This window comes from Merops nubicus, unplaced genomic scaffold, assembly GCF_000691845.1.
Source record: "Merops nubicus isolate BGI_N331 unplaced genomic scaffold, ASM69184v1 scaffold25230, whole genome shotgun sequence".
Classification (NCBI taxonomy): Eukaryota; Metazoa; Chordata; class Aves; order Coraciiformes; family Meropidae; genus Merops; species Merops nubicus.
In genome coordinates, this window is record NW_008581226.1 from 6,007 (window position 1) to 68,502 (window position 62,496).

The 62,496-nt window shown below is 37.5% G+C and overlaps 1 protein-coding gene across 1 annotated transcript; it reads right to left on the reverse strand.

Annotated features, from left to right (window-relative positions):
- Positions 1–16,604: 16,604 nt before the first annotated feature.
- On the reverse strand, positions 16,605–60,006 carry ST6GALNAC3 (ST6 (alpha-N-acetyl-neuraminyl-2,3-beta-galactosyl-1,3)-N-acetylgalactosaminide alpha-2,6-sialyltransferase 3; the record flags this gene model as incomplete). Its single annotated transcript, XM_008949292.1, has 2 exons — positions 16,605–17,014; positions 59,812–60,006. Coding segments are annotated over 2 exons (605 nt in total), but the record flags the coding sequence as incomplete, so codon positions are not given.
- Between the last annotated feature and the right edge of the window lie 2,490 nt (positions 60,007–62,496).

Consider the following 62,496-nt stretch of genomic DNA (forward strand, 5'->3'; position numbering starts at 1 on the left):
AGTCAGTCATCACTTGGTCATCCAGGATTTCCTCCCAGGTAAAAATGAATGCACACAGGCAAGAATACACTCTTGTTCTTTCTGGATGTCAGGGCAGTGCATCAGGGGCCATTTGAGAACCCTGACTTAGGGAAGTCTTCACCGTTCTGCCGTAGAACTTGCAGGACGATACCTGTGCACAGCTTGACAAATGACACCCTGTATGAGTTTTACAATCAGGAAGATTGAGAAATTAAAGCTGATTTAATGTCCTGGGTTCTTTAAGTTCTGTGAATGATATGCATTATGAAATGCTAAATATTATTAATGAAATCTAACTGCAGGAAGAACACTGACTTTAATCTTGGGAAGAAAGATGGGCTTGGGAACTATAGCTCTATTTAATAAAACATTGCATAAGGTGAGTAGGAGCTTGTCATCAAGGAGTATACATACAAAATGTGGTAGATTATATGTCTACTGTATATCAAGCACAGAAAACTTCTGAAGAAACCACAAACTATCTGGACAATGTGAAATGGTGCATAAACATCAGCTTTATAATGGAATAGCATGGGCTCTCTTCAGGATATATATGGCAAAAGAATATGCTATGGCTAACCTCAGTTTCTCAGGCTTCTTTGATGCTTGTGTCTCATGAATGTGAGACATGGCACAGACTGGAAACCAAGAGCTACCACAGTGCAATGCTACTGGCTGCAGCCCAGATCACAGAACTTCAGACCCAGTAGACAACATCAGAAGAGACAAACTGTTACAAAGAGGTAGCAAGGAAGAAAGACCAGACCCTGACGCCTGCACTTGCCATCCCCAAAACACAGAACATCCATCCTGCTAACAATATCACAAAGCAGATGGAGTCCTTTGTAGAGTGTGTGGCTGGGCCGCTCAGAAACCCAAATATACTCTGCCCAGCCCTTAGCAGATAACAGCTACACACTTAGGGGGAACAAAGCTATTTATACTGCTGCAATCTATTGGAAAGTAAGACATTCTGAAGTGAACGAAAACATCAATAAAACCACTTCCACTAGGAGCAGAAGGTCTGGAAAACTGGGCAGAGCTTACTGAAGAAAATGGCCAGGAAAAAAAAAATCTCAGAAAGCTGTTTCCAGTCAAACTGACCAGGTTTGAAGGATGCTAACCAGGATTTTTGCAACAATATTTCACTGCATTTTGGCTCAGACTTTTCCACCTGAAGAGTGACTTCAGAAAGGGAGAAGCAGGGCTTGCTGAGATCCATATGTTGTGGTGAGAAGAGATGTAACTCTGAGCTTTTTCCACAAGACTGGGCAGGGCAATCTGTCCTCAAAGGGCATATTTACAAGAAATCATCAAAGATAAATTTGTGGTTTCCACTTTCCTGATTGTGGCGGATGGTACTGTATGATTGCTGTTCCAGGTCCTCAGGTTTCCTGCTGTTTTCAATACTTTCCACTTTAAACTGTCTTACAACTGACTTTGGTCTTTCTAAAATTTATTTATTAAAAACACATACATCCATTTAACTAGTTAATGCTTTCCAACTCTTTGAAGTTGTAAAGCACCACAAATTTAGAAACTGTTCTTAATAATCATTTGGACAAATGGATCCAGAAAATTGCATATTGATGGAAGGAGTTTATGTTCTTTGCAGTCAAATATTTCCTCACTCATTTCATGCAAAATTGCTTGGCCAAACAGATTTTCCAAAGGCTGTCTCAATAATGAATGTAACTTTCTTTTGTTTCTGGCTCTTCTCTGAACCCATCAGGAAAGGGTAAAGCATAATGACATAGGTCTGCTGTCTCCTGTAATCCTTGGGGACTGTTTTCTCTAATGTGGTTGTTTGAAAATCAGCACTTTTCTGCCAGCAAATAAAACAAGCCATTTTCCTTCCAAGTAACACTGAAAAAATCTGAATGCCACCGAGCCTGCTCACTCATGCAACATTAATTTTTAAAAGAATCAATTTTATAATCTTTCAATTATGATTTATTATAATGATAATAATCACTGAGAAATCAGGGGGGTTTTTTTCCACTTCTAGTGCTGGTGGCTGTCATTAAACCACTTTCAGCAATGTGGAAAACACCTGGACTAATAAACCAAACATTATTTATTTATACTTTAGTTTTACTTATTTAGAAACATATTAAACATTAATTCCCTTAGCATTTGGTGATGTTACAAAAACTAAAAGCAAATAAATTATATCTGTAGCACATAAAGACCTAAGTCACTGCCAGCCTGGCTATCTTGTACTGCCATAATTGAAAAGGTCTTAGAAGAAGCCAAAAGAAACCACACAGACCTCACTCAATGCTAACACTATGGAACACATGTAGTGAGTCTCTGTGAACGTGTCTTCTGCTGGAAGCTCACAGAAAGCCTGTCCTAGCATCCTAGCTCCAGTCAGGCAGCCGCACACCAGATCCCTTTGCTTTTCACACCGAAATCACACTGTGCTGGGTGTTTGGTACACTTGGGCACTGACATGAATCATTTGTGATAGCTCAGATTTATACACATAGAAATTGCCATATAATAGCTCCAAGCCTTTATCGGTGTCTTCATACACAGAGCTACACGGTAGTGTTCCAGGGAACACACATTGTTCATGCAGCAGGTCACACCAGGGCTTAATTTAACAGCATGAGTGCAATCGGTTTATATTATGTTCACATTTTACAATAAAAAGCGTACAGAAAAATCACTTGGTTTCTGATCAAAATCTGAGCTCCCTGCTGTTTTAATTCCTGTAACCAACAATCATCAATAAATAACCATGCACAGCTTCTACATCCCACTGTGATATTTTGGTTTTAAGTACTGGATGTACCGAGTTGGGATCTGCAATTCCAGATCAGAGTTTCAGGTGTTCTGCTCCAGGATTTGAGTGAACGAGCAAGCACAAGGGCAAGGGCAAGGACACAGGAGAGAGCTGCTCTTCATCAGACACCTTGCAGGCCTGTGAGCTGTTTTAAGAGGTTGTGCTGGAAAGAGGACATGAGTTTGAGGTAGAATGTTTCACAATAAAAGAACAAAAGGCTGAAAGAGGAAAGCATCTCCTTTAGGAGGAAAGGATGAGGGAGCTGGGTCTCTTTAGCCTGGAGAAAAGGAGACTGAGGGGTGACCTCATCAATGTTTACAAATATGTAAAAGGTGAGTGTCAGGAAGATGGAATTAAGCTTTTTTCAGTGTTCACCTGTGATAGGACAAGGTGTAATGGGTGCAAATTGGAGCATAGGAGGTTCAAGGTGAATATCAGGAAAAATTTTTTTACTGTGAGGGTGACGGAGCACTGGAACAGGCTGCCCAGAGAGGTTGTGGAGTCTCCTTCACTGGAGTCATTCAAAACCCGCCTGGACACTTTCCTGTGTGATGTACCCTAGGTGATCCTGCTCTGGCAGGGGGGTTGGACTAGATGATCTTTCGAGGTCCCTTCCAACCCCTATGATTCTATGATTCTATGATTCTGTGACATAGTTACAAACAATAAGTCAGGAAATCAAAGAAAATGTGGAAAATATCAGTAAAGTAATGATAAAGAAGGAAAAAAAAATTTTAAGGAAAGCATGAAACATGCCAAATGAAAACAAGTATCCCATTAAAGAGAAACATGAACAAGGCAGAGTTTGCAACTGAAGCCCAGTGGAAACATTACCGCCTGTGATTTGAGATAGCTAAACAAATGGAACAGTCTGAGATGGGTGTAAGGAGAAAGCGCAAAAGCTGAAATGCTTCAGGAATTGCTTGGAGCCAGGCCTCAGGCCTTCCAGGCAACACGTGTCTTGCTATGTACTTAGCTCTCCTGCCATCTGAACAAAAGCTAGGACAGCACCCAGGCTCTGAACACCACCATACAACCATGTACATGGTGGCTTACAAGCTAAAAGCCTGCCTTTGCAAAGAGACAAGAACTGTCACCTCCAAGGAGACAAACCTCTAGGTAGATGCACCAAATAACCCAGCCGGTCTCCAGCCTTACTCTCTTCTGTAGCACTCTCACTCTGGCAGCTTGGAGATGCCTTAGCCTTCCCATTGGATATGAACAAGAGCAGCAAGGAATATGGTAGAAATGGTGAAATCCACAATCCCCTCCCCTCAATAGGAAGGGACTCTCTACCTCCTTGTGGGGGAGGCTGGTCTGCCATGGACCTCTGGCAGCGATGAGGCTGCCAGCTGTATCTGTGGCTCTCCTCACCCCCTTCTATCACCACCTTTACCTCCCAGTCAGGTCTAAAGCATTCCCTGGGTATTTAGGGGATAGGACACTGGACAGTGGAGGAATGGCAGAAGGCCAAGCCATTAATTTATTCATGGAATAAAGAAATCAAGCATTTTGTTTCTGAAATGTAGGCAATTAACATAAACTAATTAAATGTCACATTGTTAAACCAAAGACATTTTCTATTGATGTCATTTGGTATAATACCTAGAAAAATCAATGCAATTATATTTTTAATGCCTAGGTCATAATTGCTTAATTCATATATCTCAGTTCTCTTTTGGAGTTAAATAGATTTGATGTTATAATTCCCACTTCCCTGAGTTTGGCATTTAAAGGTAACATTTGACTATGGCATTACATTTAGAAAATAAGCAAAGTATTGAAAACTGGAGGTCAATCCCAGTGCATCTTTAAAAATCAGCACAGTCTGATCTGGATAGAGTAATACCAAAGTATCTTCATTCTAATTAATCTTGTAGCCATTAAGATAATTTGGGAGCTCTACCTATGCATTCCTGAACTAAGCAGTTTTAGCACCTTGAGCTCAATATCTCAACATACAAAATGAGAGCCTTCTCCATCCATGTTCAAGCACTGGTTTTCTATCGCTCTTGCATATTCCACCTCTGGATACAACAGAAAAGCAACTTGCTCATGTGCCTGACAATATTACTCAGTTATAGATGATACTAAAACAAAATTGCCACAGATGATAATGCATACATTCAACACTTCTCTTTCACTTAAAGAGATGTGGTATCCTACTGACTGACTCAGTGTCAAGCTGCCTTCATTTTCCTAAACACATCAAACCTGAAGGACTTAAAATTATTGTAAAATTTTTATTCAATGCAACCATGTTGCAAGATTTGACTACCTCTGATAACTTAATTTCAAAAACATTCTTTGTGAAGATGATACACACAATTTGATAGAAAAGAATGTGTAACCATTGGTTTTAAAATAGTCATATTCTGAGGTATATAGACAGTGGACACAAACTTTACTGAAGCGCACAAATCTACAAGTCTGTCCAAAACATTCATTTTACAGGAAGTGCAATAGTATTGTAAAATGTAATTAGATATAATCTTCCCTGTTTTCATTAGCTATTAGCATTATGTAAAGATAAACTAAAATATGAGTCTTTTCATTATCACATAATTGTTATTTTAATGGTTGCTTTACAAGCAATAAAATACATACTTCCACCTCTCATATTAGTGGGCAATTATTTTGAAACTTCCTATTATAATCTACCCACAGAGACCAATGTATTAATGACACCATTTTAGTGTAATGATGACCATGGTTTTGAAATCAATATGACAGCCTCAGGGAAACATGTGAAGTAATAACAAAATATTTATATCATATGCCAATCTAGGTGCTGGTACACAGACACAAGTTAAGGAAAACGTGTGGAGCTGCTCTTGCTACTGCTATCCTGAAACTGGTAAAATATATATGAAGTCTGGTTATTATTTCAAAAACAGAGGAAAACTTTTCAGTGGAAGTGAAAATTGAATAAGCCTCCCCTGAATATATCATCCCCAAGTACCATTCCAAGGCATATCAGAAACACTGCCTGAAATACTCTGGTTCCCATTGATAAACAATTAACTGGCTTTAGTTACTAATCCAATCTTTGCCTTTCTCCTAACCAAGCAAAGCAGTGTAGCTTGGCAGAAAGCCACTGGTGCTTAGACAGGTCAAAACAATATATAAAGCATGAGAATATCCTAAGGATATCTTATATGAATTAAATGAATTTTCATATCCACAAGGCACTCCATGAACAAGACCCAAAATACCTCTAGGAGCAAGAAGGCTCTGGGATGCGACTGCATCTGAGAGTCTCTGGCAGCATCTGTACAGTAGAGCTGAAATCCAACTCTGTTAAGCACTCTGCTTTCTTGCAAGAGGAGGTAGAAGCAATTTAAGACCATGAAATAAGCCTGAAGTAGTTAAGGACCACTGCTTTCTTCTCCTCCAAATACAAAATGTATTTCAACAGTGTTATCACTAATATAAAATCAGAATGGCACAGAGAGAGAGAAAGAGAGAGTGACAGAGAGAGAGAGAGGGAGAGAGAGAGCAAAAACCACAATCACTAAGCTCCAGCAAAGACACAATTCTCCCTTCATAAAAGAAAGAGCCACACACAACAAACTCTGGTCACTTTTCTTAATGGACTGAAGGAAGGTTTGAAAACAATGCTCAGATGGATGGACAAAGGAAAACAAATAATACTTGAAAAAATTGAAACTAAAATCCTTTTAGAGAAATACTGCTTTGCAAATACTCTATGGATTATTTTGTTTCCCTAATATTTTGACTGATTGTAAAACATTAAGAGACTACTGCTAGTTTCACATAGAAAGAAGTGCTGGAACATTACTGTGTTTGGCTGAAAAACAGGTTATAGAGCAGCATAAATTGATTCCATTTTGCAGTTCCAGACCATACCAACTCAAAATTAGCACTGTAAGAGACTGAAAAACCTTCACGGTAAGCATACAACACTCAAAAAGCCCTATGGGCATGAATTTCTGCACAGCAATAGCTTCTGCTTTCCCCCAGTGTCCTTTTCTTGTGGAAGTCAGGTTGTAAAAATAGGATAAATATTCCTTGCCTCACAAAGGCATTTTGAGGCTTAAGTGATATCTGCAATATTTTCAGAAATGTTCTCATGGAAAATGCTCGGGACACTCTTCAGAGGCAGAAACACTAGCATCTCTAATGAATGTTCTTCAAGGAAAACTCTGAAACAACATATGGAGAGCAAACTGAACACAGAGCACATATTTCTGACACTTATCTTTGGTTTTATTGTTAAGATAAAAGCATGCTGTTTGTTTCTTAGGATTTCATCTGCTATCACATTCTTTCCTTTATCTTATTCTACAGTAGTGACATCATCTACAGCAATTTTTAAATTTTTGCAGAAAATAAGGAGGTGATCAGTGTCAGCCAACATAGCTTCACTTAGGGCAAATAGTGCCTGACAAATTTGTTGACCTTCTACAACTGAGTTACAACATTGGTAGAAAAGTGAAGAGCAACTGATGTCATCTACATGGACTTGTGCAAAGGATTTGATGCTGTTCTGCACAACATTCTTGTCTCTGAAGTGGAAAGATATGGATTTGATGGATGGGCCACTTCCTGAATAAGGAATTGGATGGATTGTTGCAGTCAAAGATCTGCAGTCAATGGCTCAGTGTCCAAGTGCAGACCAGTAACAAGTGGTGTTCCTCAGGGGTCTGTACTGGGACCAATGCTGTTTAACATCTTTGTTAATGATATGGACAGTGGGACCAAGTGCACCCTCAGCACATTAGCTGACCCCACCCGTTTGTGTGGTGTGGCCAGCATGCTGAAGGGAAGGGATGTCATCTAGAGGAACATTGACAGGCTTGAGATGTGGGCCTGTGAATGAAATCTCATGAAGTTCAACAAAGCCAAGTGCAAGGTCCTGCACCTGGGCCAGTGCAGTCCCAAAGCAAAAACACAGGCTGGACAATGAGTGCATTGAGAGCAGCCCTGCAGAGAAGGACTTGGGGGCAATGGTGGATGAAAAAGTGAGTATGAGCTGGCAATGTGTGCTCACAGCCCACAAAAGCATGCATCAAAAGAAGCATGACCAGCAGGTCAAGTGTGGTGATTCTTCCCCTCTACTCCACTCTTATGAGACCCCACGTAGAGTACTGTGTTCACATCTGGGGCACCCAGTGTTAAGAAAGACATGGACCTGTTTGAGCAAGTCCAGAGGTGGGGCACAAAGATGATCAGAGGGCTGGAACACCTCTCCTAGGAGCACAGGCTGGGAGTTGAGGTTGCTCATCCTGGAGAAGAAAAGGCTCTTGGAAGACATAACAGCAGCCTTCCAGTACCTAAAAAGGAGCCCACAAGAAAGCTGGGGAGGGACTTTTTACAATGGAAAGTAGTGATAGGACAAAAGGTCATGGCTTTAAACCAAAACAGCGTAGTTGAAGATTAGATGTAAGTTCTTCAATATGAGGGTAGTGAGGCACAGGAACATATTGCCCAGAGAAGTTGTGGATGCTCTGTCACTGGAAGTGTTCCATGCCAGGTTGGATGGGGCTTTCAGCAACCTGATCCAGTAGAAGGCGTCCCTGCCCATGGCAGGGGTGTTGGAACTAGGTGACCTTTAAGTTCTCTTCCAACTCGAATTGTTTTAAGAATGTATGATAAATCTTGTATTTTAATGATTAATCTAGAGAATGTTATTAGGGAGTTCCTGCCTCCTTTATGTAACCAGTATGACTATAGCAAAGAGGAAATGCTTGCTGGGATGACTGATTTTTAAAAATAAATATAAAGAAAAAGAAATCTCCAAAGATCACAATGAGATGGAAACAGCACACTTGAAAAGAGCAGATATGAGCAGATAGAAAACACCTCTTCTATTCCGGTTACATGTTTACTGAAAAGTTATGTACTGAGCTCAGGTTCTGAGATGAGTGGTGTCTCTGGTATGTGGTCCCAGCTGTACTCCACGCTACTACAAACAAGAATTGCTTACAAAATCTTGAAAATAGAATGGCTGAATCTTTGAACAACTGTGTAAAACACTATTCCCCTTCACACCCAAAATAAGCTACATGTTGATCAATATTCAAGATGCCAGACAAAGTATTTTAGGGTACTCCTTAAGATTCACAATTCCCCACAGTTGTAGTTATGTTTTTTTCAAAACTGTCATGGCTTCCAAAACCTGCTGAAGATGTGAATGCCTGAGAAAAATTGTACATGCTGCTCTTGTGCATGTTACTCTTTAAATGCATAGCTGCCTCACTGTTAAAAGCGCAGAGAATTTGAGTATCACAGGAACTGTATAGGATGTACTCAGTGATTGTTTTCTAAATGCAGGCTGTAGCATATCCCAATAGCACATCAAGTTCTCTGAGAAGCGTGGCTATGAATTCTGAGTTAACTTCAAAGATGTGTGCTATAAATCCTCATGTGCACATAATATATATAAAAGTATATATATCTGTACAGTTTCAGTGTTCTGAAATTGCAGCCTGAATACTATATATGGGATACACGATAATAGACATATAAATAACCATTATAGATTGGCTGTTTTGTTTTCATATGGGCAAAAATACATATTGAAGATGTGCATAAGCAAGCACCTAGTTAACACGGAGTTCTAAATTAATTTAATGAGACAAAATGTCACCATTTCCCCACAGTTTTCCTCATACCTATGTGTATGAAGTCTCACACAGGCTTGATTTCTTACCAATTAAATTTTCAGTGCAGTATCTGTTAAACTAATTTTTCTACATTTTAAGGTAAAATACTCCATCAGTTCAGGCTAAATTGTTTCTACTTTCAAATAGCTTTTCTTTTGCTTTGTTGCCTACTCATTCAAAGCTTTGAGAAGACAATCTTTCCTGGGCATCATTCAGTGAGATATTTGAAATAAGTTCTCATGCACCTTTTCTCATTGAAGTCTTTTCTAGTAGGTTTTACTAGTTAGACAGATGTAAGTCTAAGGTGGACAGATGTACAGGAACTCTTCTCCATCTGAAGCAACAAATCACTGTAATGTTTTATTCCCTACCTCCCAAAATTATTATCCTCATTTGAGCAGGAATTTTGTAACACAATCTCCCAGTACATCTCATGCAGTTCTCTTGCAATATGTTGTCTTTTGCTAAATTCTGTAAATATGGCTCAGTGCACTTCAGCTTCCATTAGAAAACCCACTGTAACTGACAGGTATCACACTAAAGTAATAGCAACATTGTATTTGTTTTCTAATCTATTTAATATATTGCAGAAAAGCATTGCTGTGTGACAATCAGTGATAAGTACACACTTCAATAATAATCATTCTGTGTTTTTAAAGACAACTATTTCATCTGGCAGCAAAGTTGAGTTAGAAAAAAAAAGATCAATTTCTCAATTAAAAAAAAAAAAAAGTTCTGTTCCTTTAAAATGTTAAGCTCCTTGAGGAAAACTAAGGTGTATGTTGAACACTGCTATCTGAAAAATCAAAAACGTTGAACTATGGAAGATGATCCAGTGAAGCTTCTATGAACACCAAAGGCTTCATTCAAAATCTATGCCTCTGCTAATTTTTCCCTCCAAGTTGCCTTTGCAACTATAAAATATCCTCACCACCTGCAGCAAAACTGGAACCACTGTGAGCCACAGGGCTACCAGGACTGCTAACATATGAATCACTGAATTACATAATCCTTTCAAAAGGTGTATGTTTACTGGATGAGAGGAAAGTTGAAGCTCATTTACATGTGCAATCCCAGTGTTGCTGCTGAGAGATATCAGCAATACTTTCATGACAGAATATTTACAGGACAGGACAGAAAAATGTGTGCATGTAATTAGCACAATACCAAACACTGTATAAAGATCTAGCATAATGCTTGCCAGGGGCAGAGAACAGATTCAGTGGCACTTAAAGAATATGGGATAAATCAAAAGCAATAGATGTTGGATTAATTCAAAGAAAATGTGAAAATGTGTGAAAATAAAGTAGCTCCCGATTATGTATTTCTTGACTTAAACCATTAGGTGAAAAGAAAGAACTCTATGGCGAAAGTCAGCAACCGGCATAGAATCAGTAGGTCTCCGAGTCCACACTAATTTATATGCAGCAGTAGTTTTATCATAAAATATTAGATAATATTGATATTTTTTAAATAGTGTTTCACTTTACTATATAATTAGTGCAATGTAGTAGGAGCTGTGTTTCTTAACAAAAGTGCTGGTGCTTTGTACAGCATTTACTGTCATGTTAATAAAAAATGGACTTCTTCTATTGAGTTCTATCTGCCTAATAGAGAAAAATTTTCATCTTAATTAGGAAAATCTTCATAAAGAAATATAAATGAAGTTACTAATGGGCTGTAGGGAATAAATCTAGGACACTCAGGAACAACTGGTGTTTTATCAGGAAATGGAAGAGTGAATATAAACCCCAAAACAGTTGTTAGCTGTGTGATGATGGACCACACATAGCAATAGATGTTGAGGTTTTAAGTGTTTTATAATGAAAAATCTATTTATTTCATTAAGGCTTCATGCTTTAGACCCTTGTTTTTTCAGGTAATAAAATGGTCTTAGCTGATAATGAAACTATTTAAACTCTATGAATTAAGATGGACAAATCTATTACCATTTTTGGAAGGAATTACTTTATTAAAGGAAAGAATGGAAGTGTCAAGCAATGGTTCAAGAAAAAGCCACTGTCAAGCACTTGAAAAATGGTCCCTTAACCAAACACGTATTTTGGGGTTTGCTGTCATGCTCAGAGGCAGCTAAGAACTTTTGACTGACTTTACTGGTGCAGCAGCAGCCACTACAACATCACAATAAAGACTACACCAAAATGCAAACTACAATTCATTTTTGTCCTTAAAAATCTTTAAATAGGCTTTACATGTTTCCCCTATCAGTCTGAATCAGTTTTTTTGTCATTTTCTTCTAAGACTTCTGTAATTAAAGGACACTGATATTCACTAACTCCACTTATTTTCCTTTCAAAATGAAACAAAGCTTCACTCACCTTCCAGAATTTATAATTTCTGTTTATTTATTTTTTTTTAAGAAAAAGCACATTAATACAAAGCACTGATGGGAAGTACTTTCCAAGTCCCAGAATCTAACCCTCTGAGCCAGACTCGGTGTCATTGTTTGCAGCTTTCTAATGAAAAATTGCTTTCTGCAAATATTACCTAACACCAGCTAAGATTTTATATATTTCTCTAAATTGCTGTGATAAGGAAAATAATACATATATGTAAGCAAGTGCAAAAGTGAAAATAGCATTACTATAGTGTTTCATTCAATCCAATAACAAGAAATATGACATAAAACTCTGACATTCTGGCCACTGACATCTTTGCTACTCAATTCACAGAGAATATCACTGAACAATAGAAGTTGCAGTTACTTGGCTCTCAGACAATGTAATTTCATTTATTCATTTCACTGACATTTTTACTAGAGTACAGCTTCATGTAGATTAGTCAGACCCATCAAAAACGACGTATTAGCTGAGGTGAAGCTGTGATGACTGCAGTTGTCTAACAGTGTCAATCTGAACATCAGATGATTATAATTTGCTAGTTCTAAATGACAGAAATATAATATAGATCTCATATATTGCCAAAGTAATAAATAATTAGTGAGCAGAACTGAGTAAAATATCAGGTTGAGCACACCCCCAAATTTTGAATCCTGATGCAGAAGTCAGTGATCAGAATGATCCATCTTCCTGCTTCGAATGACAAAACATCTCTCTTAGAACCTAACACATAGCACCATCTGGCATGAACAGAGGAAACCAAGAACTTCTAGAAGAGAATCACAAAAGCAATGTAGTTTCTTTGGAATTGTTCAAGATGCTAACAAAAATCCTTCAGAAACAGCCATCTGACTGCAAATGTGGCTTAGTGAACCTGCTACCTGTAGACATGCTTGTATAGCTAATGATCTCAATAAAATATCATTGAATTGGACTGATACTGTTCAGGTGAGAGATGGATGTTCTCAGAGGTAAGACACCATGTGTGGAAATTGTCCTCCAAACTGGCTGGGTTTCAGAACATTATAGCATGTCCCTTAACAGGAATCTTAGGAGCTCAGAATATAATATATCTCTTCAGCAAAGCTCAGAAGGCTGTTTTCAGTAGTTACATATATGAAGAGCAACTACAAAGGCCAAGTTAAAGTTACTGCTCTGAGCAGTATCAGCACACTCATTGCTGGCTCTTTGCTGGGGCTCAATGTCCTCTGCACTCAGTGGGATAGGGGTGGTCTGATCACGCTGTCAGCCCTGGGAGGGGATGTGGAGCTATGCCATCAGTGGCATTATTTGGACATACAGGGCTGAGTGGTTAGCCCAAGATAATTGTAGTAGAAGCACAAATGGAGTCTGCAGTCTGGCTGACATTAGACTGTTTCACTGATATTAAGACAGATTTATTTTATTATTGCTTTTTGAAAGTGACTTTTAATGCAGACTGTTTTCTAAATGATCCTTGAAAGACACTCCTTTCTTCTTCATCACCTTCACCTAAGGCAATAACATCCAGTAGCATTGATCTATTTGATGCTAGTTTTCATTAATTTTACCCTCCCTAAGGGTGGTGCAGCTTTGGTGCCAGCTAATTAAAACCTATTTAGGGCTGTTCAGTGCACTTTATCAGACCAGAATTAGCTCTGCTGCTTTAATGAAGACTACAATTTTCTCTGTTACTACCAATTACATGTTGTTACATCATATTGCGTTATTTCTAATGCACAGCAAAGATATAGACGGCTTTAGAACCACTTATATGGACTGAGGTACTCACAAAGATGACACATTTAGTAATTACCTAATGTTTCTTTAAATCCTTTCACTTGACTCAATATAATGTACCAAAATATTAGTGAAGTACTGGAGAAAGCTGCCAGCTTTATGCTCCCTCTAGGGAAGTACCAAGTAAAATGCATTAATGAAAAATTGTGAATGTCTGGTAATGAATATTATTTATGTACAATAATTATTCAAAGTAGATGAGCATTCACTGCCTTGAACTCAAATGCTTCACTAATGAAGACTCTCAGGAAGAACGTATGTCCCCCAGATTCGTAACACCGCATGCAGGTTAATTCTCCAGCATGGATAGCCCGTATCAGAGGGTATTTTGCACATCTGTAGAATTACAAAGTGCTTCATTACAAAATAAAAAAAAAAACAACTTTTTTTGCTGGAAGTTATTTAGAGACAGTTCCTGTTTCTTCCATGAACCAATAATAAATCATTTGTCAGTATCTAAGCTGCGGGTTTTGAACCTGCCCTCAGTGAAGGCAGGGACAAAGCTCCCACATCAGTGGTGCAGGACCAGAGCTTTTCTGCAGTAGAGAAGCAGCTGCAGCACATACCTGTTAGCTGCTTCTTATAACATCCTCTAAAACCTGAGCACCACTAGGATGAAACTACTGAAAAGATCCACTAATTACCTAAAAAGATAGTACATCAAAGAGTAGAAATAGAAAGCTCATTAAAGGCTTGACAGACTAGAAATCTGTCGCAATCTTGCTATGCGTTAATAGCATACAGTGTACATAAGGACAGTATTTTAGGATTAAACTAAAATAGATACGGTTACAATCCACTCGGTACATGTTAAAATATGAGTTGAACCTGGTTTCCTTCCAGAATTTTTGCTGGGAACATGTTGAAACAGACCTCTGTTCAATCCAATATTGCAAGCAAGAGTTAATGTTTCTCTGAGGAACTGAAGGAATATTTGGCTGAGGAACCCGAGTCTCTCTCAGTATCATAATATTCTGGCACAATGCGTGAAACTGTTTTCATCACCCACAAATCTCTTGTGCCCTACCTTTACTGCTTCCACAAATGCCACATACCTCTAACAGCCTCATGACCCCCCCTAGAAACAGCAAATGGATCCTGTGAATTGGAGATGTTACAGAAAATGACATAGTTTCCTAACTGAGGTCCCCTGATTAATAGGGAACTGCAGGATGTTTTCTTATGGTACAGAAGGTGTTGGCTGGTGACACATCAATTGTTTCCATTGTTTCTGGCTGATAAGTGCACTAAATGATAAAACTACCACTTAGGATTTGATGTGGAACTGTAGGACTGAAAATGAAAGTTGCAGTGACAGGGGGTTTTTTACAGTGTTAAAGGCAGGCACGTGCAAACACAATGAGATGTGGGTCACAAGGCAGGCTCTTTGTAACATACCACTGTTCACAATGTGAAGCTTTTAGTTGTTGTAATGGATTAAGGAGAAAGAAACTGGGCCACTTTGACATTAGGCTGCTTAAGAACTTTGTTCATAAGCACTGGGAGAGCAGAAGGTCAATCTGCCTTTGACATGAAAAGGAGCATTTTTATTGTGTTAATTGTGTAAGAATAAAACGTTAAGATATGTTCATTTGTTGAAGAGGACTGGATTAAGCTGGAGATGAAGATACTTTGACATTGGATGATGAGATTTTTTGACAGGATATACTAAGGTCTGGTATCACAATAAGGATTTTGATAAATCATCCTTAAGTCACTGTGACCAAACCGACTGTCAACATGGAAAAGTCATAAATACAAACAAATTTAGATTTAGCAATGCAATAATGTACCCAGGATCATATTTAGTGTGATTAATACCTAAACCAGATTACTTGGATTATTAGAGGGCATTTACGAAGACAGGATCTTCTGTATTTCCTCTATTAGTTCATCAGCTCGTTCAGTTAAACTAAAGAAGCTGTGATAACCTTGACACCTTTATGACATACAGGAGCTCCCTCTGACTCCAGAATTGAAGCAGCAACAATTGCACATGGTATACAAGCTGAGGAACAAGCTCTTCCCTATGTTTCAATAGTTTTTTTAAGAAAGGAAAAATCAGCTCTAGCCAAGTTTTGATAGTTTAACAATGTGAATCAAGGAAGTTTGAGAGTACAAGCTCTTCTACTTCAAAAGCTAAGTCAAAAGTCAGACTAAGTAAACTGTTTGTGAAGATCTGTATTTTTAGTTTGGTAAGAATAGCTATAGTTCTCCACAACTGCAAATTCATGCTGTGCAAATACAAAAACTAATACTAAGGCACAGCAGTGATCAGGAAACCTCTTCCTAGTTAGCTCCAGTGAGCACACACGACAGGTGCCCTTCTTGCCTAAACACAGACGATCAGAATTTTTGCAGCTTGGTTACAAAACCCTGCAATTTGTGGTCTTAATTTCACAAATGCAATTTCTGCTCTGAACATGCTAGCCAAAACAGTGGCCCTCACACTTTCATCTTCTTCTTCTTCATCCACTTGAGCTGCATAATTACCATCTCAGGCATGGAAACTAGAATTTCAGCATAATTCTGGTAAAAACCTGAATCTAGTACAGTATCACTGATAATCCATTCTCACCAAGAAATAGAAGTAATAAATAACCCTGCAGTCTGTGATTGAAGAAAAGTTACACCGAATCTCAGAGAAGAAAACACAAGACCCAGAGCTATCCTGAGGTTGTGCATTTGGAAATGTTGTTTGTATAGGATTATCTTCTTCAAATAAAATGTCAATTTAATCAATAGTAAATTGAGCTGAAAACAACACACAGTTTTGCAAACGTTTCAGGAAGACATCCAATATTTTTGGGACTCGAGCCAACAGAAATGGAAAGAACAGAGGTAGCGTAGGTGGGGTAAATGGGGCCTAGCTGCTGCCTCATCAAGTGCTTATAACAGTCAAAACCATATAACAATCCATTAGAAACATATCTGGGGACTCATTTAGTAGCTGGCATCTGACATGAACTTCTCTCATGTATCTTTTGTTAAACATTATAATTATTCTTCACATTTAGGACTTACCGGTCTTTTCCTGTTTCTTTCTTAAATACAGCATCACAGTAACTCATGCGCTTTTCTGTTGTCACATAGATTTTGGCAGTTGGGTAGCTGTCAACAGTTTTCTTCAGCATGTTGTACACAATGCCATTTCCATCCTTCCGCATGTTTCGGAAAGGTCCCCAGATCACGTAAACAGTGTTGTTAGTTTCTTTGAAAAAGTACTCAGGATTCTTGAGAAGGAGAGGCACGCTTGTGTGAGAGACCACTCGTATGGTTGTCCTCTTCCCAACATCCTCCTCATAGCCCTTTGTGGGAGCATTGTTCATCCTCCATATGCAGGAGGACTTGTCTATCTCAGTTCCCACCTTCTGGCCAGCCATCTGTCCTGAATTTGAAACAATGGCACAGAGGTCACAGTCAAGTTGTAGAGGCTGAAAAAAAAGAAGCAAAAAAATACAGCAAATCATGAAGACTGAAAATTCAGTTAAAAGAAAGACATGCAGAGTCCAACAAATTGATGCAATGCTTCTTTTTTAAAAAAAAAATAACAATCCCCATGTGGCAGAGCTGGTAGAAAACTCTACACTGCAAAGGTCTGAATGCAATCCCTTTTAGAGAAATAGGCACTTCCAACATTTTCCTTTGTTCTGGACCTTGTAAAGCCAACTAGAAAAATATTTATTTCTTTTTTCCTTCTAGATGTTACTCTTTCTACTATCAAACAATGAAAAAAAAGAGGTAGCAGAAAATATTTAGATCAATGCCTTAGCAATGTGTTGTCAGCAGTAAGAAAAAATACAGAAAGAGTAATGCTGGAAATTATCTATACACTAATTGTGTTTGTGTGTCTGGATGAATATTTCCCAAATTTGTGAAAGAAGTCAGGTATGAGAAGTAGCTCTAAAAAGAAATCTAGCAGTATGAAAATCGTGCAGTTGGAAGGAGAGTATAGACAGAGGAATACATTGTTCTCTCCAGAGAATGGGTATGAACCACGAAAAATGAGAAGCAGATGGCCTAGTGACACGTGAACTAGGAACTTAATCCTGGGCAAACTGAAGTCACAGACAGTATTTCCTGACCACCTTCTAGGGTACTGTTCTCCAGTATGAACTGAAAATACAAATAGTTATCTAACAAAGACATAGGGACCTATCTGATGTTCTGTTTGTCAGAATACAAACAGTAAAAGTCTTCTTGTTCTTTTGTATCAACTAAAATGAAATGCCCTGCATTTACATTGGATTGTATGAAAAGTTTGGTTAGAAATCTAAATAAAATGAAAACTGAATCCATCAAAAAGAACTACAGAAGACAGTCCAGACCAGAGATGATCTACAGTTCTTTGTATGGTCACAGACTTGATCTTCTGTCATGCTTCCAACTGGGAGCCAGACATTTCAGTTTAATATTTGTTAGGAAAAATTCCCTTCATGCTCTTTGGACATTTATCCTGACAGGATGCTAGGTGCTTTTCTGATCAGACTTGCAGTTATTTCCCTTCAAAATCACACCTTATTTAGCTGATGTGGATTAATGTCCTGGCTATGTTTGACCAATGTAATCTTTAGACATGATGGTGAAAAAAAAATCTAATGTCTTTGATAATGGTGCATCATATAAGGACAAGAGATAAACATCTGAAGAGAGCCAAATTGTAACGACACATTTTATGTCAACTTTGTGTGACAAATATTGTATTGAACTCAGGTGCATCCTGCAAGACTTCTGCAATAAATCTCACAAGTATGAAGGTTTGATTTCTCTATTGTGATTGGTTTGGTTCTCTATGTGAGCGGTTGATGAAAACATTCTTTTGTTATTTCATGAGAAGTTAAAGATGCCTGACTACATGCAAAAGCATTGGCAATGCTTCCTTCACAAAACACCATATATTTTTTTACAGCCGCAGTAGTTTTAGAGAGCTGTCCTGCATAGCTCTCTGACAGCAGGGATGAACTCCCAGGAGCTGCAGCTGAACAGAAGAGTCTTTCTGTTTACCACTTAGTTACAGAAATCCTCTCTAAGATACATTATGAGGACATGACTTGGTGACCTAAACAAATCCATAAGCATAACTCACATCCTAACATGAAGTGAATTGTTAAAGTCCCAGCAGATTAATTTATAGTTTACAGGATGAACTTTCAAACTAACAAATGCTGAATATGAAACTGCGAGATAGGAAAAGTCAATTTGTTCAAGAATCTGGTCACATTTAAATTTGTCTCAGTGTTGGTGTTGTTTTTTGGTGGGTTTTTGTTGGTTCACTCCGTCCCCCCTCTTCTTCCTTTTCCATCAAAATGGAGCTGCTCTCTTAAATTTGAAATAGTTTGATTTTCTGGCCTTAGTTAGAAATGCATTGCACAATTTCTATTCACCGAGTGTAACTGTTCTGCTCGAATAAACTGAGTACACTCACTCCTGAAACTGTGTCCCCTGGTTTTCGAGCTCTTTTGTTGTAATTCATTTATCTCGTTCCAATTTATAAAGCACTGTCATAATATTGGATGCTCGCACTAGGTCGACATATAATCTGCTCTTCTTTAATAGAGGGAAAGGTTTAACCCCTCCCAACCCTATCTCAGAATAAGTACTTTTTACAATGTAGAGAAATTTTACATGTTCTAATATGAGTATTTCCCAACAGAGATTGCAGAAGGTTAGGAGACTGACACATGACAGATGTTCCACTGACTCCAGAATCAGCCACTGAGTTCTGTATCTTTTTGCATCATATCTTCCTCAACATATGAGAAAATGCACATCAATATTCATTCAATAAATCTCTATACAAAGACAGACTGGCAGCTTGTGGTAACGGTTTAGAAGTGCCACAGACAAATGGGGCAGTCTCAGTAACCCACATACAACAGCTTTCTCATTTTCCTCATTTAACATGGCATTCCTCTTTGTTATTAAACCCTAGCTCAGGTATGGCTGACCCATCACTTTAAGACTCAAAAGCTGCTCGAATGTAACTCCTCTGCTAGGTGGCTCCCACAGGAGCTATTCAGGCACAGGTATGTGAGTGCCTGAGGGGCCGAAAAGCTCCTGGGTAGTAGTGGCTGCTACTTTTGCTACGGAAGTAGGACACAGCTGACAGCTCCCTGTGACCCTTGAGAAGTTGGAGTGATGTGCTGTTGTCCCCCTTCAACCCATACTTTGTGTCCTACATCCTTTTTCCATATGCAAATTTTGGGCTTCAAGGTTGCTCACAATAATCCTAACCTGTATGAGAAACTATCGCATTTAATTTTCTGTATTGTGTGTATTAAGAACGAACAGAAGCAGAGAGAAAATTCTTACACACAGAAAACAGAATACAAGGAGATGAGAACTGGAGAATTACAGAAAAATGTGCCTATTTGGCGACCTGTTTTCTAAGTTACGGTAACTGTTTACAGGTGTCCACATCCCAAACATCAGGACAGCAATTCAACACTAACTCATCATCAGTCTTATCAGAGAAACCAAAAGTGGTTCTGGCAAGGAGTCCAGGCTGTGGTCTCATCTGTGGAAATGGTCCAGCAGCAACGGGATTGATACAGATTGTCAGGTCCATACCAAAACCTGTCCTGTTACGGTTTATGCTCTCTGGACCAGTAACATCAACTAAGGGCTTATCTGTACCTTTCACAAGATCTTAATTCACTTGTATTGTAGATATATGAGCTAAAGAAAAAAACACAGAGAACCATTCACTTTTTCTTCTCTTTTGACATATTTAGACATACTTCACCTCTACACACAAGTGGGGCTGAGCTACCATAGCTTCTAGAAAATGATTCATTCTGTTGCTGACCAGAATGATGTAGAGCTCCTCAGCAGAGCAGCTGGGCATGATTCTGACAAATTGTCCCGTCTTTTTCCTGAGTGATACGTTGTAACTCTTGAGGAGCACTTATATTTTAATCAGTAAAGAAAATGAAATGTCTGACCTTTCCATTTCCTGTGCAAGCTTACAGACAATAGAAAAGATAATTAAAACTGTGAATTAGAACTTGCAAAACAGTGCCGTTTCTCTAGCAAGGAGAAATAGCTGTGTAATAAAGGTCACTTATCAAACAGTTCTAGTTATTAAATCTTTGCATTTAGCACTGAAGTGGCTTCACAGAATCAAAGGTCAAAACATTAAATAACAAAAACAGCCAGAATTAGAAAAGGTCACCAGCAAATCTAACTAGAAGTAGGTCACAAAACATGATTCTCCTCCACAGAGGATTTTGATACTCGGAAAATTGGTTACTTTGTAATTTGAAACAACTTCCCAACCATTTCAAATGTCTCCTCCAAGCGATTGAAATTCCAGCTATAGGACCATTTGTATGGGTGAATTTCCCAATAGCACAGATGTTGGATTGTCAAGCTTCCCAGTCACAGACCTGTAGGTCTGCTGAAGTCCCAAATGAGGATGATCTCTGGCTGGATCTCTTAACCTCTTTCCCAAAACTTCAGCACACATCTGTGGAATCCCACAAAACAATGTCTTGACAGACCCGTCACATGCCAAACTCCCATCTTAGCTGAGACTGCCAGAGTCATTCCTCAGCTGGACCAAATCTAGCTCAGGACCTATGAAGATGCAATTTACGCTAATGAAAAGCTGAATTTCTCTTGTGGCTTCTTAGAACTATAGGCTGGTGGTGCACTGGAGAGCTCATTCCAACTACCAACTCTGCTTCACTCTGCGAATTCCACAACTAATCATACAGATAGTTAGGAAAGTCAGATTAAATTTTCCCAATTGTTGTTCTAACAATATGATTGTAATTTTGTAAATTGGATGCAATGCCCATTCACTACATAACGAGGCAATTATTAGCAGCTCGTCACATATTAATTTGCTCCTTTAATGTTGAAACAAATGAGATCTTTTCTTATAATCATCCGATTTGAGTGAATTCTAACAAAGCCGATTGAACAAAGCTCCAGAGAGACTTTCTTTATTTCAATGCCATTTATTCTTCTACTCTTCTTGGATGTCTTTAGAGTTTTAGAGGATACAACATTTATAATGATGCCAATAGGGAATAGATTTTGCCTTTATTCTTCTTGATGTTCTTTTGAGGTCTTTGAAATGAAAGGTACAAGAGAGGCATTAACCGTCTGGCACTATTTTTATTGCTTTTCTCTACTTTACAAGCAAAAAATGTATTTTAATTTTTTGTTGTGTTTCAGTGATGATTAACCAGGCAGGTTTTATCTACAATTACTCATTTTCTTCAGACCTCTGACTGGGAGGAAAGGCTTGCCAGGCTTCTCTAAGACAAAATTCAGCACATTTAAAGAAAAGAAAGATAGCACTAGTGTGTTCACCCAGCAAGAGCTGCCAATTTAATACAGCACACAGAAACACTATATATAAATCACATTATATAACAAACCTCAAGTAATAAAAATAAAAAATATTTTAAAAACACAAGTCTGATTACTCTGAGTTTGTGGTTGTTTCCCGTTCTCTTTTGTGGTAGTGTCGTTTTTTTCTAATCTTCAGCATTTGATTTTTGTCCTAGCCCTTGGTATCACATCCCAGCAAACATCTTTGTCTTCATAAAATTTAATATTAAGATTTCATAAAGATTTTAACATTTTGACATTATTTTGAAATAAGCCCTATGTCAACATGCATTCCATTTCCAAATAAACAGAATATGATCTGCCTCTTCATAAGACTGTTCCTGAGACTCAAGTGCCTGGAATATTTTATTTAGATTACTGTCACTGATACATACATAACTGCTAGCAGGAAGTTTTTATTTAAATTGAATGAATTGGAAGGGAATTCATAGGAGCCACATAATGGGACTAATCTTGCAGTAAGACTGAATAAATAACCATTGCTGAAATGCTTTCTATGTACACTGACCCAGTTGTTACAGAACTTTTATTCTTTGATTTGCAGCTTGTGTTACAGCTCCTTAAAAGCACTGTATCAGCCCTTTACAAGTATCTTGTGGATTCCTGATGTCAGTGGTAAAGAGACAGAAATGGGAAGGAAGCCTGGACTTTGGGCAGAGGTTGAAACTTGCATGCCAGAGGCTTTTAGCACCATCTAAACTTCCATTCGGCAAGTATATTTTTGAAATATTCTAGCTTTCTTTATCATGGGGGAAAAGAAAAACAAACCCACACAAACCCAAACCCTCCAAGCATGACCCACAGTGCCAAGTGATGTAGTATCTTCTTTCTCACTTTCAAGAGAGCTGCAGTTATTCCATGTCAGCTTGTACCTCTTTCAAGTTATAGCAGAGCAAATGCTCACCAGAATGTTGTTGATTTTGTTGCCGCTATTAGGAACAATATAGGCAGCTTTGAAACAGGGGGAGAATCAAATACATCTCATGACACTGCGAGCTGAAAAGTAAACACCTCAAATATATGTGAGAAAACTCAGAGTAGCAACAAAGTCAAGTATATGACCTCTAAAGAAGAAAACCATATCTTTTTATGTACTTTCTTCTATTCTAATATAAAGCAATAATTGAAGTCAAAGATAATACCTCTTTTGCTCATTCCATAAACTTTGAATAAAATCAGGTCTAGCTTGATCAAAATATTTTAACATTCTATTTTTTAAAAATAATATTTATATAGTTTTCTAAAATTGAATTAAAATGCTCCTGCAACTGAACATTTTTCTGTATTATGAAAAGGTTAAAACATGGCAGTTCACATTAACAGAATAGTCTCTTTCATTTTTTCCTGATTTCCAGCTGAAATTTCATTGAAACTGATGCCATTTAAATAATCCTGCACTACCATTTTTCTCTAGGATAATAAACTATTGAAAGATTCTTGACAGCTCTATTGGTAAAAAACACTCAAAAATAGAAATGTGGCAGAGAGCAAATGAAGAAGATAAATTGTTCAGTCTCTACATGGAGGGTTAATGAAGGAAGGAAGCTGCCAGATTCTGTGTTTCAAGTACAGATAGACCCAGCAGAGGCAGAGCACTGGAGGACTGATGGTCAACAGCCCTGTGGGACTTTGAGCACTGAGAGAGTGGCAGATGAAAAAAGTTTTGCCTTAAGCTATTGCCTGAAGGATGTGTGAGAACCTGTCCTGCACATGCACTCTTCACATTTTCATTTGGATCTCAGATGGTTGATAAATTCTCCTTTCCAAAGGTAGGATGGTAGAAGGCATGTGCATGAATGAATATGTTGCAAAAGGGGAAGGAAATAAAAGGAAGCAGGATACAAAAAGAAAAAAGAGCACAGAAAAAAAAAAATCAGAGAACAACTGAAACAGGCTATTAAAAGGTAAAATATAGTTTATTGTTTAAAAGAGAAACATGTAAGGGGAAAGAGAATTTAAGAAAAAGTAAAATACTGATATTATATAGCCAGTAAGATAAACCATGATGTTTGGGAATAAAATCTAGCAAAAGAGAAGAATCAAAACACCAAAAGATATTTGTTAAGGTATAAACTAATGGTTGCAAAGAAAGCTTTATCAGATCTGTCAATCAAATAGCTCTGCATTAGACAGAGAAAATAGCTTTTTTCTTTTAAACTGCAACTGCCCAAGCAGAAAACGTATGAAAACAGATACATTCACTCCAACACACAGGACTACAGCTTGTAGGTAACAAGAAACCCTGACATCTGTAGACATTATAGATGTCTACAGTCCCAGATCCACATAATTAACACCTCTGAAGTGGGAAGGGAGGGAATAAAAGAAGAAAGTTCTTTGCCATATAAAATGTCAGGATAAAAATATAAATATGCCCAAGAAAATATGTAGAAATCTTCGTGTCAAACACAGCTGAGGATTTACTGCTTAATTGTTATGGGAGGGAGGCAAATTCCACCATGCACACCCTATACAACAAGTTCACAAGGCATACACGAAATTGCTATTCGCTGTGAAAAACAGCCTGTGAAAGAATTAATTTTTCTGTTGCTCAAAAAGGAAAATCAAACATATTACATTAATTATAGAGGACCTCTGCCTTCATCCCAGTGGTATAGTTGATGACCATAAATACCCGGAATGTTTGTGACACTCAATCTATCACTCATTTGCAAATATACAGCCTTTGAAATATCAGGGCTTTGTAATAGTTCAAAACCTGGGAATTCTTCCAACCAAATGCTGCTTGCTGAATGCTGAATCCAGTAAGTAATTTATCTTAACATCCACCACATTGCTCACTTACTCTCATTAGCACATGAAGACTCCATAATTTTGTACCCTGAAGTTACTAGACAAATACAATTTAAACCAGATATGGTCCATCAAACTTTATAAACAACTCCAAACACAGCACAATCAGCTGATCTTAACTATGGCACCCTTTTTGTCACTCTACTGCAAAACTGTGTTTGCAACTGTGTATTTGCTACCAGCAAAATAAACCATCATCACTTGATCCAGCAAGTTATTGGTATTATAATATTTAGGTTTACTTTAACTTCTGCAATTCTCTGTGTATATTGCATTTCTCTTCTGTTTTGTTTTTTTTGTTTGTTTGTTTGTTTTTTTATGTAGCAATAAGGAAGACAAAATTTTTCTTCTCTATACAGGCATATTTGTTCAGCAAACAATACAAAACACAAGAAGGTAAAATGTCATAACTCAAGGAGACATTAAAGGGGGGAATGTACTGTTAGCACATGGGCTGAATAGCGAATGAATCACAGTACAAAAGGACAAAAAACAATTTCTCACATTCAATATCGTGTATGGGCAGTAGAGCACAGATAAAGTGTAACACATAAACCTTCCTTGGAAAGTGGACTTTAGAATGACATCCTTGAAAGAAACCAAGGCCAAAAGGACTCTCTCCACAAAAGCTAGTTGTTCTTCGCAAATAATAGTAAGTATCTATGCAAAAAAAAAGAAAAATTAATGGGAATTCGTTACTATGAAGTTGACTACTATAAGACTACATCTAAGGAATCCTTTGTCACATACACAAAACTGGTTACTCTGTAGCCAGTGACTTTAATTTGTGTTTATTATAAATACCCACAGATGGCGGTAAAGTATATAATGTATACAGCAGATTTGTTCCAAGTTTGCTTTCTCTAATAACCTCTTATTATCAGCACTTACCATTAATCATGGGCCATTATCTAGGAACTTATTTGGCTGAATTTCAGATACAGGAATGCATTAGGCCTCTAATCTGGATACATTTGACAAAATTACAGTCACAAATAAATGCTGGGACTCCTAATATGAAGTTCACATCTTATTTCAGGTAAATTTATTTGGAATCTGATACAGAGATATGATGTTAAGGTAAGCAGTAAAATGTGTCAGAAAAACTACCTCGTATTCCTTTTTTTTCCTATGCATGAAAACCCACCTAACAGGCTAGAAGCCTAACCTCTAATTTATTTCACTTCCATGCTGCCTAGACCTATTATTTAATTTTGTCTCTCTTGGTGGTCTATCTGTGAAATTATTTGTATGCATGGAAGGAAAGTGATAAGCTAAAATGCTAATTATCCATTTTTCTGAAATTTAAAAAAAAATAACATCCATGCCAGGAATAACAATAAGGTTTATTACAATAGCATTAAAAGCAGTAGCATTTTTCATTTGACAAAATAAGCCTTAAGAAGCTTTCAGAGTCCGGTGTTTTTAATTGCAGAATGCCTTATCTGAAAGAGAATACAGTCTTGCTTCTTGTCACATTAATTTCTTTTCCCCTCATTGCTATATTGATAATATTTCTATGCCACATTATGATTGTCAGCTTTACAGATGTTTAGAAACTTCTCTAAAAATGACAGGTCAGGTTAAAACTTTGTTTACAATGTCTTAGTCCAAAAATTAATTTCTTTTATCTCATATTTTAAGATTTTTTATCATTTCAGCTGCAGAAAGACACAAGACTAAATCACCATGTTTCACATGTCTGAATTTGTCACCAGGCACTAGGATAGAAATTTAAATTGGGCTCCACTGAAAAGAGATTGGCCCCAGAACGAAATAACTCAGAAAAAAATGTTCTGTGTGACTACAAGAGCATGGTGCTGCTCCTTCGCCTGGATGGCAGCAGAGGCCTCTCAGCTATGATTCTACAAGGATGCAGGGTATTTTCTTGATGTAAGCTATCCACTCATACAGCCAGATTACAGTCTTCCTTCTTTATATATGAACATGCATACTGATGTTCTGTGCTGTATGGAGTTATGTAGTGACTATTGAAACCATCTCCCCGCCAGTCTGTTTCTTGGATGGAAAGTCAGCAGGCCATGTTAGCTCCCTGCTCTTGTTGGCATTAGGTTCTATGTTTCAATCCTGCTCTTGTGAGTGCACAGGCTTTGTGTAGAGCTTTTTTTTGTTTGTTTGTTTTAAACCTGTTGACTGTAATGAAGCTTGTGATTCCTTATGTCTTCAAGGACTGTAATGACAACAGGATCTTTATTGTCTGAGAACTTGAAAAGCAATCTTAAAGGTCAACAGCAAAGCTCACCAGCCGCTCTGTAACTTTAACTGATACAACAATAACTACTGTGGTTCTGACAAAACAGGTTCTTGGGGACAGTAATAAGGAGGGAAACCTGGTGCCCTCTGATAGCATCCATCTACTGACCACTTTGGTTTACTGGCACTATGAATATTTTAAAATACATCATGAACTGATGTCCTAGTAAGGGAAGAGATAATGGAAGACTGACAACTGCCTTCTACAGCAGCTTGTTCCTGTCTTTTCCTCTTCCTTCCAGAACAATGCTGCTCCATGTTACAGGCTGTGTTGCACCTCTAGATATCAACAGCTCACAACCACACATTGGGAACTAGACAGGCTAAGTTCCATCTCACTGTCATAAAGAAGTTCTGAGTGAGTCTAGTATGCAGCTAAGTTTAAAAAAAAAAAAAAAAAAGAAAAAGAATATTCCACTGAAGTCATCAATTAACTGTAAAATAATCATCCAAAAGAAATGCCCACCCAGGTTACAGCTGTTGCTGAGGGAAAAGCCCAGAGGACAACAATGAACCTTAGCTTGCACCGAAACAGCATTTCTTCATTTCCATGAACAATATATATTAGAAAACTTTTCTGTAGTCATGTTAGCATATATATATATACACCAACAAAATTAAAAGCAGCAAGAGATATATACATGGAGAATTCAGATCATATATTAATTTCATTATAAGAAAATATTTACAAAGCAAATGTGAAAGCTTTGGCATCTCCTCTCTCTGAGTCATACTACGGTGGAATTATAGATGCAGTATGAAGAAAAACATGTACATGTGTGTGGTGTATTCAGCTACCCCATCAAACATGGTCTCAGACATGCACAGTGTTCCTTGATGACTAAAAAGGATGAAGGAAGATGAGCTGAGGAAGGAATACTGTTGGGCTACATACATCCCATAAAAAAGATCACTTAGATCACTTCTTTCAGGCTATGAACCTTTTTAAGAAATGGCAACTAAGCTTTGGAACAGGTGCCCAGAAGATGTTGCAGTGTCCATCCCTAAAGATTTCCAAAGCTTCATGGGGCACAGACCTGGCTTAACCTTGATGTTAGTACTATTTAGACATGACATTGGACACAGTGGACTCTAGAGATTCTTTCCAATTTTTTTTTTTTTTTAATAATCCTGTAATTCTACCACTTCAAGAGCCAAGTGGAAGTTGGATGAATTTTAATGAAAATGACAACATAGACTTTTTATAGTGAGTATTGTTCATCTCTGAGGGAAAAAAAAAATAAATCATAACTGACAACCAACAAATAGCCTCCCCAAACACACCAAAATATTGAAAGTGGAATAATTAATGAAAAATTGTTCTCTTTCTTCTTGTCTGTTCTTGGTTCTTTCTACTGCCTCTCACCCACAAGATTACATATAACGCACAGCAGGAGAAAAAAACATTCCTAAAATGAAAATGGGATGATAAGATTTGATCTGCATGTCACATCACAATCCTACAACTAATAAATCTTATTCCAAATAAAGCATTATTATGCACAGTTACAAGTCTGGAATCCAGATGACCTAAGATCATAACCACAACTGCACTCCAGCCAGCGTTGCACAGGGTATGGGGAGGCAACACAGGGCAATTTCCTTCCTGGCATATGGGAACTAGCCCCAGGACTCCTAAATTGTCTGTTTCAAACAGTTCATTAGTTCATGGGATATGTCTAGAGACTGAAAATTTTAGCTGAGTCCTCCTCATAGATCTTCATTCTAAGTCCTGTTAGCAGTGAATACAAGGTGCTATATATCACATCATGCCTGGAGACTGAGCTCTTGTTACTACTTGTGTCTTTACTAACAGTGGTGCCTCCACTAGTGCTGGAACATGGCCAAGACACAGAATTGGTAGCTCTAATGGACTCTGGGGTCAGGAAGGGAGTAAAAAGAAAGAAAAAAGACACTGATTCAGAATGAATAAGTATTTTCTAAAACAGGAGGCAAGACTGCTAGTGACCACTGAGTAGCAGGCTGCAGCTTCACAAGCTGGGACAGAGGGGAGGAAGAGGTACATTGCCAGAAATCAAATGCACATTGCATTCTAGAAAAATGGGAAAAACTCCCATACAATCAGACCTGCAAAGCTCCAACCATAATGCAGCAGAATTATAGTGTCTCCCAAATGTAGGATGATGAAAATCAATTCTGAAAAAATATATCACAAGTGAATACTGTACTTATCCTCTCCCCTTGGAATAACCCCACTGTAGTAGCAAAACCATTGCTAAGTTCTGTCATAAGATCCTTGCCGAAATCCTGCAAACCCTGTTTTTCAAAAGAGCAATAATGAAAAAATAAAGTCCTGTGGTGCTTTCCCTCTATCAGCCCTGTTTATGAATTCATAGCACAGCATGAAGGTTATTAAAATCCCATATGTGAGAACCACACACAGCACAAGGAGATATGAATTGGCATTCCACAGAGATAATGCTATCTAATGGGCAAAACAAGTAGCATGGTTTCATTCTTATTCAGAGTACATCTGGAAAGGGCAAAGAATCTGGCTGCTGCTCATGGAGAGCTGACCAGACACAAACAATTTCTACTTCTTACTTGTTGATTAATAAGTTAAGTGTAAAAAGCATGGCTGTTATCTTGCTGGGCCTTGATATTCCCAGGATATCCTTTTGCCCACAAACCACTTGACATGGTTTACGCTATTTGAGTGACCCAGATGCAGTAACTATTAAACATGTTGTTTACTTCCACGTACATGCATTTCAAGTCAAAATGTAATTAATTGTGGAGGTAACCAATACACCTCATGAATTAATTCCAGACTCCTGCCTATCCTAATTATTTTCCAGAATTATTCATTCAGTTCTCATTTTATTGTTGAAACAAAACAGTTAATGTTGTGCTTTATTTTGCTGCCAAAAATGTTTTGATTCTAAGTAGCATAGACCAATTTTGAACACTATCAGCAGCTGGAAAAAAAGTTAAGAAAAAAAACCCAACACAACTATTTTGGAAAAAAGTTTTGCGATAAAACCCCAAACTAACAAAGCATAGACATGCACAAAAAGTTTCACCAGCCTTCAAATATTCTGAAACTTTTGTTAAAGAGAAAGCAACCACCAGTCCATAATTCTAAAAACTTAGAGTCTAAAACGTACTCTACTTAAGGACAATGATCAAAGGTTAGCAAGTCTGTTTCTCTTCTTGCATGTATGATCAATCAGCCATCACAATGAGACCACAAGTAGTCATCACAGAGATGGAAAGAACTCAAAAATAGGACAGACAGGATCTGCCGTGAAACAACACGAGACAAAAATAATCTTCTGGCAGGATTAAAATCCACGTGCTTCCTTCGTACTCTGCCATACTGCAGGGAAAGGGTTTCCTTCTCATCCATATCTCTACGATCACACACTGCTGCTCAGTCTCCCCCACCTGAACAATCACTGCCAAAATTCAGAGCTAGGACGACGCTGTGAAGTTTGTATTCAGCTCTGAACCTCTTCTAATTTCTAATTCAAACTCAGGATTCTCATTTATACCAAATTACACAATTTTAATCTTGTCACTATATGATAGGCCCCATCATAATATTACACCATCTGTTTCATCTGTTGGATACTACTTACATGCTACAATCAACATCACCACAATCACTACAATCAACATCACTACAATCAACATGAGAAATTATAATCTATATCAATATTTTACAGAGGCAATGGATGGAAAGTAATGAAATTAAGGTTCATAACTGAAATAAAAAATCCTTTGCCTTCAATGACTCCAACCTTCTAAACTGTCTTTCTTTATGCATGAGACAATTTGACTTGAGATTTGCTACCTGACTAGGTTTAGCTGCATAATTTGGAACAGAAGCCCTACAATAAGAAGCCGATAAAATATAGCAATATTTTTCTGCAGCATACCATTTGAAATACAGACAGTTATCCTCCCTATCACACTCACAACTAAAGCTACGGTCCAGAATTTAATACTGTTCCACAAACAAGGGCTCTTTGGTTTGTATTCAGCACTCAAACCTGAGAACACTAGCTAAATACTTCAGTGTCTTTGTCAGCACCCAATTTCTTCCCCCCACCCCCAACCATGGGGAATAGCACATCCCAGGCAAGAGCTGGTTTGCACTTGAGTGCCAAGATGAGATTTGTAGATGCCTCCATGATTTTATGAGCATTGCCTCATCACCTCATAAATGTTGATATATCTAAGGCCAAATATGAAAAGAAATTTAGGTGATTTAGGTGACAAATCAAAAAATGCAAAATGCATTACAACCTTCCCTGCTTAGCACAGATTCAGCTTTAGACTTGCAAGGTACAGGTATCTTCCTTTTTGAACAGAAATGTCTTCAGTAGCCGATGTTCCACATAACACCCAAACTAGGATCTTCCCGTGGCACCAATCTGTAGCCTCCCTCCTACTGACATCCAGGAATGAGATTATGTTGTAAAAAATCAATCCAGCAGATGAGATTTGAGAAGGGGTGTTAGAGATCCTTTTGAATCTTATTTATAGAATCATAGAATCCTTTAGGCTGGAAGAGACCTTTAAGATCATCAGGTCCAACCATTGAGCCAATAGGGCTTTAAAGTCCTCTTCTAAAACAGATCAGAATCTGTCATGGTTGGAAGGGACCACAAGGATCACCCAGTTCCAACCCCTCTGCCATGAGCAGGGACACCTCCCACTAGATCAGGCTCCCCAGGGCCTCGTCCAGCCTGGCCTTAAAGACCCCCAGGGATGGGGCCTCAACCACCTCCCTGGGCAACCCATTCCAGGGTCTCACCACTCTCATGGTAAAGAACTTCTTCCTCACATCCAGCCTGAATCTGCCCACTTCCAGCTTTGCCCCATTCCCTCTAGTTCTGTTGTTACTCGATATCCTAAAAAGTCCCTCCCCAGCTTTCTTGTAGGCCCCCCTAAGATACTGGAAGGCCACAATAAGGTCACCTCGGAGCCTTCTCTTCTCCAGACTGAACAGCCCCAACTCTTTCAGTCTGTCCTCGTAGGAGAGCTGCTCCAGCCCTCGGATTATTCTGGTGGCCCTTCTCTGGACACACTCCATCAGGTCCACATCCCTCTTGTAATGGGGGCTCCAGAACTGGATGCAATACTGCAGGTGGGGTCTCACCAGAGCAGAGTCTTCCTGCCACCAAGTAAAAATTGACCACTTGTCTTGACTTTATTTCCTAGCATATTACTAGCTAACTTGCAAGATAAGCTTCCCTGTGATGCTGAGACATTTCATTTGCTCCAAATCTTTAGAATTCTTAAATGAAAAATCTTCTGAATATGGTGAATATTTAATTAATCAATTTGTTTTAAATGCCTTCTGATATTGCTTTCTTTAGAGGGCTGAGGGTTTTGTTTGCTTGTGTTTTGGTAGAACAGATTATGACTGTTCTGAGCCTCTAATGTAGATACTGATTTGTACTTAAAGCACTGTCCAAAGAGTAACAGCTGACATACCCGAACCAAGCCTTACAGAAGCATTCAAGGTGTAAAGTGGATTCCTTGCCACATCACGTGATAAATGAGACTTCTAGTTTGACCTCGGTGTCAAGGGAAAGCATGTTTATATCTGTAAATATGTCAACCTGAATTTCAGTCTTGTTGCATTTTTAATGTGGACAGCAGCACTTCACTGCTCAACACAGAAGCTTATGTACACTTGCACTCTTAGGACACGCTTTTTATTTCACTATTTTTGCTATTACCATCTTGTAAAAGATTGTGTGTTTTTCTTACCAGGAAGTATCCTGTAGTTTCTTCAGTGACAGCTCATTGCCTATGACACTGAAGACTTCAGACCCCAAACATTGGCACTTCCTTTTCTTACAGAGTAGTCAGAAACATAAAGTTAAATCTTCAACTCACTTAAAGGAAGAAGCAAAAAGGGGAAACCAACTCCTCCTAATCCTGGCTGCAGCTAAGGAAAAGTCCAGCTTCACCTGTGTGCTTGGCCTAGGAATGTACGTGCAATGGATTTATTCCATAGGAGTGCAAAGAATTTATTGCTTGATGTTTTAAGGCTGGTAATAGTATTTTTTTTCCAGATTTATGAAGGAATTATATGTGGTTTTGAAAAGGCACAGCTCCAGTGTAATTGCATTGTACAATGACAGTCCCTGCCTTTTGGAGAAGGTAGGTTAGGTCATCTTCTAGAACAGTACAAACAACACTTTTTAAAGAAGCAGATGAAGTTGGGGAAGTTTTCTGTATGCAGTTACATTCAGGTTTGAGTTCAGCTATTAGGATACTCTGTCTCTGCACAATACTTTTGGGTGATCCCACAGCAAGTCATGTCAGTTTAAGGTTCTGATGCTGCAAAATACTTCAGGTCAGCTGTTCTTTTTCTTATACTATTGGATTACTTTTGCTTTAGTCACAAGCTCAGAGTTTTCTCCCATGCAGAAAATAAGAGTCCACCCTCACATCTTTTTCACTTCCACTACTGTTACAAAATACAACTCCATTTTGCTTTTACCTTAGTTCCTCAAAAGAAACCTTACTGCATCTCTATCAAATCAGAAGGAAAACAACAAAATTAAAAAAAAGAAAAGTGGAGAAACTGACTTTTGTTCCCCTGACCTTGGGAAATAAAAATACACAAGCGCTTCCCTTCATCTTCCCGCTTTATTTCTGCCAAGTCACAGAACAAAATAAATATCCAACAACAACAAAAAAAGTCTTCTATCAGTCTTTTGAATACTTCTGGGACAGAAATCACTTAGAAGTGATGTGTCAGGGCACCTTGTCTGTTTCTTCCTCTCCCTTTCTCAGTCTAAGGATTGTATTGAAAAAGCAAAAGCACTTACAAGTGCGGTTTGGGGCATAAAATCCCCTGCCATCCATCTCTCACTACGACAAATTTTGAAAAGAAAAGCACTTAGAAGTCTCTTTTTGTCTCCATCTACATTATTTCTTTTCTCAGATGTGTTTTGAAATAAAAATAGAAATGAAATGCTATTTTCACTGTTTTGATGTTCAAATCAACCGTGTCTCCTCTAATTTCTTCCTTTTGCATTTTCTCTGTAACAAATAACAGTTTTGGTGTATAGTTCATTCCATTTCTCTCTCTTTTTAATCTCAACATCCCACTCCCAATTCAAGTAATGAGATTATGATACTATATTCTTATTCTGAGCATGACCTTTCACTTCTAAGGATTTCTGTTCCAAAAGAGCTATGTCTATTCTGCTGGCCTGATGACAGCAATATAAACATTTAGATAATTTAACTGATGTGTTTCTAAAGCGGGGTAACCTTCACTGACAATGGCAGTCATTTCCTGAGCTACAAGTCACGAATGTGTGCTCAGTGGCAGCAAAATCATCAATACAGTTTTTAATAACTAAAAAAGCAAACATAATCCTGAGACATACATAAAGGGTTTTGAAATTATCTTCTCATTCTATTCAGCAGCAACAATAGTAAATTCAGTCTGGGCATTTGACTTCAGCACAGATTTGGATCAGCTGCTGAAAGGCCAGAAAAAGCAGAAAGAATAATCCATGCCCTAGAAAACTTAACCAGTAATGGAAGAACTGGGTTACTGCAGAGAAGAGAAAATGGAGGAGATGTGATAACTGTTTCCAAATATGTAAAACACGCTGCAAAGGATTCTCCACATCTGTTCTACAAGCAGGGTGGTGGCAAGAGAGATTTGGGTTAAGCAGCTTTCTAGCAAGTAATACACTAAAACATTATAAACAATCTTGCCAGGTGCACAATTACAAACTAGCCAACTCCTGAGGTCCTTTCTTATCTCATTTTGTGTGAGTCAGTGAGTTTTAGTAGGCTGATCTACACACAGCACTTTACAACTTAGTCTTCTTGGGTGACACAAAAGAAAGGAAGTGATACTCTGTGCTGTACAATAACAGTTTCTAGCTCAGCACTACATGGAAAAGTAGTTGTCCAGGTATCCTTTAGCAAAAAGCTAGTGGGGTAGATATATGTATGCATGCATGAGTGTAACCCATGTACTAGTAAAGCAACCTGCAATTTGACAACTCCTAATACCTAGATAGAGAAATCAGTAAAGTTAGAACAAATCTAGTAATGTAGTAATCTCCGTAATGTAGTAGTAGCAATAATAACAGCTCCCAATTTTGTAAAAAGTCAAGAATAATTTGCTAAATAATGAGTGATGTTTTAAAATATTTTCATGTGCTTCTAACTTACAAGTTATATTATATATAGAAAAATGCAAATTAAATGGAGGTAGTCACTAGCCCATCACCTTTTAAGATCTCAGGTGAAGTCCTGTTTAAACGCAATGGAAGTGTTGCAGTCAACCTTTCTTTCCTCTAAATCTATTCAAACATTACCTGAAGTACTGCCAGCAAAGCCTTGCTTCTTGACAATAGTAAATAGAAAGCTGTCTTTGAGTAAAAGCTGTATTTCTTCTCAGTTTATTATAGATTTAAACTTCCTTTTTTTTTTTTTTTTCCTTTCAGAACAGAGAATAGGAGTAATTGTGGAATAAAGTACCACTCATCATGAGTAAGGATGTCAAATTCTGTTCTATTGTAAGCTCTGCCAAATGATAAGCAATTAGGTCCTGCTTTCAAGGTCGCTTAAATAATATTTTTTTATGAGTTACTTTTAAAAAAACTGCCTAATGTACATCCCACAGACTGGCATAGTGATATGTCTACACTGACTGTGGCATTAAATACATATTTCAAGTATGAGAATTTCTATCTGTGAAAAAAAAAAAAAAAAGTTTTTAAAGTCAGTCTGAGGGTGTGCATTTTCACATGCTTCTGATCAGCTCTTCACTGTTGCTGTTCCAAAATCAAAATCTTTGCCATATTGTCAGCATCATCTTCACATATAGCTGCCAGCAGAAAATGAATCAGACACTACAAATTGCTCAAGGGCAATAAAGCCTTGAAGGAACCTTTTGCAGAAAGTTTCTGAACACAGAGCCTAAGCTTGCTGTGTTCTAAATCTCCTTGGTGGGATTCTCCCATGAAGGAAAACATATGTTTGTTTACTGCAGAGGCAACATATGTGTCCTATGGTAAAGAAATATTAGTTTGTGGCTCCTACATTCAATAAGTTACTCAAGAAAAATATAGTTAGGAATGCTTTAAAAGCATTGCTAAGTGACTGAGCCTACTGACCTACAAAACAGATTAAATCTGCACTTCATATTTTGCTAGGTTCCAAACTCTTGCAAGTTTACATGCTAGCAAGCAACTGTTTCACTTGAAAAAACAGATAATGGGGTTCCGGTGGCAATAACCCTTGATAAAACCTGAGTGTATTTTGTGTAATCTCTGATGCCCTCTGGATCAGAGAGGTGTCGTGAATCAGTGACATTCAGTTTACCATTAAAAAAAAAAAAAATCACTTGCAAAAATGCGTGTGTAGAGATACTGCTACAGTAGATTTCCACATCCATCACTACAGCTGAACCTGTCCAGTGAGGCACCACCTGGCCTCAATATATGCAAATCAGTTTAAGAACTGAACAACCCTCTCTGACAGGGCTGAGGCTGTCTACTCCATTTCCCATACAGAAGGCAAATACTGCAGTCACACAGAGCTCACTGGGAACAGAACCACTTGCACATGGTTGCACAGCAGAGGGGCTCTGCTACAACAGGCAGAAAAGGTTATAAGGCAAAATACAGGCTGTGAGCTTAGGAAAGGCAAACTAAAAGCTCATATGCTTTAATTATTGTCACTGCATTGTGGAAGCCACATTCATAAGATTTGGCGGGGCGCTGTCTTTGACTTTACCCTTATAAATATTAAATGTAATAGCACAACAAGGTCATGCTATTCAGCACAGTGATGCTGAGATTTTCTCTAAGATGCTACCTTTGGACCACTATTCTATTTATTTACTTACTGCTTCAGCAGGTCTACCCATATGGCCAGAAAGAGCTAGATATTTACCACTGGTAATCAAAAACAACAACAATCCTGATTTTCTACAAGTTTGCTAATGCACACAATTTCATTTCAGGGAAAGGAATGGAGGACCTCATCTCCTTTCACACTGACATAAAACTGCTGTGCTGAGGGAAGATAATGCTTCTGGTTTATAACTGTACTTCTTACTTTTGGCCTTGTTGCTGAGCAAAAAAATACCAATTCTATTCCCCAAAAGCATGATACATGAGAAATATAATGAATATAGATATCCTTTGAACCAAGATCAACTTGTTTAAAAGGCCTTTGTTATAAATAGGCGCTATTGTTGAAGTGGTTTGTAAGAGTACCGACGAAGAGTAATTATGAGGGTAATGAAACAACCCCTGTGAATAGGCAATAAAGCACATAGTAGAAAAGGCTGAGTCCATCTGTGTGTGCATTTTGAAATTTAGAAGACTGAACTTTGGCAGCGATATCCATTTCTGAATTTCTAAATTATCATAGAATAAAATCATAGAATCATTCAGGTTGGAAAAGACCTTTAAGATCGTCAGGTCCAAGCATCAACCTAACTCTAGAAAGTCAGCTGTTAAACCATGTTCCTAAGGACTATATGTACACAACTTTTAAACAAATCCAGGGATGGTGATTCAATCACTTCCAAAGGGCAGCCAGTTCCAGAGCTTGAGCAGATTGGCAAAGTGGACAAACTGGCAGAATGGCCATCAGGGCTACTTCTAATAACAAGTTATTTCTCAAAGAAAAAAAATTTTATTCTAGCCTTGGAACAAATGCGTAACAAATGGCAAATACCTCTTGAGAGCCCTTTGGACTCTAAGCCTGATAGTGTCACCTTAAGTAGCATTTTCTTCTGAATAGGCCTTGTACCATCAACAGCATTATTCCTGGAGTGAGACATTCTTATGTTCACCAGGTGCCAGAATATTACATTTTGACGCAACATTCATATTTAGGCAGTTTCGTTTGTGCTGTGTCACATTTGCTTCCTCCTATAGGGAGAGTCCACAGATCAATGTAGGCAGGAAGAAACAGAAACACGTTTAAAAAGGCACAAGGTAGGCAGGGACAGCTGAGCCCATACGGAGCCAAACTCTAAAAGACAATTAACAATATATACCTTGTGGATACTGGCCCAAGGGAGTAAATCTGAACTGACAACTTTTCATAGCAAGACTAAGACCTTGTCCTGTTTAGGAATATGGTATAAAGACCCAACTGAGGCATGTGAGAGTTAAGAAGGTGGAACCAGAGTCTTCTCAGTGGTGCACAGTAACAGGACAAGGCATGATGGGCATGAACAGAAATACAGGAAATTCTGTTCAAACATATAAAAAAGCTTTTATATTGTGATGGTGGTTGAACACTGGAACAGGATGCTGTATGGTCATCATCCATGGAGATACTCAAATGCAAATGGACAAAGCCTTGAGCATCTTGCTCTAGCTGACACTGCTTTGAGGAGGAAAGTTGAACTAGATGACCTCCAGAGTTTCCAAACCCAGAGGCAAATATCTTGATCAACCCCACCTGAGCTATGTTTACAGGAAAGATTAGTCACAAAAAAAAAAAAAAAAAAAAAAGAAGGCTGTGTGCCTTGAAATTTGCTTGAAATCCACCCGTTCAACAAAGAAAACAGTGTAAGGCTGGACTTATTTTGTCTGTATCTCAAAATAATGTTTTGATACTGCTTCATCCAACAGAATGATGTCTAAAGTGGGAAAACATAGCATTGAGAAAGACAGAAAACAGAGCAGGTTATAAATCTTTCTATAGAGAAGAAAACAAGGATGTCTATAAAAGGAACATTTCAAGGTGTAGAGAATGTGTAGTGCCAGACAAGTACCTAGAACTACTTAAACTTCTTTTATACCATTTGTCACCATTACAAAGAAAATTAATCAGGCCATTTAATAGAAGTTAAATATAAAAATAGAAAAGGATAGTAAAAATTTTTTGCTATGGGGAAAGAAATTAACTGCAACTTTCTATGCTAGCCAGTGGGCCTTTCTTAGACACAGTGGAGTAATTTCCAGGCTAACACCTAGTTTCTGTCAGGGATCAGCAATATATCTATCTTAGATATGTAAAAAGCACACAGATTTTTTTAAAAAAATAATTTCACTGGGTAGCACAGTTTCTGATAAATGTATTTTATTGCTTTTTATTATTTGCCTAGAACTAGCAATAAGCTGTGTCAGTACAGAAAATTGAAGAGGAAGATTCAGATCCACAAGAGCTGATCTGAGTTGGCTGCTTTTAAATGCAAGGGGTGGGGGAAGAGAGAGTTGAAATCATAGTTTTGGGAAAAAAATATTAGTAAGCTTTATGCAATCTCTAGGCAACACTAGCAAAGCATAATAGTGCCAGAACCCAAACAGTATTGTCTTCCCTGTGTCCACAGTATAGACAATTACACCAAAACAATGAAGAATGAGGAGTAATAGTTTATACAGATTTCCACCTATTATTTTGTTTCATTGTTTTTGGTTGGTTTTGTTCTTTTGGTTGTTTACTTGTTTGGTTGTGGTTTGGTTTTTTTTGTTGTTGTTGGTTGTTTTTTTGTTGGTGGTAGTGTTGGTGGTTTTTTGTTTTTTTTTTATGGGGTTGTTGCTGTTGTTTAATTTACAATTATGTATTGGTATCAGCCCACTTTCTGGGCAACTAACCCAGGAATCAAAATATGTAAAGACCACATATATCCAGGTTTGCTTTGACAGATTAACCCCATGTTTTACAAAGGGGTTCAGAAGGAATGGTATGATGAACTGTGAGCTCCTGAGATGTAATGGCAGTAAAAATCATATAGACTAAATTTTAAAAGGAAGTAATGAGCAGGACAACACCCAGAATAATGAAAGCACTTGGAGGTGATGATAAACTCTATACTAAACCACCTGTGCAGTATATTCTCAATTGATGTCGCTTTCTGAAGCCATCAGAGAGTAGGACCATGTTAGAAATACTTTAAGCAGCCTGAGCTCTGTTATTTGCAAGCAGGAAGTTTACTGTGGATGAAAAATATGGCAGGAAATCAACTAAAATCGTCGGTTTCTGTGGTAGAACCAAACTTCAAAAAAAGGAAAATAAAAAGAACTGAAGAAATATCTTCATGTTGTATGAATGTCTATTCATCACAACCTTCACCATACATCCATTGATTATCTCCCTTTAAAATTTTATCTAATATAACTTGCAGGTAATTCAGCCAATACAGAATTTAGCATGTACTTAAATGCTTTGAGGTCCATTCCAGAATGCATGAAAAATCAATGTCTTTATCTGATTTTGGATGAGGCCCCTGTTAAATATATCTGGTGCTAAGCATGAGCCAAAGTGCTTTGCTAAGCCAGTATCGAAGATCTCAGAGAGGTCATTTCTGTCCATATACAAACACTGAGGCGCCACTAGTCTAACTGAGATACCGAGTGTTAAAGAATGTGAGGTGAAAGAACACCTCAAAAACAGCTTCTTGAAGGTGACTAAATGTAGCAGAAAAAGATATTGTAAGTTGTGAGGGTAAATACTGAGCTTCACATGTCTTTTGGCATCCTTATCTGTTATCATTTGATCATCTATGTTCTCAGTTTTTCTAATTTTAATTCACGTGAACTAGGTGTTACAGGAAAACGTGACTTTACAAATCCTTAAATAGAAAAGGTAACAATGTATCACAAAATCAAGGTATGGAGCTCAAAATAACAAAGGACCTGAAAAGCTTTTGCAATTTACACATAATCTAAGACTGTCAGAGCCTGTACCAACCTCTGTCTTAAAAAAAGATTCCAAAGGACTTCACATTATGAGATAAAACAATAATTTTAGGCTATACTAAAATATAATTCATTGCCATATGATTTCCATACAGTTTCTAAAAGAGAGAGCTTTATAAGAATAGAAATCTTGGTAAAAGTCTGGTAAAATTGATATAAAAACTGCAGTAAAAGAGTCAATATAATTTCAGAGTTAGCCATCTATTTTCACTACTATTGTAAGTATTTTGTGAAAGGCTTTCACAGTCTTAGAGATGCACCTTTCCTGAATGATAAACAATCAAAAGAAAAAGATGCAACTAAAGACAATTCCAATGGAAAACTAAAATAAGTATTAAGCACTAAGTGCAAGTAAAAGGTCACGTGCAACTTATTTTCTGACATAAAAGTTATACTAAGCTTCTGTTGTTGTTCCATTACTCTATTAAAATTAACTTCCTTGAAGGAGAAAAACAAACAAAACAAAACAAAACCACAAAACCCTTCATTCCTGTGTATAAATGTTTAATTATAGTACATTTGACTCTAAGTCCAAGAACTACTGTTTCTAGAAAAAAAATACAAATAATGCTTTAATGATGATGTCTTTATGTCTTGACACATAATGTTGACACCTCCAATCACAATTTCTTGTCCCCCTGATGACAGCTTTTTATTTCATGTAAAATCGTAGACAAAGGAAGGAAAATAATTTAATTAAGAGTTTATGAAGAACACAAGATGGAAAAAAAAAAATTGAATTTTCATGCTTTCCAGTCCTGAACCTATCACCAAAGTTTGTACTTTGATACTATTACTAATGCTGAAGATTACTTAACACCACCAGCTATCCCTTTGGTATGAAGGTAGTTTTAACATGAATAAGAATTTAAGAACGTAGTTTAACAAGGGAACAAGACTTCTTTAACTCTGCAAGCTCTTATGGACAGGCTGTGGAGGTGGACATGTACTGGAGCAAAGGAGATGCCTTCAGGAATGCATGCTGGCAAAGGTGGATCTAACTGGCATCCTTATATTCCAATATCCTCCCTTTCACCCCTTTGCTCTGACAGGTAGGTAAAGGCGACATGGCATCTGGCAAGAGCACATTAGGCATTGAGGCATCTCATTGCAAACAGGAAGCACAGGGAAGAAAACCCTTGCTCAGCCCTTGGCCATGCTGATATTCAAGTGGGGGCATGTTTCAGAATAACTGCATCCTACTTCAAGTAGACTACTTGCAGTGCAATTGTAGAGACATAGCTCAGGAGAGCAGCATCACTGAAGCATTGAAATAATTTATTTGCATGCACAAGACAGGAAGTCTGAATAAACCTTTACTGTCCTGTCCATCACTCTTCTTTCCCAGTCTCCCAGTTTTTCCAATTTTCTGTTTGCTGTTCTTCACTGATATTCTGAAAAGTTCCAAATCACACAAGCAGTTAATGTCAGTTAGAAAGTTGCACTTTAGAATGAAAATATCTGGCTCCAGATAATATTTTTCCAAAAGAAGAAATGGATGAAATAAAATTATGTTCTAAAATGAGGGACATAGCTAAAGAATGCTCACACCTGAGGGAGAAAAGTCTTAGGAACACAAACCTCATTAAAAAGATGTTTCATCCATACCATCTTCAATAAGCTGTGAAGAATAAATGTAAAAGCAGAACTAGAAATAACACATAGTGAGTGTGTGAGAAAAGAGACTGCATTGAAAACACAACTAACTTCTTAAAAAAAATTAAGCAAAGAAAACAAATTAATCACCGCTGATATAAATCCTTCAAAGCTCTGACAGACTGAAGTTTCCTGCTCAGTAGCATAATGTCTAAGGTTCATTGCAAACCCCCATTTATTCAACTAACTGCATTTCTCAGTAGTTCTACCTAATTAACAGCTTGGCAGTGAAGGAGGCAATGGGGAGCATATATATGTAAATACAACAAAAATATGCTAGGGAACATTAAATGTGTAAAATCAAGCATTGAAAATTTAGGGAAGTGTCAGAATTAAGGTTGCTGTGCAGCCCTAATTGGGCAACCTTGTGTGCAGACATGACGATACTGTCTTTAATTACCCGACCACATACTATTTTTTCCACTGGACCCCTGCCTGCAGTGACTGACATAACAAGCAGCTACTCTATGCCTTTGTTTTCTTGTTATTAGTCAACGTGTCCCCATGCCTCATTTATTGAGCACTGTTCACACCCTGCTCTGATACTTATTAATTTCTGCCTGAGCTGTCATACAATACTTATTGTAGCTCTTCACTTCTTAAACGCCATTCTAACGACAGACAGGAAAATGTTGTATTAGCTCTTTTCAGCAGAAGGGATCTGAGAAATCAAAGTGAAATTTATAAATTAAATGAAGAAGTATACACTCATTCACACACAGAACCCGCAGCAATTAGAATTCTTTGGTAATTTGTATATTCAAATAATTTTTATTGGCTTGAGCTATCTCTGTGAAAGATTGGTGCTTCATACATCAGACCCAAGGGTCTCAAACACAGAACTGAGAAAGTAAATAATGCACAATTAGTAAAAGCATGGGTTTGTTACATTGGAATCACACAGAGAATCTGCAACAGAGGCAAGAATAGATTCTAGCAGCTAGCCCTTATGTTTAACCGTGACAGACTTGTCTTCCACTCTGTAATGTCCCGACTCCTTCACACCCTGCCATTTCTTCAGCAAATGAAGCAGCAGTCCTAGAAACCTTCTCTATACATATCCAGCTGAAAACGGAAATAGCAAAATGTGGAAAAAGAATGAGACTGAAATTGTCGCATTATGCACAGCCATGAATACCTCACAGAAGTCTGAATGAGAAGTGGACAGGTGATTTCGGTCACAACAGTTCCCAGCTCCTGAATCTCAACTTTGCAACCCTACAAGTATTATGTCAGGTTCAAAGGTACACAAGCATACCAAAAACCACAAGAAATCTGCCCACAGCACAGGAATGATGTCCATGTTGCCCATGGCAGGGCCAGAATCTTCCTATCCACCATACAGATTTTGGTCAGTCGAACCAACATAGTAATAGTGGCAGTGACAGAATACTACCCTCTGCTTCAGTAGCCACACTATTTTTCTTTTCTAATTATAATGTCATGATTGTTATTTTTCCAACCAGCTCTATAATATACAAATAATGGATTTTCCCCTGACCAACAAATATACCACTAAGAAATAAAACAATATTAAAGAAGCATCCAAAACTTTTTGAGTCTAACAGTATTCTAAAATTCATTCTGTAGACTAATTAAGAAGTATTTAACTCGACTATTAAATTCTAAATTGCTTTTTGTGTTTTTCACCCACCAGCTGTATTTTGGGACTACAAATTTTTTATTGGACATACAAACCCGTTGCCCCACAGGCAGAGCAAAACTTAAGTCTAGAGGTCAGAACAGTAGCCTTGTAATCAGGAAGCCTGAGCTGTGGTCTGATCTGCTACTGACCTGCTTTGTGGTCTCAGGTAAATTATAACCTCAAGGTCTCACTTTCCCAGTCAGCAAAGTGGGATTGATACTTGATCTCAAAAAGAACTGTACAGATTTTTTATATTACTGTTATTGAAAAAAACCTCCCTGCCTCAAACTTTTCCTCATCTAAAACTATGTGTGAAGGCAAATGGTCCATTTAGTTAGAGAATTATCATGTATCCTGCAAGAGCCCCATTTGCTCCCTGTGCATCAGTGGAGTTACACCCCCGACCTTCCAGGTGTCATCCTGCAGGGACTGGAGAACAGACAGGCACATCAGTTCCAGGGAAGCACGGGAAACCTGAGGCACTAACATGTGTCACATCAGTCAAATTTAAAATGAATTAAAATTTCTTTTTTGCAAAGCCATCTTAACTTGATGTGGATTTAGCTACCATTCACTCTAGGTCTGATGCAATAAATGCAAGATCCTACAACGGATTGATGAATAAAGCCTTTCTTAGGTGCTCACTTCCTGTGCACAGCAAGTGCTCAGATATTAGAACTGAAAATTTAAAAGAGATTTCAGCTGACTACTCAAAAGCATAAAGAGGTCATCTTGCTGCTAGTAAAACATAATTAGCAGAGTGACATAGCTTTTACTTATTAATTATATTTCTTTTGTACCAACACAAGAACTGCAGCAAAAAAAGTTATAATCAGCAAAAATGTTTTCTGATCACATTTTTTTTCTCCTATCAGCTCTGCAAAACACATTAATCCTGAAAGAATATTTCCTTTCAGATTTACATAGAAGTGTGTACAAATAAAAATGTTAACTGCCAGGAGATAATTTTCAGTATGCTTGTCTTTCTTCAGACGTGTGTTTTCTGTTTGGAGCACAGCTGTTCAGATTTCCCAACATGAGCTTCAGTGCTGTAAATATCTTCTCTATTGAGGGCTACATTCCCAAAGTACTGCACAGGGGCCACACGTACAAATTGTGTTAGTGCTAATGCAAGCTGTGTGCTGCAAATACATGCACAGCACTTAGAAAACTCAGACCGTGGGCCTTGACCCCACCACTTTGCCACTGAACCAGAATTGCTCTATTTAATGCTGTGACTGTGACATAAATCGGGGTTTTCAAAAGGCATTTATTCAGCAAAAAGAACTCATTCTGGGATAAAATTTAAATAGATTATGCTGTAGAACTGCATTAACAAAGCAAATTACTCCCAGCAACCTGGAAAACAGAATAATTTGGAGACTGAAGGTAAGATTGTCTGGGGTTTATTGGCACATTTTTTTCAACAGTAGAAGTCTGTGTTGTGTTTAGCTTAATTTCTTTACTTTTGGGTTTCAAAAACAAGTCCTTTGCCTGTCAGCATAACACAGCTGGCAGCGCTATTGCCTCTACGTTAGAAGGTCAGAGATGCACATCTCTGACTGAGACATGGGCTTGTATCCAACGCTGACGCTGCAACAGAGCATTTGGGGGATGTCATTGCACAGTTAGAGCTGCCTGCCTTCACATGAGACATTAAATCAAGGTCATTTCTGCCCATCAGTGGGGACCACCTGGGTGAAAGGTAACAATCTCATGGCAATTTTCACAACAGTAGGACATAAGCGCGACAGTCTTAACAATATTTACTCCTTAAAAATAGCTTCTAGTATCTGAGATTTTTTTGGAAGCAATTGTTAAGCAAAATAATAGAAATCCCTGGGACTATCCAAACCGTGTCAATGCTATTGTCCTTACTTTGCAAAGCTTTTTCTGTTTAGGAGAAAGGGTAGCCTACTTCTAAGCACAACAGAGTACTGAGTAAAAGTATACATTAATACATTTTGTATAGATGTAGAATATACTTGCAAAGTTTTAGAAACAGATTTATGAATTTCCAGTTTCCTGAAGGCAAATTTGCAACAATAATTATCCAACTAAGTTAGTATCATTCAGTCAGCCTGATGCTTTAGGAAGAAGGAAAAATGCAAGAAACATAAGAGTATGGGAAGTAAAAGCTATTTCTGCACTATTTTCCTCTAAACCCAGCAGTCAACTTTATTCTACATCTGGTGACAAAAGTGGTGGTTAGCGGCCATGTACCTCTGCCCTGGCTTTGTCACTAACAAGGAAAGAATCTCACGGACATATGTCGACATTTTTTAGCTTTCATTGGATCAACTTATAAGATAGAGAGCAGAAAGAAAGAATGGTACAACTACTGATGGATGTCATGCTGTTGCACTGGAAGTGGTAAAATACCACATCTTTTAGTAAGAGCTAGAACAATACAGGGATAATGTAACAGGATAGCAAGGAAGCATGGTGTACTGCACTCAGGGAGCTTGGGCAGTTGCAAAAATCACCCATTCTGATCAAGGATTTCACCTATTCTTCATGGGCTATGATCAAGAAAAAAGATTTTATTTTTTTTTTAATTAGACTGTCTGAACCAAAGATGATGAAGAATCATGAGCCCATAAAGAAACCTTGGGGTATAGCACAAGATTTGAGAAGAAAATAAAAAAAAGAAAAAAGAAAAGAAAAAAAAAATCTGAACTAGTTTGCAGGCAAGAAATTATAAAGTATGCTTTTCTCTCCAAGGAAGTCCTCAAAAAGAAATTCAGAGGACTTGAACCATTTCAGGTATTGATAAAACAGAGCTCTTCACTATATAATTTGAAAAATCCTAGGTAGGTCTCAAAGATGGAAATACATTGCTTTATTCATTCATGTGACAGGGGAAATAAGAACGGAAGAATATCAGATAAAAGGCAAACTTGACTAAAGTTATTTTTGACCACAACTGAAAATGAGAATCAAAAGCTAATATGTACAGAGTAGACAGCGAAATAAAATTAAGCATATGAATAAAAATGCTGCTTCTATAAAAATAAGAAGTACATATATACTCTAACATCCATCATGGGAAAAAAATCCACTGAAATTACAATGAGATTTTGAGAGTAATTTTAGTAGCAACCTATTTCATTCCCATAACACTATAATGATTTCATCACTAACAAATTCTCTAGGTAGTATCACACCGTAAGGTTTAAGGATGGCACCATTAAATAGCATCCATAATTGTTACAATCAATTGCATATTACACAAAAAGAGTGCATTTGTGGGTGACTGTTAAATGTACCAATTTGCCAGATTAGCATTTTGCTGAAAGTAACACACTGAGAATTTGGGCTGTGAACCTGACAAAACACCAAATCTATTTCACCCAAAGGGAGCCTTGCCGACACACAAAGGTTCCACATAGCACGAAAACCTGAGGTTTTGTTTACAATGATACGAGGAGCAAACCTAAACAAGCAATAGAGAAACACATTTGCCCTCTCAGATCACCTAGATTAAATAATAGATACTACCTCTTTATAGAGCAATTTTAAAAGATTAGCCTATCTCAAATAACAAAAGCTAGAAATCTAGGACATCCTTACATAGAGACAAATACTTCATTGCATCCAGAAATAACTAATGATTACTGGAAACAAAAATGCTACATTCATGAATCCTCTAGTAATCTAAAAATTCAAACAGATTTTAAGACGTATTATGCAATAATATCTACTCACTCATATCTAACATAGAAATTCCTGTTAGTTGCTAAAATTATATTTACGTTTATAAAGATCTTACCAGACTAACTAGACTTTTTCAAAGAAAAATGACATGCTTAGTGAGCAAAAAGAAATTACTTGAGGCATTTTGCATTTAGTAAAGACTGATAAAAATACTGATTTTCAGGAACTCAGAACACAACTTCCTAGATAATTGGACAATTAATCTCAATGTACAAGATCTACAAATGTATATACAAATCAGGTATTTTGAACAAAAAATGAACTGCTAATTTCTTAACAGATCTGGCACTTCCCATTATGAAAGCTGTTCCTCTAATGAACAAAGATGTTTAAACTGCAAGAACACTACTGCAGATTGAGTGGAAAAACTGATGGCCAAAAAACCTATTTCCAAGAATAATGCAAACCATTGTAAGATTTCTCACATAGACTGAAATAAACCAAACCCACAAACACAAACCAATACCAAGCAACAGAAAAATCACTTTACCTTTTTTAATTGGCCTGATACAACACATACTTTCTGACCTTCTCCTCCTTAAATTTGTCTTATCTTTACAAACAACAGGAGAAAATATATGGCATTTGCAGAAAGAGTGGAAAAGTATGAGGAAAGTTACAGGCTAGATGTCATCTTTGGAAACCACAAAGTGATTCACCTCATAAAAAAACCCCATACAAGACATTTTAGAAAAAAATAAATCCCATGTAATTTGATATCTAGAAGCAGAGGTAAAATATTATGTCATCCATTACAGCTGAATCCCATGCCAAGTTCCAGGAAACTGAGACAACGAGAAGTGAGGAAGGGTGGGCTTTTGCTATGGATGAATTAGGAAAAACAAGGAAGAGTTTTGCTTGGTAACATGGCGATAAAGATGGAACTGCAAGTGTCTATATACACCGGAAGAAAGAAGAGAATGACAAGTGGAAATATTTAAGATCTTTAAAGAAACGGGAAATAAAGATGTATAAACAGCTGTAATATTTCCTGTATCTCAGTCTGAGGAAAAACTGAAGTGGTGAACTAATAGTCTACCGCATAGTCTTCCAAGGGACATGGGCAAAGGCCCAAGAGCTGTAATTATAAAAGCAGACAGGTTAAAACCTGAGTTAATGTGGAATATGGGTCAATCATGTACTATCATGGAGATAAGCAGCCAATGGGATTTTTCAGCTCTAAATTTTATTTTTTGTATATGCAACTGTTTAGCACACTCTGAAACTAGTAGGAAATAAAATGCATTATTCATACTATTCATAGTAGACATGCACTGTAGTTTTGGTGAATAAGACTGGAAGTAATGCTAGAGGAAAAAGAGGCCTTAAAGCAAGATGCTAATCTCGGAAATCTCAGTGTCACTGTGATGTTTTTTTAAGATTTTGTTATGATAATAATTAGGTTTGCTGAAAATTATTTCTGTGCCATTCAGATAAACGACCTCACAGAAGACCATTTCTTCCCCAGGAAACAAAGAGTGGATATCACCTGCCAGAATGGGAGCAAGCCATTTAAGAACAAGTGGAGGGAGCTTCACAATGGTGGTTCCTATGTGATTATCAACAGCCTGAATATAACAAATGTTTTAAATTTCACAACAGAATTTACCTTGAATTGTGGCCAGCAGAAGTGGCAACTCATTTTAAATAGGAAACAATATCATCTCCATCCATTGCTTGGAAATGACTTCTCATCCGGATTATCTGCCAGTTTTGCCTTCTCATTTTCAGCTATCACCAGTCTCCATACCTACAAAAGTCCATTTCTCCTTGATTCTTGTGCTCAGCTCCCAAATAATTTATTAGGAGTTACACATGCTTATCAAAGAAAGACAGAATTCATGGAGAAATTAATGGCAGTCTATAGAATTTGATATATATTATTATATAATATGTGCCAAAACTGCTGTCACAGTACCTGGATTGCCTCGTCCTTTCTCAATCAGAATAAAGCATCGGTGTAGTGCAAAGATTATTTTTGTTGTTGTTCTGACAATAAAGTTCTGGCTCTAATAAAATAGTAATAAGTGGTAATTTATCAGGGACAGTAATCATTTTATGATAGTCAGTCTGACTGCCCCCATTTTACTTTTTGAACATTACCAGAAGTGACCTGATCCTAAAAAAGTTACTTGCTCTTTATAAACACAAATCCTTTACAAACATGATGAATATGGAGGAGTAAACAGTACTTTGATTCATGCCAGCAGCAGGACAGAAATTGAGGGTAGTTCATAAAAGTTCTAGCCTGTCCTTCTGCCCATTCTCTTCTGAGAAAAATATCGAACACCAATCACCATCATTTGCCTCACAGTAACATTGTCAGCTCCACCAGTTCTTACTGATACTGGTGCATCCAATGCCAAGGACTAATCTGAGCAGAAATTAACAGGACAGCTCCAGAGTGCACTCACTTGAAAAGGGGATCACACAGGACAGTCCCTCTGTCTCCAAGGCACTCTCCTTTGAGACTCTCTAAAAGTCTGCCACTTAGAGGGTTAATGAAAGCATCATCTCTTATGTGTGAGAAAGTTTCATTTCTCTAGCTTCTAACATTACTTGTTTATCCTCAAAAAACATTGTAAAGGGCCTGTAGTCAGCCTTTGGGAGACACTGGCATGGCTATAAATTAACTGTTTAGGGACTCACTCCATTTGAGAAAAGTCATGCTTGTAAAATCATTGGAAAGAAACTTAAAAATGTATGTGAGCTCTGACCTGAGACACAATTTTGCCATAGGTTCTTCTGGTCTGAAATCTATTCCCAGGTCTTTTTCCAAAGCCTGACACTAGAAAACTGGATCAATATAATGCATTCATCTTGGGATCCATCTTGAATCTATTCGGGAAACAAACTTTGTGCAGAATGCAGCAGTAACTGTTTTAAGATCAGCCTCTCATCTCCAGGGTATGCCTTCGAAGCTGTCCTAAGTAGCAGTACATTTTTAAGTAAGAGGTAATCTGATGACCTAGTGAAAGAAGTTTTGGGCAGTGAAAGGCAAGCCAAGTTGGAGAGGAGGCCAAAGAAAGAAAGCAGCAGTTTTGTACAACATACACAGGATCTAAAAATGGAAGAGCTAACAGGGAATAGGATAGACATTACAAATCTCTTACATGCTATAAAAATAAGATGACATGAAAAATTGTATCGCAAGCTAGAATATGTTAATAAATCAATACAGGAATTACACAAAAAATACCTGGGAACAAAACTGTCAGTCATTGATCAAGTCCCTAATATACTGTATGTCATCATGTATAGGGCTGCTGTTTTACCTAAAGGCTAAACTTTACCCTTCACCTTGGTGTTTAATTTCTATTGTAGAATGTTTGCCACTGATATAAACTTTCAGTGTGCTGCCTGGAACTACACTGGAGTGACTCCTGTGCATGCAGTCAGGAAATTCACAAGAGTCTGAAAGTATCTGAAGAAAAGCTTACAGAAATACTTTTTCAACTTGATGCACTCCAGAAGCTATGTTCTCTCTTTACAAATATGAATCCTAGGCACCAGTACTCAAAACAGCAGAAGGGAGGACAGTAGCATCACTGAACTAGAACCAGGGAAACCAACCCAAACCAAGTTGCACTTTTGTTGTTGTAATGTTAATAAGAGTATTCTTTACAGCGTCTAACTGGAACAAGCAAGTTCTTCCCTATGGAGAAATATTGACCTAGGAATTGTTGCATTTCCATCAATTTCAAATCCAAACTTCTGGGTCCTAACTACACTACATGAGTCTTTTAAAGGCAAAATCAAAAAGCTATACTTTGAAAAAATGATGCTGTTGTGCATTGCTTGTGGAAAAGAAGACTTGACTGATATGAACAAGGTGAACCCCTGGAGTTGGGGATAAAACTGGAGGATGAATTGTTGTTATTAAGTAGACAATCCCAAAATGACTTCAGTAGTTTCTCTGTGCTCATTTTAGAAATTTCATTTAACACTGTCTTTATTCATATAATGGGCATACCAACTGCTTTTCTGAGTGACAGGAAACAACAGATTACTGTAATCTCTGACTAGCTGAATATGAGAAATGCATCAAATGGAGAGAAGGAAAAGTAAAAACAGATGAAAGAAATACTGCAAATTGCAAAGAACTTCATTTTCTCCCCATTCCTCCCCAGACTGCTTTGTTTTTCATTTTAGGGTGAAGCCCCATGGACACAATTTACCATGAACTTTTCAGTGTTGGTGGTAGTATCACCTGCTGGTTTAGAGGTAGTGCAAAAACTATTTATGATGAGTAGACAAAATTTACAGCTACACCCACAGAAAATATAGCTCCTTGTTACAGACACTGTAACTGTATCAAGTAGACCTCTAAGATGCACACACTCCAAGCATAACTAATCCAAATAAAGGGCATGGAGGTTTTGTTGTTACACGCGTATTGACCCTCTCACAGATCAAATAACACATAGTCGGAAGTATGAATTAATTATTTCAGCCAAACAAGAGAGACTATCCCAAGAAAAGCAATTATTACTGGAGCAACCTGCATCTGCTCTAAGAGGGTCTCTGAGCTCATTTCTCTCTATGCAGCAGTTACACCAGCCCCACTTGTTCCAGCCTGGTCTGAGAGCACAGATTAACAGCTCAAAAATGCATTTAAGGTTCACATTTTAATCTAGCAAAAAGCCAAAGAGAAAGGGCTCATATGGTAGAAACTTTCCACCAACTCAGAGAACAATTAAAAAGGCAAAACTATGTATTCAATCCACAGAGCCTTGCAGCAGAACCTGAAGCTGCCAAACACAGGCTATGACAGATGGTCATGGGAGCAAACTTGGAAAGCAAATGCTCAGAAGGAAGATAGCTGTGGCTTTAAAACTAGGTAGTAATTGGCATGATTGTCAGCATTAGGAGCCTGTCTCTTGAGCAAGTTCTAGCTGCTCTGTTTGCGTGTGCACCCATGCATGTATGTGTGAGTGTGTGTGTGGCTGGCATGCTGCTTCCCTGCAGGGAAGTATTCATAGCCTCAGGTCAGCTCAGTGCTGCTCCTCTCTGCCAGGAGAGCTACGCTGGGCAAGAGCTCAAACAGCTAAATTTGCTAATTGCCATAGCCAGCAGGAACCCCTTGTGTAGAAACAATTGTATGAGCAAAATTCCATTTTCACTGGCTCTTTTTACTCAGTGGTGTATTTTATACACCAGTACAAAGCGTACTTTAGCCATCAACAGTGCATCTAAACCTAGCAATACTTTGTTGCAAAGGATACCCTCAATACTTATGAGAAATGACTCCAGGTATAAACTCAAGAGGGTGACACTGAATTTCTTATGATGAAGGTATCTTAATTTTTAAATAGCAGTAGTGGGAGGATATTCAGTGAATAAATGACAGGGCATTGCTCTCCCAACTGCTGAAGTGGAACACCCAGAAGACATGCTTCTTGTTAATAATGCAAACCAGCCCATCTTTATTTTAGCAACTCTTATTGACAAAAGCTGAAATCGCATCCTGGTCACAGAATTTAGTTCTCATCCAGAGCAAGAGTGGTAAGTTCCTCCTTCCTCCCCTTGACCACAAGCCTTACTCTTCTGCTTGTTACACTAGCAAGCCCACTTTTCCTACTGTCCCCAGCAGTTTGGTCTCATTTAATAAGCTGTTATGCTAAACCCACTCTTCTCTCCTCCTTACTAGTCCAAAGATTACTCCATTCTATCAAGCTGACTCACTGCACAACTGAGGTTTATCTCTATTTTCAAAACAGTCTCAAGTCAGTTTTCATCACATCTTTTCTCTCATTTGGAGAGGCATTGTTCAGACTTCTCATGTAGAAAACACAACTCTGTACCTTCTTGTAGGGAGTTTAACATTATCTAATACAAGCCTTCTGTTTGCTAGAAGCAAAAAAAATCTTCAAGAAGGCAGGATAAATCTCTGGAAATTACATAAAACAAGGTGGATGGCAAATCTATGACAGCAGGCACCTTTTCTGGTATAACCTGTAAGCTCCGTTCGATAGATCAATCCAGCTCAGGCTGTGCATCATAGACATTTATTTCTACCAGCCCAGATTCGTTAGGGATTGACTTTTGGTGGCACAGCTCACTGGCTGATAGTAATCTCTTCTCAAGTCCCCTAGTCTTTTTGTAAAAAAGCAGAGCTGCCACATGGGCAGCACTGCTTGAGTCATCACATTCAGGCTCTGTGTGGAGCAGATTTAATTCCTTTGTATAGAATACTCGATATATTTATCCTGGCACTTGACTTTTTGCTCATGAGACACCATCAGAGTTGTGGCAGCTTTAAAAACCTAAGCTAATTCCATATATACAGAAGGGAAAAGGCTGAGTTAGCAGGATTTACTCCACTGAGGACATCATCTGTGCTCCCTCTTCTCCTGTAAGGTTTGTAACAGCCCAAGTAGTTTCAAATGGACCTTGCAGCTTATTCTGGTGGTTCTATCCTCTCCCATGCAAAAAGTGGATTGGAAAGAGGAAGAGGGCAGTGGGAACACTGGTGATAACTTGTTTAGTGAGATCTGTTTCTATAATATAAGATGTGCTCCTGGACTTGCTCATTCTTTGGCAAGAATTTTATTTTCAAGTGTGTGCCTATGGCTCCCAGAGCCACGAATGGGAGCTCTGCTGTAGTTAGCAAGCACAGAGGGTTTTACTTCAGTTATTATTTTATTTTCATTATTATTTTATTTTATGATTACTAAAGTTGAAAGAATATAACTGAGCAACTGATATAAAATTGTGTCTTAGAAGGGATATAAATGATAAATGACTATGAAGCAGCTGACCTTTTCCGAACAAAATATCCTATGAATTCTTAAGCTGTAACAATGAATAAGTTCCCAAAAGAAAAGATAGGATGGAAATCACGAATGTGTCAGAAATTAAATACTAAAGCAACTTTGTGACAGTAAGTTCTGGTTGATGTAACTTTTTAGTCTCCCTAGGACGCTGTTCTCCCAGCAAGATTATGAAACAAATATCTCTGAAATTAGCTGAATACACCATGCTAGTTCACAGTCTGGTATCTTGTTTTGACATGAGGCCCAGTGTTGTTCTCAAAGTTTCTCTTTATAGTAAGTGTCATTCTGGGTCCATCACTAATAGAGGCAAACCTCCCCAGGTTTGATAATTCAAACCTTCCCATGTGGATCATTAGGCTTTACTTTTTTAAAAAATATTTCATATCAAAATGTCAGTCCTTTTAAACTACTTCTTACTTCCCACATCTAAGAAAGCAATATTAAAACATCCATCTTTGTCTTTGCTTTCTTTGTGCATTTTTAAATTTTGCTATTCAAGTTTTATAAGAACATGGTCTCTCGTGGTTGGTACGGGTCCTTCCTATGATTACTCCTACCATGTTTGACAGCTATATTTTTGCTGTTGTTGAAATGGTATATGTCTTATCTTATGGTCAGATAACATATCACATAGCCTGTATTTCTACAGGTTGTGTTGGTTTTCCTCTTTACTTGAGATGCTGTTGGTTTTTAGTGCAATTGCTTTCTTCTGTTAAAGAAAAAAAAAAAAAATAAAAAGGACCACACAAGTACGTGTAAGGTTTGCAGCTTACTCCTATTTTTATTCATATTTGGGATATTCAGCTGAGTTCTACCACAAATGCTGGGAAAAATTAAAAAAAAAAAAAAAATAAAAGAAACTAGATTTAGGCTGTATGTTCAGACATATGTGGCTGTGAGTGTCACAACTGGCAGCAATTAATGCTTGTATACTACATTGTTCAGATTATGGGGAAAAATGGTCTGTGATAACATGATCCAAATTTATTTCTTCAACATCAGCACAGTATTGGTGAGTTTTTCAGTTACAAGAGGAATTTTTAAAAAATCTTAACTGCTACAACACATATTCCTTTTATCTGTTGCTCATCACTATCCTGTGTGTTTCTTCAATGTTCATGACACAAAGGCTCTTCTCTCCCTCAGAATTCAGTTTCGATGGAGCCATTAGATCTCATGGTTACAGTTTAATGTAGGGATTTTAGGTCATCTCAGAACTTACCCTTTTCCAAGAACAGTTTTAATCTTTGTATAGCACTTGAGTATACTTCTTATAATTATATTTCAAGTGTTATTGCAGCTATATTTCAGATTTTACGCATGCAAGAAAATGCTATATTATTTTAATGCTGATGGTACAGTAAAAATGTATTCAATATTCACCTTTCAGGAAGCACAATCAAATATCCAAGAACACTATTAGACTTGCCTAGCATAAAGTTTCAAACTGCTAATGGGTTTTAAATTGATGTCATAATGCTGCAATTTAAATACATCATGTTCATTAATTTTGCTGAAACTCTTTGTGGAGTAGCAGTGATACAGAAGGAGGAAGGTTATATTTTCTATACCTGCTTCTTTTTATCTGCTTGCTTATTTTTTATACACAAGAAGAATGATTACATCAGCTTGGGTTGGAGGGTGATGTTTACTCAAATGACAATAGGTTTCAATTAATTAACCAATACGGAGTTGCATCAAAGTAATATTTTCTATTAAAAAGTACCAGGAATAGGATAAAAGTAACATGATAGACATGACATTTCCTAAAGATGGATTTCATGAGATCTATCACCAAAAATTGATAGGTACAAAGTGGAGGAAATAAGGGACAGAAAGGTCATCTTGCCCATACACCTTCTTCTCACTGAAAGGTCAAAATTCATGTACTTAACGAAGAGCAAAATATTGCAAACAGGCAGTCATAGTCTCTTGCCAATCTCCGGGAGTCCCCTCAGATCTGAACACTGAAGAGGGAAAAGAGATCCTGTTCTCTCAAGGGAAGGGAAAGAAAGCTGTGGATGAAAATTTTGTAGGTGAAGGACTACCTATTTCAGAAACACCTCAAAAGCTGAACTACAATGTGTCTAGATACAATGGGCCAGTATGTATAACACTTCATATATTTATATTTCAAAAATATTATGTTTACTGTACATAAAGTCAGTTTTTTAAAGCTGTTGCTATAGCTACAAATCAAGGAAACCATAGCAACAATCCTGTATTATGTACGGTCCTAATTAGGGATTAAGTTATGTCTCTGCATTTTATATTAAATACTCCTATACAACCTAGTTATAGTAATCTTAAATTTTTTCAGACTTTTTAATACTAAACATTCCATAGCATTACACTGTCAAGTCAAATACACAACACCCTCAAAATAATGCATGACTCTGATCAGATCTAATAATATACATAACATTGTTTTTTACTTGTTATAAACACAGATGTTAATATCAGCATATTTTATGATCTTAACACAAATCATTGATCACTTCACAGCCTTAATCATTAAGTAATTGATTTTCCATTATCTCATAAGGTTTTCAAGTCTCATCCCACTCAGCCTTACCCCAAATGAAACCAGCTCCTATGGATTAAAGTATTTGGGGTTTTTTTCTTCCTTTTTTCTCCGAAAGTAAGTATACAAGGGAGAGACACTAAAGGTAGAGTAGTAGTTCATCTAGATTTTGTAGCTTCCCTGTCACGTCAGATGACTGTCTGGGTCAGTAGCAAATTACTCCAATTACTTTATTTTGTTGACCTTGTCCATGTACTATTAAATACATAGAGAAGATTTATTCAGAGAGCCCTGGCATGCTCTATGCAGCCAGGCCTCAGAGTGGAGCCTGAGAGGAACAGGTAAAGGAGAAAAGAGAATAAACATGAAGAAGGAGAAGGATGTTGGAAGTGGTTGAGGTACAGGAGCGAGTGCTATCAGACAGCAGGAGATACATAGGACCTAGCAGGGTGACAGGCTTCAAAGAACAGTCTAGAAGACTACGAACACATTCAATAGATGTGCACAGATTCTCTCAACAAAAGAGAAAGCCAAAACTCGTGTCTTTAAAAGCCATCTCTCCCATCTCCCCTTCCATCACATCATTTTCTGTTCATTCACTATGGTATAATTTCTTCACCTTTTGGCCCTTGCCTATTGATGAGATGGCATGTGTCTCATTTTGCAAGCATCTTGGCCACATTTGTTTAGGGTATTTGCTGTACGCATTCACAGACTGGACCCTTTGCTTATCTTACATACCAGAGCAGCACAAAAAAATAGAAAGTGTATCTCAATTCTATGAAATAAGCAGGAATTCAATGTATTTGGCACTCACATAGAAATGAGAGATCTGTGGTGTTAATCTCTAAGAATAATTTACAATTACTGGCCATTTTAATACAAATAGTATGCAAGCACTTCTTTCATAAAGCAATCTGTGTTGTAATAATTGTAATCTGAGAAAGCTATGAGAGTTAGGAACATGAGCTGTGTAAAAGATTTTCACATGGGCAGCACAATAAAACTTCTCTCACAGAGGGAATGATTACGTCAGAAGATAGTCCATTCACAATTAGTAGTGCATGTTCAATTTCTTCATTATCATTTTAATTAGTGAATATTAATGTAAACTGCAAATACAAGGGGGAAAACTATTAAAGTTACTAAGTTTGAGAAGTCCTTCATGACCTAAGCTAAACTGAGACAAATGTCTTACTAATCAATACTGGTCACCAACATTCAGGACATTCATTTCCATTTACTGTTAGAACTTCCAAGCGTGTGATCAAATTTAAGAATGAATTAAGGCTCCCACAAGCTACATCTAACCTCAGATGAAGGCAATGGTGAATAAAAATGGATTAGCATGCTCCTCTCCTCTTCACTTATCAGTTCAAACTGATAGTGATCAAGTGACCATGGCAGCTCTAACTGATTCAGATTCTACACCTGCCACTGTGGCAATAACCCAGGGACATGCAGAACACACTGTCCTCTCATTTTTAGTGGGTTTCTGGTCCTTTCATATTTAAGATATGCTGGAGGGACCCTCAGCCCTTTTGACCTCAACAGCAGCTCCTATTCACTTCACTGGGACTAGGATTCACACCCTGACTCAAACAGATTTCCTTTTGGGTGTTTGTCCTTTTTCTGGTCTGAAAATAGTGTGCTGCAATATATTCAGTGCTGCATCTTGCCAAAAAAAAAAAAAAAATTTCCAGAAGTTAAAGAGCAGCTGTCTCCTAAAAACTATAACCCTTAACATTCTGATTTTCATATTTAACACTCTATAATTAAAATAATAACTAACTTGTCCAACACACTTGTAGGACTGAATACCATAATGTGATAGAGTATCTTCATTCTCTGTAAAAGTTATGTGAATGAATTTCATTCATGAATGTAATAATTGCAATTTTATAAAGAAAAAAAAAAAGTAGCAGTAAGTGGAAGTCTGATAGCCTTTATTGCCAACAGTGCTATAGCTGATCAAAAACTACTTTTATAATGAGCTGGTTTTCTTGTTAGCTTATTTTACAAGTTTGCATGTGTTATAAGCAGTATACACAAAGAGAGGAAGAGTCTGGGGAAAAAGCCACCAAAAAAGTACCCAACAATTTCATTAGATATTTTGCCAACTAAGACTGATTAAAGCAGGAGTTTCTGTAAAATCTAATTTTATCCCACAAGTATTTTTATCACACAGCAAGTATTTTGCAAAGCAGATACAGGCCAAAATATTTTAAAATACAGATTGGAAATATATATTTGGCTTTCAAATAGTTTCCAAATGTTAATGTCTTAGTTTCAGAAAAATCCAGTCAACCTCTAGTTTTATAAATCTTCTACATTCATGTATGCTCATTTCACAGATCATTCCCTTTTGCTCTTCCATGCACATACAAACACAAACTACTTCTTTGTGTATCTCAAGAAAAATTAAACATTTTTAGAGCTTTATTACAAACACACACAACAAAATTTCCTTTTAAGTTAAAGTGACTGAAGGCTTAAAATTGATCTGAATATTTCTCTTGCTTGTATAAATACGTTTTCACTGCAACAAAGCACAAATTTAGGCCAGCTTACTGTTCTCTCCACTGCAGACATGACATAAATTTTAAAAAATTCAATGGCTATTTAAATGGTAGCATGCTTTTTAAAAAGACTCTTTGCTCAGAAACATTGCTTGCTTTACTTTTTACACCAGGCAGGTTGATAGAAAAGCAGCTATGTCAGATCAAAGAAAAAGAACTCTATTCATCCATTTTGTGGTGGTCTTGATACCAGGTCTTACCTCTTGTGTTTTCACATTTATGTATCCATAATGAGTTCTGAGAGGCTGTCTTCTGCCATTAGAAAATGGTACCCATCTGACACTGGCTTGTCCAAAGCAATTCAGGATCAAAGGTAAAGTTACTTCGTTTGTAAGACGAATGATGATCAGACAGAGGAAAGCTGCAATGAAACTCACAGCAACAATGGACTTTCTCTGTAATGAAAAGAAGAAAGAAAATAAATTATTAAAATTAGTAGTTTGTTTTATTAAAAAATACATATCTCCTATTGTACAATTAAGGAAAAACACTTTAGAAAATTATGTGAAATTATTTGAGACTGGTGATGATCATTTCGTTTCTTGCATTTCAGATGCTTTGTGAGTTTCTTTTAGAACTGGTTGGAAATTAATCAGTTCTGGTAAAAAAAGTAATCAGTTGTTTTGGTTTTTTTTAAGTTTCAAGAAACATCTATCAGTTTCAAATTTTATTTGGAATGAAGAGCCTGTGTAAAAATCCACACAGAAGTCTCCATTCAAAACCATCAGCATTCTAGATACATAACAAATACACAACATGAAAATGCCATCCTCAGCTATACCACACAAAGTCCACTGTGAAGAAGGTGATCACTACAGGGTGTATTTATTGTGCATTAAATTTAAATAATTCTGATAGAACAGAACACTCATTCTAACCTTGATATTTTAGAATAAACAGTCAATGAAGTCAGCACAACATTCTGTCTTATTCTAGATTCACAGATTTACAAAGTGAGGCATTATTACCTTGGACAAGATGACCTCTGTTGTTAATAATGTAACAAATCTAAAGCCTGTAGATCATTCTCCTTTGCTTTTCACCTCTAACCTTTCCAATTGTTGCACTGGTGAATGTAACCAGAGAAAGATCAACTTTTTCTCTGGGTAACTCACCAGTCTGTAGGAGAAAAACTCAGAAGAAATGTAATGTTCCCCTCATTTTTAGGTATTTTTAAAATACTGCTGTCAATTACTTCCCAACAAATTACTTGAGCAGAAATCATGTTAGTTGGCATATGATTCTAGATATGATACTCTATCCTAAACATTATTTTTACATTTCCCTGAATGAATGGAACAATGATAATTTACAGGTGTTTGTACTGTACTTCAATTATATTCTAGCTTTATCTGATTTGTTGCTGTTTAATTACCCTGCTGAATGTAATTCTATCCCTCTAAGTAGTAATATATACAAAAAATAGAGGAAAAACTCATCATTTGCCTAAGGGCCTACATAAGTAACACCTATTGCTGGGTGACAGAATCTGATCATACCAATTCCTGTCTACAAATATCATCAACCAACAGGAAGCAACAGCATATGGCTTTAGGGACCACTTTTGTACACAATGGTAGTAAGATGGCACATGCTGCAGTGCCAATGGAGGGATGGAAGGTGAGCTCTGAAAGATGTAGGCAGAGTTTTACTGAACACGAGCACACAAGGCCTATGTGCCCATGCATAAGGCCTGTAGGCACTGCTGCCATGCTTTGGTTCGGTTTATGGACACAGAAAACATCAAGAATCACAAAGAGCATACAGTAAATTTGATGGGATATTACTGTATTTCCACACACAAGAGTTAACAAAATACTATATTATGGGGGTCAATTGCATGACTCTATCTGTTTTGATGTATTAGGAGGCTACAATTTATAAGATAAAAGAAATGGGAGAGTGAGATGGAAAACTTGGGTGAATGAGATTGCAATGAGGAGAAACTGAAAAGGATGAAGAAGAGAAGTATTGTGGAAATGCAGTTCAGCAAGCTAATGGCTGCATACAGCAATGTAAAATTAAACCCAGCAAATCTTCAGAGGACAGCACAGCAGCTGCAACTCAATCACAGCTTTCAGAATTCATGGAAGCCACTGCACTTTTCATCAGCTGCATTATAACAGATTTACATTAAATTGCAATAAACTGGCTGGTGAACACTTCTGTGTCACTTCTCTTAGTACCAGATGGAGTCAGAAATGTTTAGCTATATATCAGGGTTTTATAAGTGTTAAGAACAACCAAGATGTGCAGTGCAAGTGATAATCATAAAGCAATGGGAAGGAGTGTGGATTAGTCATGTTATTAATTGCAAATCAGAATTAAAATATTGCTAATCTTTAAAGGGGAATCTAGAATCTCATTCCACTATGCTTCAATCAAAACATCCATAACAGAAAGTAGCAATACTACCTTGCATGATGCCACTACCCGATTTCCACACATTCTGTCTTCTTGGTTTGTTGAATACCATTTTTCACTTCCCTTATTTTGCACAGATATGTTCTGAACTTGAAAATATTACAATCAGCTTTGTGTGCTTCTCACAGGGAGCTGTTTTAAAGAGCTTCTGCCTTGAGAGGAATTCAGATTACATAGCTAGATTTCTTGGCCTTCATTTGGATGCCATCTGATTTTTACATTCAATTTCTTTAAATACACTGTACTAGAGAAGGAAAGAAAAAAAAAGCATGCCCTTCTTCTGTGTTCTTTGATAAGAAAACGTTATTTCCAAAAGAAAAGTACAAAGGTTTATCCGTGTATGTTGCATAATCAGAAAGAACCCACACTGATTAGAAGTGTGCAACAAGAGAAAGAAGGAATTTTTACAGCAGAAAGGAATCAAGGCATCTGTTACAACTGTTTTGGAAAAAAAAAAAAAA